Source organism: Caretta caretta, chromosome 10 (assembly GCF_965140235.1).
Source record: "Caretta caretta isolate rCarCar2 chromosome 10, rCarCar1.hap1, whole genome shotgun sequence".
Taxonomy (NCBI): Eukaryota; Metazoa; Chordata; order Testudines; family Cheloniidae; genus Caretta; species Caretta caretta.
The window spans coordinates 25,186,304-25,258,392 of NC_134215.1; the positions used below are offsets into that span (position 1 = coordinate 25,186,304).

Consider the following 72,089-nt stretch of genomic DNA (forward strand, 5'->3'; position numbering starts at 1 on the left):
TTTCAGCTGCAAATAGTGGTCCCTACTTGTCTTCAGTTTGGGTGTAGATTTATTTCAGTTGTTTGCTTAGACGATGGGAATGATTAAACATGTTAACTCTGGGGGAATTTTGAACCTGCTCAAACATCATGGATTAGACAGTCTCAGAATAAAAACAAAACAGAATTTTCAAGGGAGAGCTACATGGCACTACGGCCATGCCTAACAACCCATCAAACAAGTAGTACAACGCAGAGGAAGTAAAAGAATAAGTAATAGAGCTGGCATTCGGCTTGTTGTTGTGTTGCAATTAAACTGGGTAATATCCAGAGAAATATGGGTAAGGAAGATAAACTTCAGGCAATAGCAAGATGGAGCAGGGAGGACATGGGGTTACTGTGGCTTTAAGAGAATGAATATAATCTTCAGGACGTGGGAGCTGACAGTAAGAGGATGTAGTGAGGATATCTGGAGGAAGACAAGAGCCTAGAACGTAGCTGAAAGAGTCGCCTTTCCTGCATCCTCCTCAGCTCAGTCATGGATTTGGCCCCATTCTAGGGAGTCTTTCTAACCTTATCTTATTTTTTCTTCTTTAGCCCAGATGACTTCCCCACATGCCCTCCCCCGACTCACACCAGGGGCCTGCTCTATCTTTCTAACTGAGGACTAGATGAAATGTTCTTTGGAAATAGCCAATGCCATTCTATGAACCTAATAGAAAAACTCACTACACAGAAACATAAATTGTTGCCTGCCCTACCTGGCTGCTTCCACAGATCTCCGAGCTCCAGGGCTTGAGAATGGAGCAGGTTGAAAAAGGGAACGCTTTTTTCCACAGTTTTTGGGGGGGAAATCCCTTTTGGAAAGTCAGGTTTTTTTAACCAAGTCTACTTGACAAATGAGCTCAGCACTGAACTCAGGTCCCTCTGCTAGATCGTGAAGCAGGGGCACCAGACAAGCTCATATATGTTGTTCTTAGAGCTAGCACTGATCCGCATCCCGAGGTGAACACCCCAAAAGTTTGGAGTTGTTTGTATTTGGGACCTTATCTGACCTTGATAGCGCTCTAAAATTGCATTCACATCCAATCCGACTAACAGTTTGGGCCTTCTATCTAGTAAGCTGAACATGATGTGATGATATACATTCATACATTCACTTTTTCAAGAGATTTTGGAATTACTTTTTCAAGTTCCATATAATGCAGAGCTGAGTAGAGGAAGGATAATATTTATACTCTGCAATTTTTACACCCTTAGAGTCTCTTCAAATTTCAGTGCCAAGAATCTTTTTTAGATGAATTAATTTCTGCAACATTTATTATCTAGCCTGTTCCTGGCTGCAGCTTTGACCTTAACTGAACAGATCCATAAAAATAATAGAAATCAATTTTTATAAATAAAGTATCTTGTAAGGGAGGTACATTTGCTATAATGCTTTAAACTCAATGGATTATTGCAGATCATTACCACAATGCTTTCTACCCCTGATAGCATCTCTGCCTTGTTGACATTCTCTTGTTGACTTAAATCTATAAAAATCTAGTCGCTTCTCTTGCTATTAAATGTTGATGTGGTAGCTGCAAGCTGTAAAATCATGAAGTCTATGGATGGACTCAGTTCTTTCTGGCCTATGGAAAGAAACTCTTCTTCATGGTTATTTATGACATTTCATGTTCTGCAGTATGTATAATGAATGTGTTTTAAGACCAGTCCCAGTTCACAGGCACTAATAGTGTATGGTCGGGGAGGGACAGTGGAGGGCAGAAGCCAGAGAAGGGCAAGTATAAAATCTAGCCTTTTATTTTTTTGATGATCACCCTCATCCCAAGAAGTCCCTTCTGCCATGGAGTCTTGTGTCATGGAGGAATGACTTGGGGACTGGAAAACTGGTCATTTTGTAGGAAAGGGGGAACCACTATTAAATGCTGCCAAAGCACTCTTGAGACTTCCCAGGGGCTGCTGTCTATGTGCCTGAAGAGGAATTAGGCTAGCAAATCAATGGTCTTGTGCTACATCACTATTCAAGGGCTAGTGACACGGTGCTGTAAATTATTCAAAATATCACTGGAAAGACTCAAATGGGTTATTACTGCTACTCCTTCACTCTCATCTAGCACCTTTCAACTGATTGTCTCAAAGTGCTGTTTCAAATAGTCATTGCACAAATTTCATGCCACCCCCTGTGAGGTTGGTAGGTATTATATGCATTTTATAGATGGTGAAACTGAGGCATATAGAGTTACTGGCTTGATCCTGTGAAGCCCTGAGAGTACTTAGTCTCCACTGAAGTCGCCTGTGTTAAATCCAGAAGGAATCACAACCTGAAGGGAAACCGAAAGACCTGGAGAGAGCAGAACCCATTACACTACCACTGTTAATACATATCACTGACATTTGCATCTGATCCATAACCTGGAGGTGAGGTTCCCCTTCAAAGATGTCTTCCTATTAGTCCTTTCAGCTTTCTCACTAACAGATAAGGGTCAGATGGTGATGCTCTTATGCTCACTGAGTAGTACCTCACTCTGCAGATAGTCCCGTTGACGTCAACAGGATTACTCATGGCATAAAATACAATTCAATTTGAGTAAAAGTATCATAATCTGGCTCTCAGGGTTTGATCACAATTACCCATACCTGAGCATGCTCACTGCATTGCTGTGGTGGTCTGTCTTCCTGTAATTAACAGTGCTCCCTCTTTGCGACTCAGCCCTCCAGCTAGGCCACTATATAATCGCCCCTTCTAGGTTATCAGAGTCTCACTGGACCAGGTGTCCGGATTACATCTCCAACTGTCCTGCGCCATGTCCCAGTGGCTGGTAGGGGAACCCAGCCCCTCCTGCTACACTGGATTCCAGCCCAGGGACCCTGTAACCAGCCACCAAGGTCTACATGGTCTCCCTCCTTGCTGCTGTTTCCTTGGGATTCTTCCTACCCTGCCTTCTCAGGTTTTTTTTCTTCACAGCTCTTCTGGCATTGACCTTTCCTCTAAGGCTAGAAACCCATCATGGTTTGTTGTTGTTGTTGTCACCTGACCTCTCCCAGCAAGTGACTGCAGACTCTTCCCATGCAGCTCCCTGATACTACACATTTCTTTTCTTTATATTCCTTGCCTAGCTTTTCCCATAGCTGGGCTTCATTAGCAATTAGTCATTTATAAATCACTGGGCCTCCTTCCCGGTGCAACCATGAAGGTTAATTGGTCTCTTCTGGGCTATCTTAACCCCTTCAGGTCTGGGGTGGGGTGAATACCCCATCAAAGGCCATTCCTAGCTCTGCAGCTATATCTGTAAGTTGGTGTCTTTTAATCAACTTTTTTGCAGGGAAGGAAAGAAGTGTTCTATTGTCTAAGCAGTTCTCTGATGGGGCATCTGTACAACTGGGTTGGGCTGTGCTTGGCCAAGTTTCCTGCTGAACAGAGCAATTATATTAAAAAGGAAGCTGCAGTCCTATGTGAGCTCTTCATGCAAATTGCAAACTCTAACTATACTAAATCAGGATTATTTGTATGTGAGCTATTCCCCCTGCATCTGAAATCATAGACGAGAAGGGCCATAAAGCCCTGAAGGCAGCTAAAATTAATGCACAGTACTAATAGGGTGCTTTGCCAAACTGAGTGTATCTCAATGGGAATGCTTGTGTGACAAAGGACTGTGTGAACTAGCCCTTAAGTAAGCTAAGCAACAGAATGCACAAAAACATTTTCTTAGTATATTTATATTAGATGAATGATATGTCCATGTTAAACAAGCAGGAGATGTTGAGGCTGGAATCTCTGAGAGACATGAATAGATTTAGGTATTTATACATGAAATGTATCACCTGTCCTTGTTTCCACCCCCACCCCACCCCCCTGCCCCTGCAGATTGACATCAATGGATGGATGTAACTGAGGGCCAAATTTGACCCACTATGTTTAAGTAACTTTAGAGTTACCTAGGATTCCAGCTTGCATTACCCTTAAGAACTGACCAAATGCTCTACTAAGGTTATTTAGAAATCAAGCCATTACACAGCCAATATTCATAACTTCGAACATAAAAATGATACATGCATTCAAATAGGATTAATAGATTCAGTAGATCGTAACCTTTACATAGATATGTTACATGGCATCTGTAGCATAGAACATATTCCAGTTATGTCATATATATATTCATAAGCCTATTTTCATAAAGCCTTATGGGGGGCACGGTCACAGACCCATCATGCCTGTGTCAAACACTGATGGCAAGTGATTTTGCAGCTGTTGCCAGAAGTGCCTCTGCTACTAATTGCTTTTGCCATTTCAAAAGCATTTGTGGTGCTGGTAAAATGACTAATCATCCCGGCAAATAAAGGGGTATTTTTTGGCCTTTATTCAGGCATCCTACTTTGGAGTTGATAACGTATTTATATTATAACAATATCAAATGACTCTTTTTGTCCTCCTTCAATTGCACTGTGGATTTAACATGAGTTGGAAATGGGGAGGGAGGAGTTTTCAAAAAAGGAATTCACAAAGAGCCCTGATCATCAAAAACATAAGGAACACCATGGGTCTGATTGTGATCCTCTTACTGTCAAACGACTTACAGGATGTGGGCGCACTGTGTTTTAAAACCTGCAGCAGTGAATCTCAGAGCCCACTTCTACAGATTCAGGCTTGCACAACAGCACTAAAAACAGCTGTGTACATGTTCAGGTTTGGCTGGAATTCAGGCTCTGAAGCCCACTCCGCATCCCCAGGCTTCAGAGTCTGAACCTGAATGTCTACACAGCTATTTTTAGCAGTATATATGATGTAATCAATGATGTTACTCCAAATCCAGTGAACGTGACAGCAGAATTTGGCCCACTGTTTTTCATAAATTGATGCTATAATAGTTATGGGCTGCTCTTGATACTAATGCTAACTAGTAGCATTACAGGAGTGTACTGAATATTTGTGTTGTGAATCCTTGCCTTCCATGATACTAGACACAACCAGATTGCACAGAAATCAATGCCAGAATTGGAAATTACTAATAGTTTCCTTTTGTTGTCTATTGGACGCTTTGCACTATTCCACAATAGTGTTTCACTTTCTAATACAACACCCTAGTAAGGCATTTAGCAGCCTACAAACTTTCATTTTTCCCCAGAAAAAAATATTCAAAGCTATTTGGTGGAAAAAATGTAAGAATTTCACATATAACCAAACTTAAGTTGAAATTTTTTGAAATAGGTTTACCGGTCAGAGCCAGGTGAATCTATTAAAGGCATAGGCTTTGGTGTCATACATAGATCTCTCTTTTTCTTCTTTCCAAAACTCAGACTGTGGTATTATTGAACTGATCCATTTCTTCACTAATCCTAATTCTGCTGAAGTTAACAATGATGCCTCTTCACCTGTCAAGGCCCAAGAATGGGACACACTGCATGACAAACTCCCAAAATGATGTACAAATCAATCACACACCAAACTTCCTTTAGATACAGTTCTCTTTAGAACCTCAGTTTCAGTACTCTATTTCTGTTGTAAGTAATTTGAAGCAATAAAAATGAGTGATTTCCAAAACTGAGTGGAAACCCTGGGACCAAAGTGAGCGAAATTGGAGAGTTATGTCAGTGAGTTATGTCAATACTAAATATTAATTTATCAGACATTTCCACTGCTGTGATGACCAATACACTCTACAACACACCTTTCAAGGTCCATGAGTGAACACTTTGTCCTACAGAGGTGTTAATGGGCCACTTCACCTTGAATTGTCACTTGCAACATGGGTTAGCCCCTTATGCTTAACAATCTGTTCCACCTTGTATTTAGTTGTGACACTCTGAGTACCTTTCCAAGACCTGAAGAAGAGTTCTTTTCTCTTTCACCAGCAGAAGTTGGTCCAATAAAAGATATTACCTCACCCACCTTGTCTCCCAAATATTACTAGAAACAGTTAACACATGTGGTTATCTAAACTTCCATCCATTCAGATACTTATATCACCGTCACCCTAGCATTACAGTACCTAATCTACACTTCTATTCCTTACAGAAATGTGACATTAACAAAATATCTATATTCTACTCATATACTGCCATAAAATACATATAGACAAGAAGAAGTTTTAGATGATTCAAATTAATGAAATATCTTTTACTAGAATCATAATGAAAAAGAACCTTACTGAATTTCCAAGGATTGAACCACATATGATGAAGCTGAGTGAACACAGGAAAACATTCTTGTAAATAAGCTCACTGATTTGCTTTGCTGGTATTCATGAGCCCTTTCCTCACTCATTTGCAAACATTACAGTGATGAACCTATTGTGTGGCTAAAAAAGAGAGAGAGAAAAGCTTTTCAAATGGCTACAGGAGCATTTCTTTTGAGAATACTAATATTTATAAAATGAAATTAATAAATAAAAATATCCATGAAAATGCTGTGGGAGCCAATTTCTTGGTTTTATTTGTACAAATGTTCACAAACTTTTGATTTATTTTGCAATATCCTTCCAGCTCTGCCATACAGCACAAAGCACTGTCTACATTCTCTGTGAACCGGGGCATGGAGTTTTCCTTCCATATTATTTAGTTATATGTTTGCTCATGAATTCATTTCAAATGACATACATCTACCAAGAGAGTTTAGAGAAAAATCAAGGTGAAAGCAAACAGGAAATGGAACCACACAATCTCTTTAAGTTAAGAGCTTGGTCAAACAACCGCATTATGACTGTTACAACTGCAATATGACCATTACTAAGGGGAGAAGAAGAACTCAAAAGACATCTTCCAGAGCTGCTAGATAACTGGGGAAGAATTGATGCTCACAAAATAAATATTAAAAATTAATTTAATTTTAAAAAGAAAGAAAACATGAAATCACAGCATTTTATACAGTGTAGGACTCAGAACAATACGATAACTAAACAAAAGCAATGGGTAAAATATAACCTCAGACAAAAGGCTTATTGACAAGAGGTTCTCTGCTGTCAGCTGTGAGGTGTGGAGGAGAGCAGATACAGGCATATACCAGTCCACTGTGGCCAAGCGTCATGGGGGAATAGAGCCATTATTCAATAAACTCCACCTCTTCCAGAGCCAGCAAATGACCCTCCCTCCATTCAGTCATTATCTTCCTTCAAAACCCTCCTTTTCTGGGAAACCTACAAAAAATTGACAAGGGTTAGGCCTCTGGTGTGTTTAGACCACTGCCTATCATGCTGGCCAATATTGCCTCATTGTTTCTTTCCCTGTGTCCATCTGTTGTCTCTTTTTTTATACTTAGATTATAAACTTGCTGGGACAGGGATCATCTTTTTGTTTTGTGTTTGTACAGTGCCTAGCACCATGGGGAGCTAGTCTACGTCTGGAGCCTCTGAGCACTATGGAAATACAAATACATTGTAATAATAATAGCAGGGTTACAGACCCAATGTGAAAATGGAAGCACAGACAGGGGGTATGCTTGAGGGGATTCCCTAGGCATCAGTGGTTCAGGCCAGCATGATTCCCAGGACAACTCATGTAGTCTCCACTGCAACATCCCTCAGTTTACAGCATAAACAGCTAATGTGTGGCTTCTGCCCACTGGGAGACAGCTGGGGAGAGTACGGAGCTGAGGGCCAAAGGCATCCAAGTGGTTGCCATGAAGCTAGTATTGTGCTACCTTTGGGAGAGGGAAGGGGACATCCCACGGAAGGACTCGCTGTCTGTATGGATGCCTCAAGGTTGGTGGCTAATTCTATATGTTGGTAAAATACTGTAGAGATACAATGAGAGTTGATGGACACAAAAGAATGTGCCAACTCCTTTTGTCCCCGGATTAAAAACAGCACATAGACATAATCCAAAACCCTCTAAGGTCATTCACTGATTTCAGTGGTCTTTGGATCATGCACTGAAAGAGGAAGGCAGCCTGTATATGCATGCATACACAGCATGGGGACAGCAGCTGCAGGGGAAAAGTTGGACAGACCTCCTGGCATTGTCATCACCGCCGGAGTTCCTTCCCACTGCTTTTAATGTGTAGCAAGACATTACTGAATGTGACCCATGCAGGCTGCTACCTGCACACAGTCTGTGCAAGCACTGAAAAGCAGCAGTGGAAGTTTAATCATACAGTATCACACAGAACAGCTTCAGCAGATGAGCTGGCAATACCCACAATGGGGCATCACGGACGTTTTGGAGAATAAAACAAGTTTCAGCAAAGTATTCCTCTTTAATATATATAGAAATAAAGAAATGGGAGCCCAAAGGCCCACTCTCCATCCCTGAAAAGACATGTAGCTGAATACAATAGCTGCTCAGCTAGGTAGAAACCGAGGATGGAACTAGACAAGGTGATTTTGGTAAGACTCAAGTCACCTTGTTTTAGTCTTACAAGCAAAAGCAAAAATCTTTCCCTGTTTTGGGGTTTGCTTCTGAACTCATAGCCTATAGGAATACAGAGTATTTTGCAGATTCCAAGTTTCACTTGCATAATTATGATTCACTCCTTTCTGCCTTAAAATAATTATTTCCCTTCTTCTGGGACTAAAAGGGTCATAAAACAAAAAACATGCAAACCCCATTGTTAATACTATAAAGCCTGCAGCCAGCCACCCTGGAGAAAGATGCATGAAGGCATGCCCTAACCAAGCATCACTACTGCAAAATTAATTGTAAAAGTATACACTAAATCAGCCTTAACACTAGAAAAATATAACTAGGACCAATTAGTTATGGGGCAACCTCAAATGACATGAATTTGGTTCAGATAATCATCCAAAGATGTGGATGCTTATCCAAACCTTTGGAACCTAAGGAGAACCTTACAGGGTCCTGTAGCTCTTCATCTCCCAACTTCACAGAAGTGAGTGTGAAAATTCATATCCTTTTTACAGTGTTATCTTCTTGAGAATGTGAGAGAGATGACCACTCATACTGACCACATTTTTCTTGAGGATACTTCCTTCTCTTCCTGCCTCAGGCTTTGCTTTCCCACTCCGCTCTTCCTGGCCCCATTCTGTGGAAACACATCTATACACAATGAGAATAATCACTTCATTAAATTCAAACGGGAATTAATTCAGGGAAGTCCTATGGCCTGTGTCATGCAGGAGGACAGACCAAATTATCTTAGTGGTTCCTTCCAGCCTTATAATCTATGAAGAGCAGAAAGGGAACCACCCCTGGAGTGGACTTCAGCAGCTGTTTAACCATTCACAACAATACTACACAACAGTTAAGGACATGAAATAAAGCTGAATGCTCCATGCAGTTGGAAACACAGGGCAATTTAAAGAGACAGTAAGTGATTATCCAAAGTTACGTGGACGCTGTGCCATGGTTTCATGACTGGCCACAAATACCTCTCAAGCCCTGGCCCATTAGCACTGGGGACTGTATGTGCACAGTTTGGGTTTTTTGCTTTTTCATTCATATTAAATGAGCTAAAAGTAATACATGGGGCCAGACATCAGACAAGGCCATTGAAGAGTTGAAATTGTGCCCTCTACAGATGGAGATAGGACATTTCCATAAATGGCTATTCTTTTGAAAAGGCAGTGAATTAACAGTTCCAAAGGGATCTACAGACTGAAGTCTCAAATTAATACTGTAGGCTTTTGACACATTCAGTTACAATGTAACTTCTCAAAACCATCTCATAATGAAGGGGGAAAAGCACAAGACAGGTGGTAGTTAAGCAGGCAATGATTCACACCTCTGGAAAAAGAAAACTATTAGTACTCTATCCAAGCCTCCTGAGGGGGAAGATGGTCTTGTGGTGAAAGCACTAGGGTTAGGACTCAGGAGAGCCTGGCATTGCTATGGACTCCCAGCATGACCATGGGAAATTCACTTAATCCATCTGTGCAATGGTGATAAACTTACTTTGTCTGTCATGTCTATTTATATTGTTTGCTGTTTGCGACGGTGTCACAAATCTGTCCATGGCATAGCACCCCCTTTAGGAACTACATGGGAAGCCCACACATGCAAGTCCAATTACCTCCACTCCCAGTGCTGCAGGGTCTCTTTCGACCGGGCCCACTCTTGGCAGCTTTTTTCCCACACAAGGCTTCAGCTGAAACAACAAAACAGCCCACCACCAGCAAACGAGGTTAAACAGAAAGGCAAAGAAAAAACCTGTAGGCAGCTCTCTCCAGACTATGGGTCTCTCTTACTGCAGAGGGACCTGGGGGTATCACTGTCCACTTCAGAGTTCACTGAGGCTCCAGTGCAAGTCTCAGTCTCTTCCCCTGTCTAGCTCAGGGGATCTGCACCCTCCTTCTGCCAGGGCAGGGGCTCTGCAGAAGGCCAGCCCTCTCTTCAGGACTGGAGGCACTCAAAAGTCTGTTCCCATCTCAGGGCTGCCCCCAACTGAGCAGAGTTCTCTCCTTTTAACTCCTCCTCCGGTCCTGCCATGATCTGCAGATGTGGAGGGGCAGGGCCACTCCAATCCAAAGCAGCTCCATGTCCCTTTCCGTACCAGTGGGGGGTTTATATACTCCAGCACAGGCAGGAACCATCTTTCAGTATGTATATTGCTTAGCACAACAGGATGCTAGGTGCCACCATAAGTCAAATGAGAGATAATAAATAGTAAGTTACTAGTCAGTAATGAGCATCATACAATGTACTTTGATTAAACAGTATTTATCTTAACTATGGGTTTGTTTAGATTTCATTCAACGGCAATAAGGCCCTCATCCTGTGAGGACTTAAGCACACACTTAACTTCAAGCATATTACTAGTCCCATTGAAGTCAAATGGGCTCACATGCTTAAAATTAAATATATGCATCAGTCTCTTGGTGATCAGGGTCTAGAAAAGCACATCTTTGGGGGGACATTTTCAGCTCATCTTGCCTTGAGTTATGCTTTAACATTTATCATCTGCATTTTGTCCTGACATGTGAGAAGTATATTCTTGTTTCTGTGCTCTGGAATGTCTGCCTATAACTCCTGTTAGTTTCAATAAGGAAATAAAGACCATTGTGTTTTATAAGTAGAAAGGAGCTCAACCTTTACATCCAATGTCTTTGGTTTTGCAGCAAAAGAAAAAGGAATTTAACTTGGTGCTATTATGAAACTGCAAAAATAATTAGGAGTACTGGTCTCAGACAAAACAGCACACAATTCATAGACTAGTCAGTGTCAAGATATTTCTTGTTTTATTAGTATTTCATCTTTTAATATTTGGCAGTGTTTAGAGAAAAACTGGAAATAATCCAGAAGTGAGATGTACTTTATTGTGTCTGCAGGAAAATGATGAATTAGTAGACCAAATACAACGTTTTGTGAAATGAGCAAATTTCCATTCATCTTTGACACTCATTAACTTGGATGATCATTCTGATTTACACTGATAAGTTACTGTAGGGATGGATCCTAACAGGAAGTGCTACATTTTCCCCAGTAAAAATCAATTTGGAACCTTTGAACTCTTGTACACCAAACTGAATATTTGTCTGTGTGTTTTTAAAAGGAAAACTTAAGTCAAACTTTTAGACATTTGTGTTTAAAATCTTGATGTACTTAAATTTCTATTAATAATAATAGGAGTTATATACATATACATTCCCAAAGAAACTACATTTACTGTATTTATACAACTATGATATCTCAACACTGGTTAAGAAATTTATTTGCAAGCATGTATTTAAAATTATCCAACTTCTCTTGTCTGTTTTACTTGGAACTCTATGTATGAGACCTTGATTTTCCTGTGTTTGTTTGTGACCCCGATAAAAATATTTTGAGAGGGAAAAAAAAAGGTCTCCTTGTTCTGCTACTGGGACATAAGTGCTCTGAATACACATCTGCTTTTCATACTCTATTGTTTGAAGGAGATATGGGCCTTATCTAAAACTGCACATCCAAACAATGGGATCCACACAAATGTTCCCTCTGTTATGTGCTGCAGAGGAGAAAAGACACATTAGGCCCTATTTCAGCAGAGTACTTAAGCATGCTCTTAAATCCCATTGAAATCAATTTCCCATTGTGCTTCACAATTTCCACATTGTTCAACGCACTGTGCACACACATAGCAAATGATATTTACTGCTCAAAAGAGCTGACAATCTAAATACTGTAGATGAAACAGAGAGAGGGTGGGAGACAGGGGGTATTACTTTTACAGACAGGGATTACAGATTAAGGGCCAGATTCTCCAAGTAGTTTACAAATACCCAGCAGAGAGTTCCCATGCTAGAGAAGAACTTCCTGCTGATATGTCTTGGCTCTGCTCCTCCACCCCATGTCCCTCCTAGTGTAGTGGTCAAGTGGGGCAGGGCGAATGCAATCCTCCCCTAATGTAGTATCTATTAAAGATGCTATAGCAGTGGCCCAACTTAATGCTGCCTAGGAGCAGCTCCAATCATCACTGGGCCCAACTCCAGCCCCAGAATCAGGGATCCAGAACCAGCTCCTTGAAGAACCTCCCCATCCCTCTCTCATATCAGAGCTTTGCTCAGCACAGGTCAGAATCAGCCCCTAAGTGATATAACCCAGGTCACACAGTGAGTCTATGGCAAAGCTGGCAAACTCACCCCAGATTTCCAGATGTGTAGTCCCAGTCCAATGCCCTGACCACAAGAACACCCTTCTTCTAAATAACCAGTGGTAGCAATGGTAGGAAATTCTTGGTAAAAAAGGCCTAAAGCCCAATTTTCAGAGGTGCTGAGTACCAGCAGCTCCCACTGAATTTAATTAACAACAGGAGTCATGAGGACTTGGATCTCTGAAATCAGGCACCTAACATACCAACGGCTAAAGAAAAGACAAGATCAGAGCTGGGACTTAGAACTAGTAGAGGAAGACATGAGATCCTAGACATGGACTAGCTCAGTACATTACACACTCTCCCCTGCAATACAACCTTGTCTCAAGCATCTAGAACCCCACAAGAGTTCAAGTCCTAATTTGTGGTGCCACTTTATAATGATCCCACCCTGGTTCTTCAGCAGAGCTTGAACCCAGGGACTACTTCACCAGAAACACAGGCCTCTACTTTTGGAGCTCAAGGAAAGCATCCTAAATTGAAGGCAGCAGGGCAATTTAGTTGCAGAGGCAAGCCTATAAGGGGAGACAAAAATCACACATTAAATCAGTGTATGATACACACATATGCTTCATAATCCCCATTGTGCTAGTGATGGCTGTTGAAAAGAGAACATGTTTTGCTTATCTTGTATGCTTTTAGCCCAACATGCTCATTTTCTTTCAGGTTTGTGTCATGTACATGGTGGGACTAAGCAGTCTTTGGAAAGATGAAATTTATAAAATAAAAAGAACTAGTTTATGGAACTGGCATGGACAGGTAACATGACAGGGCTTCATTTTTCTGTCACTTTCTTGCTTGGCGTGGATACCTCACACCAGCGGAGTAGCTCTCACACCAGACAAGGTGGTGCAGTGGGTTAAAGAAACCTTTCATCTCTTCAGACTTAACTTGAAGTATTGCAAGTGGAAATACTGGTAGCATCCCTAATAGATGGTTACACCCATCAGGAAAAGCACCGCAAGGTTTGGCATCATTTATGAGCGGAGCTTGCCAGAGACCCGAGTCAGAAGAATAGGGGTGTTGTGGGTCAAACTTGAGTTGCCCCAGCAGAGCTGCAAAGGGAATTTTGTCAAACTCCTGCCTGTATTGTACCAGGATCTAATCAGTGCCATTCGTTTTTCGACTTTAATGAGGGCCAAATTCACCTCAGACTTACCCAAACTAATAGAAAGGAAGAAAAAGTACAATTTGTCAAGGAGAAAAATGAAATACAATAGCACTAGTCTTCCTGGAAACAAAAAAGTCTGATTACAGCTTTTTGAAGCACTTGGAATCTTAGGAAAGGATGTTTTCAGTCTCCATGGGATAGCTTTGGGGAGAAAGACCTAGGAGTGTTTGTGTATTGTACTAAACTTTTAATCTCTCCATTCATTACAGATGGAAATATTTTGTGATGTATTTTATTTGCTAATCTCCAAAGTTTCATTTGATAGAAGAAACACTGCAAATGAAGTAAAGCAAACAGATAACAAAAATTGTTCTTTCATCTATGTTATTTTTATATTTTAAAAAAGGAAGGGAAGAGCTAGAACACCAGTGAATTAATTGTTTTAATGAAATTCAAAAGATTATGCAGGAGAAATGGGAAAATTCCATTTTCTTTGGGTTATTTTGAGAATAATAGTTATTCTGCTGCATATCTGCCAGTTCTTCTGCGGCATTGATTTTATGTTGGATAAGACAAAGAGCTTGTACTGCAGGAACATAGGAGCTACCAAACCAAAACAAGAACAGTGGTCCATCTAATTCAGCTTCTTTTCCCAATTCCCTATGTTTCAGAAAGTAAAATAACCCCATAATAAATATAACTATGGAGCTGTTTGAAAAAATTGTGTTACAATGAAATTTCAACCACACAATCGAGGGATGTCGGAGGAGAAGCAAAACTGTTCATGGACATCGTGCTCAGCCCAAGTAGTACCTACATGTTCAATTCTATGGCAAACTTGGCACTGGAGAACATTTCTTCCTAAGCCAAGCTGGTGATTTGAGACCAGAGTCAGATAGGAATTGTAATGAATTCTAGCAAGTGTAAACACAGACTCTGTTCTTAATTATACGAGATCAGATTTTACAGCTCTACACATTAGGGTGAAATTCATCCCTGTGCAAAAGATCAGTGCAAGGCATGTGAATCACTCCAATCTTATTTTGAGGATGTGAGTTAGATTTCAGGTGGTCCTCATGCTGGTTTTCTAACTGGGGTGAATTTCACTCATTTAGTCTTACTTTATTGCAACTTTCTGACAGCCTGCATAGTCATTAAAGAATCTGTAGCACATTTCACAAGAGTCAGATGTATTAGCCCCAGTATCGTGGCTAATTTCCAAGTGGATCAGAATAGCCATCAGAAGATGGTAGAGGAAAATCATGGAAAATCTTCAAGACAGGAAGCCAGATCCTCAGGTGAGGTAAACCACCATCGCTCCATCAAATCAATGGAGCAATATCGATTTACACACGGTGAGGATATGATCCAGTGTTTCTCACTTTTCTATCAAAATTTCATTCTGATCAAAGTTTTCTGACCAGTTCTAGTAACTATCTCCTGCTTACTTAAAATTGCTCCTGTCATTCTGAATGGCTAAGATATTCTTTGCATCAAGTGAAATTCACCCCAATGAAAAGAGCTAGGCCAAGATCTAGGTACTGCATAAGTGTCACTTAAGATCTGAAAATGGAACCTGAGTGGCACAGAGGCTATATCCTGGTTCTCTGTACAGAAGTGAATTTCATCCTTCCTCTGCTGAAGTGTTTGCAATATTATAGTGCACTGTGAAAACAGCCACTGCACTTCATTGATAGCGGAAATTAGCTAGCTAGATGCACACACTGTATGAGAGAGAGAGAGAGACTGCTAGTTCAATATCTTATAAAGTGCTTTGGGAACCTACTGTATAAATGGTGCTACTTAAATATGGGTCAGACTCTTTAGTATTTATTGTTCATTCCAATGTGCATTACACCGCACTTATCTGTGTTGAATTTGATCTGCTATGGTGCTCCTCACTTATCAAATTTCATCAGAGCCATATGAATTCCCAATAATCTCCCATGGCCTCGACTAATTTTACGTCTTCAGCAAAATATGTCACTTTACTTCCTTTCCTCTAGAGGTCAAAGCTGGTTCCAGAGGTAAACTCATAAACTCATTTCCTGCTCTCAGACCTGGCCATTCATTCTTAATCTTGCTGCCTATTAACCATCTTTTAATCCATGACAAGCCTACAGATGTCAGCTCGTGGTTATCATGTTTCCTTACTAGCCTTGTGAGAGACTTTATCCAAAGCCTTTTGAGAGTTAAAATAAAATATTTTCACAAGTTCTTAATTAGCCACTATTTGTTAAGTCTTTAAATTAATTTTACAAGTTGTAGAAGTTCAATTTACCCTTACAAAAGACTTGCTGCTTGGTTCATGTCATATTACTCTCATCTCCTGTATGAGCATTATAATTCTGTATTTCATTGCTTTCCAACAGCAGTTATACCCAGGGCTAGGCAAGCCTTACACACCCAAGAACAGGGGAATAACAAAGGTGATATAAAATATACCTTTACCCTTCACCCCCCATTTCCTGACCCAAGTGTAGCGATGGAGTAAGTGAGAATCAAGCGCAGGAGCTCAGTATACTGAGACTTTTTCTACGTTAATATAAGCGAGGGGGAGAAGACCCTGCTGCTAATGGTACCCTTATGATTCTTTCCAGCTTTCTATCCATGAATTCTTACATTCAGTTCTAATCTGACAAAGTTAAACAATTCAGAAAATATAAACTGAAGTTCAGAGGCCTCTGGCTTAATGTAAAACTGTCAGTTATAGATCATGACCTTAGCTTCACACGACTGCAAACAAAAAGGGGAGTGAGGGGAAATGGTGCTTTGACTGGCAAGTATAGCACATTATACTCTGCTGTAGTAATGCCAGGTCTTTTCCAGTTCAATGCTAGATGCGCTGAGAGTTATTGTCAGATTTAATGTAATGATTCAAAAGGGCTGAATTCATACTTGGTGTAAACCCATTGAATTTGTCTCTTGGGACGTATTTATTATTATTATTATTACTATTAATTATTATTATTGTACAGTGCCCAACACATGTTAAGTGCCTCACAATAAAAGTCAGACACTATACTTGCAGCCTAATCTCAGGTATGATGCAACGATGTTTGCACAGTGTCTAGCATCATGGGGCTCTGGCATGGTAGGAGGTATGGAGGAGCTACTACAATATAAATATTAAATCACAATAGGGTTGAAGAACATGAATACAGGAATAAGATGACTCATTAATTCAAAGACTAGTGTACATGATGGTGAAGTAAATGTGCAAAATTATAAAGGAAAATCTAAAATCCTAATTCTCCTTCTCAACTGATTTCTGCAGGAGAAGTCGACTTGGCCAACATTTTTCAATTAAAAAGGGCCTTTTTGAAAACCAAAAACTTTTGGGGGGAATGGTTTTTGGGTTGTTTTTTTTCAAAACTTTCCAGTTTTTCACTGAAACTAAACATTTTAAAATTTTGAATGGTCTCCCCCTTCCTCCTCCAACTCCCATTTTTCCTTTCTTCCTTTTTGAGACTGAAGACAATAGAATGATGGAGGTTTAGGAATCTCTTCATTTTTCCCATTTTTCCTTTTGCCCCTCTGTAAATAATGACACTAACTGGGCCTCTGGACCTTCCCCAAAGTTCGAGAATTCTTGAAATGTTACACAGTAGCAAGAGGAAAGGCGCAGGGGGGAAACCTACACCTTATTCGTTTTATTGCACGCAGTTACCCAAAATAATGGGGAGAATAAGAGAATTAAAAAAACTGGAAAAAAAAGTCATAAAGAATTTCTAAAACAACAAAATGTTGTTTTTTTCTGAACCCTAGGAAATGGAAATAACTTCAAAATATTCTGTGAAATTGGTTTTCCATTATTTGGTTATCTCCAGGTAGAACTGGTATGAGTCATCTCCTGGGACTAAATAGGTTGATTCCTAGGCCCAAGCCTGCAGAATATATGCTTTATTATTGTTGTTATTAATTTGTATTGTGTTAATTCCTAGGACCCCATTGTGCAGGTGCCATAGAAACACAGAATGAAAAAGGTGGTCCCTGCTGCAAAGAGCTTATGATCTAAATAAACATACATGAATAAATAAAATAATAATACATGTCCATTAACACCTACTGGAGTGCGAGTTCTTTGCATCCAAGAATGAGAGGAGATTGGGGCCAAATTCACCCTGGCGTAACTTCATTGGTACAAATCCACTGAGCTTAATAGAGTTATGCCAGGTATGACTTTGGTGCTTTTTGATTAACTTATTTTTAATCTATACTTTTAGTTATCACATAAAGTGTGGGTGTGTCTTACAGTACATCTAGCAGTGACCTGGAAAGAACTGGCATCGCTCTAATAGAGTCAAATTTGCCCATTTGCTAGTTGAAGCACCATTTTTCCTTCCCCTCCCCCAGTAGTTTGAAACTAAGGTCATGATATCATAACTGACACTTTAGATAAAAATTCTAACTTACTTTTTTAAATAGGAAGTTTCAAAGCGAGTAAGAAAAAAAATCTGCAAAGAGATTAAAAACCTCCTAACCTGATAGTGGTTAATTGGCCCATATTTATTGGATCAATAAACCTGTGGTTTGTGTCAAGCAAAGAAATATCATGCATGAAATTCATGGCTGTGCAAAGATATATGTGCCACTTATGTCATCTAAACAGTGGTAGTTAAGTGGTGCGTAGGCCAAGAATTGGTCCTTGGCATATGGGCAAATTTCACCCATAAAGAATAGACAGTTCCCATTTCCTTGTGGACATTTTTCCAGAACCTGGTGGTGGGGATAAAGGGATTCTAATGTTTTTCCCATAATGATAAAAAATTACGTTAAAAACACACCATATGTATGTCATTTTGGGGAGGACTAAGTCAATATAAGTTTGCCTTTATACAGGCAGTACATTAGCCATCATTACATCAATTTTATTAAGCCTTACCAATTTTCTGTCTGTTCTGGGGGACCGATTTTTCCTGTGTAGATATGCAATCTCCAAATAAGCTCATTTGAAATTAAAATCAGAAAAGCATTCCATGCCTTCAGTAAGCAATGAATATATGATTCAGAATGTCAGACTTTATATGTGGTAAGGAAAAGTCTAGCTCCCAATCTGATGCAGGGAGCCTGTATTTAGAGAGCGACAAAGACATGCAAACTGAAGAGCAACTAGTGCCATCGATCTACATGTACAATTCCCCTGGGTGTCATCTGGCGTTGTGGGGGTGGATTCAGGGCAGTGTATGGCTTTAACACAGGGCATAGGAAAACATAAAAAGAAAAGGAGTACTTGTGGCACCTTAGAGACTAACCAATTTATTTGAGCATAAGCTTTCGTGAGCTACAGCTCACTTCATCGGATGCATACTGTGGAAAATGCTTGGAAAATGAAAAAATGGGTGTTTACCACTACAAAAGGTTTTCTCTCCCCCCACCCCACTCTCCTGTTGGTAATAGCTTATCTGAAGCGATCACTCTCCTTACAATGTGTATGATAATCAAGGTGGGCCATTAACCTGGAAATCCTGGGCCATTTTTCATGGTTTGTATGTATAAAAGCATCTTCTGTATTTTCCACAGTATGCATCCGATGAAGTGAGCTGTAGCTCACGAAAGCTTATGCTCAGATAAATTGGTTAGTCTCTAAGGCGCCAGAAGTACACCTTTTCTTTTTGCGAATACAGACTAACACGGCTGTTACTCTGAAACCTGTCATTAGGAAAACATAGTGTCCCAGAAATACAAAACACATCTTCAGGGCCTGTAGACACAATAGTCAAACACATCTTAGGTCTAATTCCTCTGACTTCAGTGCGGTTACACCAGAGATGAATTTGATCCAATGTAATCCAAAATAATCGTCATAAACCTTAAAGGTAAAGTCAGAGCTTTATTCACTTTAAGACTGAAAGCCAATGGTTTCCAAACACCCCAACAGAATTGATCTTTGCTGATTTGCAAGCCAGAGGAATCATTTTAATTGGACTTAGTCAATTTTCTGAAATGACAACTGGTCCTTTCTCAACTGCTCATTTCTTCTAAATGGTAGAACATTTGGAAAAATTACTTTAACTGATGATGCAAAGAGAGGCCTAAATGGAATAAGAATATCATTAATTACAACCCCTTCAGAAAACACTGTTTGCCAGCTGCTTAGCACTTAGAAAAAACACACTTGTCTTCACTCTGGATTAACATTTAAGGTTCTTATACACACTAATCTTAACTGTGGACAAGAAAATGCTCTTACGCTGCTAACATTTTTGTCAGATAATTTCCTATCTCCAACCCTGTGGATTAAATCTTCTGCGTTTGCGATTACAGAGCTGTGTACAGCTCTACACAGCTAGGCTCATGCATGTTTGCCTTTGCCATCTCTCTCTGTCAGGACAGACATCTGGATTGATCATTTATGTTAGCTCACTATCTCATACCCTTCTGTGAGGTCCAAAATGTAATCCCTTTTTCTAAATAAGGGCCATAGCCCAATGGGCTTTGGATCAGGCCCTAAATTTTCTGCCAACACCATCAATGCTCTCCATGGAATGTTGTCTTCTGATCTTTATGAGAATCCTCCAAGTTCTAACTTTAACCCTTTGCAGCTTTGAAATGAGTGACTAGAAGCTTCTTAGGCTTTCATCATTGATAGACTTATGGCTACCTTTGTTTCTCTTATCTTGGTTCCTGCCCGATGTGAAGCTATAGTTTTGTAAAGAAGGAAAAGCTTCCAAGCAACACATAACAATTTGCAGGAATACAAGACATACTTATAGTAGAAAATATTATTTACCCCAATAGTCAAAGAGCAGGCCTGCATTCTTCAACTGGATAAGTCAGTTAGCCACATTCTCTTGCTTCTCAGCCAAGCTGTGAAAGACAGATAGACAGAGGGAGAGAGGGAGGGAGAAAGCACGCACAAGTGTACATTAAGTATGAAGTGTAACTTCAGCTTGATGATGTGCTTCTGGCTCTGGGTATCAAGATTTGTCCCTTGTCATCATGTCTGAATACAAGAGTTTTTAGTTTATAGGTAAAATTTTCAGAAGCACCTAAGCATTTAGGTGCTTAAGTCTCATTTTCAAAATAGCAGGCATTTAAGACCTTAAGTCTCAGTGAAACTCAATGAAACTTAAGCTCTAAGGGCCTGCTACTTTTGAAAATGGAGCTTCAGCACTTTCCCCTCTCTGTATTTGATCATTTACTCTATTCCTCTTTGCTAGTTTTATGCATGTCTACATATGTTTTGTAAAAAATGCAAAGATAAAGTTTCCTTTGCAATTACAAATTAAAAAGAAAAAATTGTTTAGAAGTTGTTGCCCAATTTGAGACCTTTGCTCCCATAAATTCCAAAAGGAGCAAGTTCAGCTTGAAAGTCCCATAAGCGCTCTTATGAACTGACACTTTAACAGGTCTTTGAATGGAATCTTCAAAAAACTAAAGGGAGACTAAATAATTGGAAGAGACTTTTTACACAATTAGCTCTTTCAAAAGGGCATGGTAATAATAACTTAATTCTATCAATGATTTTAGCACAGACATTCTGTTTTTAATTAGGAGAGGGGGAATCCTCTGGTATTCCCAAACCCATGTTCCTCTTACATCACAGTGACTGTTCCATACAAACTTGATTATACTATAAAAGGTTTCAATAAGTCCATAGCTCCTCTGGAGAAAGTAATTACTAGTTCCACTAACATTACAACCCATACTGGAGCCCAGTTCTGTCCTTGAGTGACTTCCTGCAGCTCCCATTAACGTCTTTGGGAGAAATACGCCTGAATTCAAGGTAATAATCTAACTCTATGCTATAGGAAAAGGAGTAGAAAGACTAAGACCCAGAGATCGAGATTCTCCCCTATATGGGAAAAAATCTGCAAAGGCGGCAGGAGAATCCATGGGCCAAATTGTGCTCTCAGCTATGCAGATACAAATCTACAGTCACTTCACTGGAGTTCTTCCAGATTTATACCAAGGCCAGTGACAACAGAAACTGGCCTCCTTGATTGAAAATTGTGCAGTTTCTTTTGCAGAAAGGAGGCAGGGTTTGCCTCTGCACAGTGAATGGGGAAGAAGTTTGGCCCCATTAAACAGTTGATGCACACAGACCTTGGAACACCAGTGGAGGCCCAGTGTCTCTGCAAAGCTGTTCAGGGGCAACTTGATGCCCCTGAACAGCAAAGTGGAGGGAATCAGTTTGCTTAAAAAACAAAACAAAACAAAACCCTCCCAGGAATCCCTGTAGCACTGAGAGGTAATGGTGCTGCATGGAGCAGGTCCGACCCCAGTCTGCAGAGCCCTGACTCCACAATGTACAGTACCAGTCGAGGGGCTACAGCCCTTACCACAGAGGCAGTATTCTCTTTACTTGTCTTCCATGCCTAGTAGTTTCCACAGCACTAGATTACCTCTGCTTATGTCCTAGCAGTAGGGGAGAACGTGACCAAGAATGGCCAGGGCATCTGCTGCTCCAGTGGAATAGCCTCGGAGATTGCTTTTTTCTGAGGAGTCTTTGTGCCATTTTGCAAAGAATGGAGGATTTATGATCTGGGAACCAGCTGATATTCTCCAGAATACGTAGTACTGATGTGATCTCTCTTTATCACCTTTCTTAACATCCGGGGGGATTATAAGAGATTTAGCAGGAAGGAGGAAGCTTTTAGTTTTGACTTTCTCATTCTTTTAGGAACTCACTTGTTTTGTTTTTTTTAACCCAACCTGATCAATCAAATGATTTAACTTCCAATCTTATTTCTTTTTCTCTTTATTGTGAGGAAGGAGTAACAAAAGTTCAACATTTAATAGGATTTAGTGCCAGCAAGTGTTGCAGCCCTTAAACTTCAGACAAAAATCAGTGTGGCTGTCAGCAAAGGAGTTGGCAAATAATCAGTCTTTTCTGCCCAGGGCAAGGATAGGGAAACTGGAGAATATTCTGCCACCAGCAGTGTCATCCTAGTCCAGATGCTGCTTTACCTGCTCGGAAAGCATCTGTTGCTGTGAATCACACTGCCTGTCAACAGACACAGCAATCACATCATTTAGAACTATGTCACTGTAAAACATTCACACAGTAGGACCAAATGGATCGCAATTTGTTGCTCAAGAAAATGAACAGCTGAGGAAACAACCAAACCAGGAGAGTGACTGCTAGCGGAGGGTTTACAAAGACATGCCAAGGCCATTCCAGTGAGGGGTTCCAACTGTTGGGTGAAATCATGCCACTGTCTCATTTTTGTTGAACATGAATCCCAGGAGCTGTGGAATCTAAAAGGTCACCTTCTGCAGGAAGAACAACAGTTTGCCACATGCCCAGATTTTCTTAGTGTTAAGATGAATTGCTCCCCCTGGTGGTAAATCATTATGACATAACTATCAGAATAAAACCTTTGACATAGCTGCATTAGCTATCGCAGGGGTGGGCAAACTATGGCCCGGGGACCACATTCAGCCCTTCAGACATTCTAATCCATCCCTCGAGCTCCAGCCAGGGAGCAGGGTCTGGGGCTTGCCCCGCTCCGTGCGTACCATGGCTGGGAACCAGCCAATGGGAGCTGCAGACCCATCTGGCTGCGCCTCCACGTAGGAGCCAGAGGGGGGTCATACCACCGCTTCCGTGAGCTGCTGGAGATAAGCGCTGCTGGGAGGCTGCACCCCTGCCCACCTCCTGTGCCCCGACCCCCATCCCACCCTCTGAACCCCTCGGTCCCAGCCTAGCGCACCCTCCCCATCCTACACCCCCAGCTTGAGCCCTCACCCCCCCACACACACTCCAACCCCCTATCCCAGCCCGGAGCTCCCGCCTGCACTCTGAACTCCTCATTTCTGGCCCCACCCCAGAGCCTGCACTCCCAGCCAGAGCCCTCACCCCCTCCCACATCCCAACCCCCAATTTCCTGAGCATTCATGGCCCGCCATACAATTTCCATCCCCAGATGTGGCCCTTGGGCCAAAAAGTTTGCCCATCCCTGAGCTATCTGCTTAACAGAAAATTACTCCAGTCAAGAACCAAACTACTCCCTTCCTCTAGCTGTTACACACACAAGTGGATAAGTATTCCTAGCTGATATGAAGAAGATATGACATCAAGAAGACAGGACTAAGTAATACGATTGTGTCTTGGCTATCTACACTTAACCCTTTTTCTTTGACTGATATCAGGCCCTGTTCATAAGCTGCTTGACCATCATAGATACCAAGAGATAATTGATCCAATTCAGAGGTAATGAAAATGCTGCCGTAAATTGACTGGCTCCATACCACCAGGGAAAAATGGCTAGCCTGAAATAGGAAAGGTACTGAACAGGAGGCTGTATGAAGGTATAAGAAAAAAAAAATAGGGGGGACCTACTTTTTTAAAAAACAAAAAAATGTTCTGCTTTCCCTGGTGCCCCTTTGGTATATCAGTTACACCAATTTACCCATGTGTGACATATGCCACTGTTCAGGTCAGGTCTGAATTTGGTCCAATTTGTTTAGGTGCCATTACTTCAGAAAATGCCCCAATCTTGGTCCCCTAATGCCAATATTCTTGGAAGAGAAACAGCACAAAAGGAACATTTGAACACAAACAAGCTGAGGGAAGCAACCTAGAAAGACAAGAATCCCTTTAGTATGGTTGCTGAATTACAGTAACAAACCCAAAGGACATTGTTATTTATGAGGCATAGTCTCATTTCACTGGAATGATGGACTGCACTAAAACTGTCTAATGACTGGAAAGTCCTTTGGGTGGTGAAAGTCAAGTCAACTAGTGGAGAATGCTAGCATGGTCATCAAAGACGACAATCTGTACAAAGACTAAACCTGCAGAAAAGGAAACTTCCCCAAGCAATTTAATCTTGATGGACACAGAATGGCTAAAGACGAACAAAACAGGAATACAAAACAATTTTAGGAGGGCAAATCCTTTAAAACAGCTCTAGCATTCCATGGCAGTAAAGAACTTTAGTAGGGAATTACCTAAAGGTGACCAAGAATCTGTTGAAACCAGAGCTGACTGGGGGATGGCAATTCCATTTTGAGGTTTCAACATTTATTTTTATTTGCATTGAAATGAAAACAAAACCTTTCAAATACTTGCCCCAAAACAGAATAGTGTATGTGCCACACGCTATCGCATGGGATGTGGGAGACCCAAGTTCAAGTCCCTGATCTGCCTGATTCAGAGCATAGTTTTTCCTTCCAGATCACTCTGAGGGCTTGTCTACGTAAAGTCTACCTGCACTTTTTGGGGGTGTGATTTCTAAAGCATACTAATGTGATGCGTATGAGTTGGTTCACGTAGACCCTGCTGGTGCGCTTTAATGTACTGCTGTTTTAGAGCACTATGTTAAAGTACCCTTGGGAACCTTTAATGTACACCAGCAATGAAGGCGCCACAAGTTAGCGTGCTTTAGAAATCACACCTCCATAGTGCGCATTACCCCACTGCATAGAAAAGTCCTGAATCAGGCAGAGAAGGAACATGTATCTCAGTCTCCCACCTTTCAGGCCAGTATCCATACCACCTAATCTCTCCCTCTGTCTCTCAAAACATCTCCATCGAAAGGTTCTGACAAGCTCTAGTGGAAACTACTAAGTGTCATATGGAAAAGACAAACCTGATCAGCATCACTGCAGTCTCTTGTATATCCTTCCCTATGCTGTGCTATTTCTTTCACTCCTTTGGATTTTCAAATGTTAAGTCCTTTAGTAACAATTTCCTGTTTTCATTTTTTTCCTCAAACAACATGAAGGGTTAGATGGCAATAAAAGCACATAGGGATTTAGCTGCATAATCCCAGAACATATGATTTACAAAGCAAAATCCCTAGGACTTTGCTAAAATATACCTTTTAAGAGTCTGACTTTCCCCACAAAAAGCAAGGAAATTCAAAGTTACAGCTGGAAATCCAACTCCCTGTTACATCTAGATTTCACCATATACATGTCAATATAGTGTTTGAAGGGCCCCTTATCCTTGAACATCCCTTAGCTACAATAAAAGGGAAGGAATATCAGTGGATGATCAGCACTCATTTTGCATTTAAAAAGAGAATTTTCTTAGAAAGTTTAAGTCAAATCCCAGTGTGACTTGAAACTTACCAGTAAATGTATGAAAGCTTGTCCCAGGAAAATTTGTTCTCATACATTAAGGAGCAAACTACCAATCTCACTGTTTTGTATCTTTTTTTTTTTTTTTTAAGAAAAGTTATTTGATAAATTCAAAGTAACTCACAGAGTGTCTTTTTAAAGAGAATCAGCTGGAACATTTCTGGGGCTATACCAGGGGAGATAAATTAGAAAATTAATATTGTGGGGACTGCCCTTGTGCTCCTAGGGTGAAACTCACAGCTGTGCAGAGGACCCACACAAAACTTAAGTGCCATTTAAGTTCTATGTAAGCACTCAGAGGCTGCAAAATACAGAGTAACTTTACTGGTGCATTGGTCTGGTATAAGCCCACTGCATGAGGATGAGTTTTACCCTGGCTGTATAAGGGTTTGGATGTATGAATGCAAATTTCCAGGAACTTAAGATAACTTCTTTGTTTAGTTTAGATGGGTGAAACTCCATTGAGTGAACAAGACTATGCCTATTTACAACCAAAGAAAATTGGGACTTTAGCATATAAACACAAACTAATACCTTTTGGGTATTTAAAAAAATATAGTAGACAAGATAGTAACCTTTAAAATTGTCTCCTTCATAGGCACATTACATTTCTTCACAATATTCAGTAAAGATTTTTACGATATCATTACTCATCATAATTATACTATTAAATATATTCACACTCATTATGGTAATAGGTGCTGATTAGGGAAACATGACTGTAAGAATAAAGCAAGGGGCGTTCACATACACACACCAAAACACTGCATTACCGATTATTATGGCCCAAACATTGCTGCCCTTGCTCATTCAACAAGTCCCCAACATTGTGGGACACACACAAGAGCAAAAGACAATCTTCAGTTGAGATTACATCTTCAGCGCTTAGACTTCAACAAAACACCACTTCACTATTACCTTAATGCGCCCCCTGTGGTTTCAGCGGTAATTGGAAATATTTTCTTCTAGTGCATTTTTCTAATACTCTTGATGCTTTCCAGTGTAGATTTGGTGATGTAGATTGCAATAAAACGTTCTCACCAGCAGCAACCATATTCTGTACAGCCACAGAAACAGACCCTAATTTGCTCAATTACTATTTTAGGGCTGGAAGGAGTTTTTATTCCATTTTTGGACAAGCCTTCATCTCTGGACACCAAGCTTTCAGGTTTGGCAGCAGCCAAGCTGACTTTTGTTATAATGCCACTACTCTGTTATCTAATGGATTATTGATTTTTTTTAAGCAAGTGTTGTAGTAATCAAAGGGGAGGCGTGGGGGCAAAAGCTGAAAAAGAGTGCAATGACAGAAACCCATCCTTCAGTCTTTTCATGCACAGCTGGATCCATGAGATTTGGACTGAGGGCATAGGACCCAAGTCTGTCAGGCGCTGAACATCTCATGTGAAGTGCTTAACTCTCACTGACTGCATCTTTCAGAGGCAATTGTAAACCAGAACCCTTTCTACCTGTCTCTAACACCTGTCCAGATGAAAATTAGATGTTTCAAGGCACTTTTCAAGCAGAATAGTGATTAACCCTTGTGTGGTGTTTAGATGCTGCTTGTAATTATTAAAACTTGGAGCACTGGCTGTTGGGAGTCTGAAAGGACAGGAAACAGGAAGGGGGGGTGGAAGTTGAGGAGGCTGAGTGAGAGCTACCGAGGGTGCAGCAGCAGCTTGGTAAAGAAGTTTCCACTTTAAAAATAAAGTCCTGTTGAAGCTTGTTAGTACCTTGCCTGGTTGCTACAACATTCTGCCTCTGAACCCACCTGCCCCCTTTCTGCAAAGCCCAGGTGAGCCTCCAATAACTTTTACTGCCTGGATCCATATGTTTGAGACTTATCTGCTTGCAATCAGCGCTACAGAGATTTCTGAAGTAAGAAAGCATGCTCTCCTAATCCACTGCCTTGGAGCAAAAGGGCAGCGTATATTTTACACTTTTCCCCTTGCAAATGATAAATATGAGACTGCACTCACTGCATGAAAGAACTTTTTTGTGCCAAAAGTGAATGTAGTAGCTAATCGCTACAGATTTCACCAGCATGAGCAGAAAACAGGGGAGACTATAATGCAGTATATTGCTTCCCTGAGGAGTCTGATTGAAACTTGTGACTTTGGGAATATGGCAGATGAGATGATTAGAGACCAGCTCATTGAGAAAAAACAGTTGAACAGAACCAATCAAAGTCTAAGGCTTTCACAGAGAAGCGGCGGGGTGCTAAGGAACCAGAGTTTGAGTGTGGTTCCTTCGTTAGGATATGAAAACCTGGAATTTTACGCAAAGGGGACCATAAATTCACAGCTTCTCTTAAAATCATAGAGAAGAAGGGACCTTACACCTATCGACTTTCTGATGGGTGGGTATGGAATGCTTCTTATCTTGCACCTGCCTATGCACCAAGAGGAGATTATGCCAAAACCCAGTCTCCATGGGATGACTTCACCGTACTGTCAACACAACAAGACATTGCACTGGAGCCGGGGCTTGAGAGACGGCCTGTCAGACCCAGACGACCACCTGTCTGGACTAGAGACTATGTTATATAGTATCTGCAGTGTTTTCAGTGTAATATCTCTGCCAACAGTATAGTGTCATTTCATATTTGTTCCTGTGGTTAGAACAACAATGTTTATTTTAATTGGGAGAGTTTCTTAAGAGAGGAGGGAATGTGTTGTTTAGATGCTGCTTGTAATTATTAGAACTGGGAGCACTGGCTGTTGGGAGTCTGAAAGGACAGAAAACAGGAAGGAGGGGTGGAAGTTGAGGAGGCTGAGTGAGAGCTACCGAGGGTGCAGCAGCAGCTTGGTAAAGAGGTTTCCACTTTAAAAATAAAGTCCTGTTGAAGTTTGTTAGTGCCTTGCCTGGTTGCTACAATACCCAGATGCTGTTTAAGAGCTATTGCTGAATGCACAAGGGCTGTCCCCTTTGCTTACAGTGATACTGTACCGACTCATGGCTTTATAGAGCCGTTTGGGATACCCTGAGTACAAATGGTGCAGTATATTTCTGACCACATTGACTTTTACTGTGTTCTTTACAACTTCTATTGTGTTTCTCCAGCTCTCATTCCCAGTCTGTGGGCTGAAAACCACATGATGTCGAGCACTTTCAATTTTTATTGAAATCCCATGTGCTGTGTTTGTGGGTGCTCCACACCTCACAGGACTGGGCTTATATAATGCAACCAAACCAAGACAAGGCCCTGAGAAATATGCAAAGAGCACAGCATGAACAACACAGTTAAGTAACCGCAGTTTCCACGGTATACATCTGATGAAGTGAGCTGTAGCTCACGAAAGCTCATGCTCAAATAAATTGGTTAGTCTCTAAGGTGCCACAAGTACTCCTTTTCTTTTTGTAAATAAAGAGAATATGCTTTTATATCATTTTTCATATGCCAGGTATCCCAGAATCCTTTGTAAAATAATGAGGTGTCAATGGTGCAATAGCCTCCATAGGAAAAGGTGGAAGCTCTAAGCACTCTGTAATAGCTCGTGCATAGTTCATGCACCGTGAACCAGTACTCTATTTGAAAAGTGCCATGGGAGCTTTACATTTCAGCTTGGCATCTACTTGAGATCTTGGTTTAAAAATCTCATCTGAAGGATGTAAAGACAAAACCAGGAAGGACAAGGAAACAAAAGAAGGAGGTGTGTGTGTCAGAAGCAATGGAACATGCTTATGCCAGAGCAAAGAGAGCACTGGAAAGATTAATACAAATGAAAAGGAGAAAATTTTCACCTGCAAAAAGAGGAGACAGAAAGGGGTGCAAATTGATCTCTAATACTTTACAAAAAAAAAGTCTACCCTATCAATCAAATTAAAGACTGATGGGGGCAGCAGCAAGCTTCTTGTCCAATGCTGATCCACACATTGAGGGCTAGACTGTGCAAGCCTTACTCATGTGGGAAGTCCTTACTCACACCAGTGATTCCACTGACTACTCCTGTAAGTGCCAGCAAGTAAATGTTACACAATTTAGCCTTGCATGTGGGAGAATATAGGCTTTGGATCAGACTCTGTTTTATAAGAACATCGAAAAATAATGTAAACCGGAAGTCAATAAACACAAGTCTCTTCCAAAACTACTTTCAGTACAGAAATTCCAATTCCTTATTGACCCTTATATTTTTGTCCCACCAGCCTTCCACGCTTTCATTCCTCAGATACTTCATATTCCCTAAATAAAATATTTATTGTGTTTTTATTTAGATTTTAAGAAGACTGTCCCATGACATGGCTTTACAAAGCAAAGCGGACTCCCTAATACCTCTGCTTAATGCTTTTAGGCCCTGTTTATACAGTAATTACCCAGAGACTACAATCATGATTGATCTCTTCTTGAGTGGCCTTTGTAATTCTGCCTGGTTACACTTGTAGTGCCTGACCTATTTTTGGCACCTTCCCTTGGGCACAGCCAACCACATCAAAGTCTTGGCAAAATATTCTCTTTCCACTCTTTATAAAGTGCTAGAAACAAAAAAGAGATGCACAAACTTTCACAAACTGTTGACAAAGGTATCCCACAAGCCATTGCCTAGTGTTACATTCAAACATCAGAATGAAGAATAGCTGACATTTCAACAGCCCTGCTGGGGTTTAATAGACTTAGTTTTGCTCTAACTTTATGTCACATGTTGGTGTCATTTCTCCTTACTTCAGAATTTGTACCTCTTATTCAGCCTTCGTAGCTGCTCTTTCATGGGCTTGGATGTATGCTGCTGAGCAGTGAAAATAATTGAGCTTAATTTGATATAGTTTCTTTTTTTATAGTGTTGCACTGATTTACAAGAGAATAACTACAAGGAGGGGCCATTGCTGCATGGGGGCAATCTATGTAGAAATGGCAAACAGTTCTCTTTGAAGATGTAAAGGTCAAATGGGAAGGGAAGAGAAATTTTGTGCATAGAAACATAGTTGCTCAGGACTCTTGCAGCAACAATAGACTTTAAGTGTTACCATGACCCATTTTCTGGGTTAACTCTCGGATGTTTCTGAAAGTGCTGAAAATGGAAAGTTGGGGTTTTTGGTTTTTTTGGCATTTCTAATTCCAGCACAGTTCCTGAGTTTCAATGAAGATAATACTCTCCCTGACATAAGGTCCAGATCCTGTGAGCTGCGATGTGCTCTCAGAAGAGACTTCAATGTGAGCCAAGGGCACTCAACAAGACTGGGCCCTCAGACATTCTGTTTAAAAGCAGCAGCATCTCTTTATATTCCAGTCACTCTCACATCTGCTCTAGCCTGGAAGCATTCACCCTGCAGTATCAGTTAATGGCAGTTCTTCAATGCAAAGTACCCCACTTAGGAAGGAACAATTGCATACAATACGCCTAGGAAGCAGTACTGTGGAAAGGGTTCTGGGGCTTACAGTGGATCACAAGCAAAATATGAGACAACAGTGGAACACGGTTGCAAAAAAAGCAAACTTCATTCTGGGATGTACTAGCAGGAGTGTTGTAAGCAAGACAAGAAAAGAAATTCTTCCGCTCTACTCCATGCTGGTAAGACATCAGCTGGAGTATTGTGTCCAGTTCTGGGTGCCACATTTCAGGAAAGATGTGGACGAACTGGAGAAAGTCCAGAGGACAGCAACAAAAATGATTCAAGGTCTAGAAAACATGACCTATGAGGGTTTGAAAAAATTGGGTGTGTTTAGTCTGGAGAAGAGAAGACTGGGAGGGGGGACATGACAACAGTATTGAAGTACATAAAAAGTTGTTACAAGAAGGACGGTGAAAAATTGTTCTCATTAACCTCCGAAGATAGGACAAGAAGCAATGGGCTTAAATTGCATCCAGGGTGGTTTCATCTGGACATTAGGAAAAACTTCCTAACTGTCAGGGGAGGTTGTAGAATCTCTGTCATTGGAGGTTTTTACAAACACGTTAGAAAAACACCGGTCAGGAATGGTCTAATTATTACTTAGTCCTGGCTTGAGTGCAGGGGGCTGGACTAGATGACCTACTGAGATCCTTTCCAGTCCTACACTTCTATGATTCATTAACAAAAGTGCCAATTACTATATGAGTGTCAGTTACTACACAATATTAATAATTTGTATTACCGTAATTGTGATGGGTTCCCCTCCGGGGTGCCACCTGCAACTGTGGTACCACTGAGCCCCCCTGACCCACCAGCCTGGGCTCCCTTTACACTGTACTGCTGGGACCAGCCTGCCAAGCCCTCTCCCAGGCTCCAGCACACATACAGGTAGGACACACCCAGCTGCAGTACATACAGACTGTGTGTTCAGCTCTGCATGGGGAGGCTTCAGTTACGGAACTGCTGAGCTGCTGAAGTGCACACCTCCCTCTGGAGTGTAAACCCAAAATTATACTGTCTTGCGCTGCATGGAGATCTGTACAGCATAAGCTCAGGAAATTTGCCCCCTCTCTCAATGTGGAGAAGGATATGCAACATCTTTCCGCCGCAAGTTATGAATTCCACATACACTGGTTTTAGACAAAGCAAATACAAGTTTATTAACTACAAAAGATAGATTTTAAGTGATTATAAGGTATAGCAAGCAGATTACCTAGCAAATAAACAAAACATGTAAACAAAGATCAATATATAAAGAGACTGGATATGAGTAGCAAATTATCACCCTAAATGATCGTTCAAGCAGGCTGCAGAGATTCTTAAGCTTCACTTGCTTACAGCTTAAAAACCCCAAGTGTTCCTTTCACTGGCTAAAAATCCCTTCAGCCTGGATCCAGCACTTCCCCCCAGTTCAGTCCTTGTTCCTCAGGTGTAAACACATTTGTAATACAGCTATACAGTCAGTATTCCTAATTTCATATACAAAAGTGATACATGCATACAAATAGGATAATCATATTAAATAAATCATAACCTTTCCAGTGATATCTCACATGTCCTATCTTGCATAAAATACATCAGAACTATGCCATAATCGTATCATAATATCTCTATGAAGAATATGGAGTGCAGTGTCACAGTGTCTAGAGACCTAAGACAAGGACCACAGGACCCCATTGTTCTAGGCTCTGTACAAACATGAAGAAAAAGATGGTCCCTACCCTAAAGAGCTTTCAATTTATGAACAATAAGCTGTGAGAGCATATAACATGTCAATCTTCTATTCTTGCAAAAAAGCTGGGACCTTTTTTTCATAAAAGGGGTTAAACATTAGTGCTCCTAAAAGATACTAAACACGTAGCTGTGTAGAAAGACAATGGCTAAAAGTTTCAAATGATTCTGGGTCTCAATTTTAGGCCTCCCAACTTGAGACACCTCAAGTGGGTGTGGTTTTCAGAGGTGGATGCTCAACACTCTGACAACTAGATCCCATTACGGTGTCTAAAGTTGAGCATCCAAAATTCATGAGTCACTTAAAAAAATATCTTGGCCTGAAGTCTTTACTTAGTAAATATGAAAACTGAAACAAAAACACCACCACAAGACTAATGTAGTTAAGCCCTGACCTAGAAGGACCTCTTCTAATGGGACAGGAAAGTTCCGTTTCCTTGGCCTATCTGCTAACATAGGCTGAATTTACTCCTTTCTGGTGACCTAGTGGTGAAAGCCTTCATATTCCACTCCTGGGAAGTCCAGCACTGCCATGAGCAGAAACGCTAAGGTCACATTGCTTTAGCTTAGGACAGCTGCTATAAAATCTGTGTGCTCTATAGGATTAAAACAAACATTTCCGTACTGAAAAATTGAACATTCATTTTCTTACTAAACTGCTTGCACATCCCTGTCACAGTTGCATAGTAAGTCCATCCATCACTAGTACAGATAATAAGGGCAAGAAGGATTAAAATCCACTGTATCCTCACCCACTATCTCATCCCCTCTCCAAACACCCACAGTAGCAAAGAGCAACGCTAGTTCTAAACAGGAGGATACGTTTTCTCCAAGGTGTATGGCAATGTATCAACAGGACTCCCTTTCATATGACTAAATACCATGTGAAAAAGCTGTACAGGATGCTCAGCATTAAGACAACTATTCCCCCTCTGCTTTGATCATCTGATTCCCTTGGACTTCTAAATGAACATCTCTGCTAAGCAATTTAGAGTCTTTACAAGCCAAATTTAAGAATTAAGTTTTCCCCTGCCTTTGCATGTTTATAAAACATAATCAGTGTAATGATGACTATTTCCCCAACTTTGTGTGCATATGAGGGGAACCCAAAAAACAACTGGTTACACTGAGTAATGTAAATGAATTGGATTCCCCCAATATGGATAGTACAGATGGTTCTTCAGAAGTGTACATAAATTATACGTTCTTTCAAGTGTCCCTTACCTAATGCTTAAGTAATGCCAATTTAGCTGAAGTGGAACATTTAAACACCAAGGGAAATACATAGGAAATGAATGAATGAATGAATACCAAATGAATTCATTACGATTAGCACTATTAGAATGAATTCATAATGATGGAACTTTAAAAGTTTGGCCATCAAATGAACTCAGGTAATGGCTCAAGCTGAGGAATATGGGAATTAACCATTTCTGACACTTTACCTCAGAAACTAGGGTACATTGTAGAACTTATCCTGATAACAGAGACAACCTGAAAGGCTCCATAGGGCTACAAGTAGCAATCCCCCCCATGTGGGCTGATAGCAGGTTTTGAACCCAGACCTCTACCAGCTGAGCTAAAGGACTACCCCATTAGCCGTAGCAGGTGACTATCCATCGTGGATCAGGCACAGAGGAGAGAAATGAAATATACATTGAACAATGGGTTACCTAAGGATACAATAGCAAAATGTGGATCTGCTCCTACCACACTGAAGTCAATAGGAGCAGGATCACGCATTACAGTCCCTGCTCCAGTTACTGGATTCAGCCAGTGACCTTCAGGCACCTCATATCTCTTCATGAGCCAAGTGCATCCATTAAGATTGGGACAAAGATATGTGCCAACGGAAGCAGCCAGGAATGTAATGGTTATGGTTGGTTGGCTGTTGGGAATGGGGGGAGAAAGAGAGGTCCACCCCAATGAATAAGGAGCCTACAGAGCTCCTGATATGAAAGGACATAGTCAGAATGTGGCCTTCTCTGTAACATACCCTCATTCTGAATGGGATCATTTCAGGAGTGGGAGTAGAAATGGGCAGATTAGGAGAAAGGAAGAAATCATCACTGAGATAATCCAGACAAAAGGGGAGGAAGGGATGCAAGCCAACCACCAAACAAGGCCAACCCTAGCTACACTGGTATTCAAGATGAAGGACTTAGTACCCCTCAATACCCCATCTCTTTGCCATTCCATAACTCAACTTTTCCTTGCTCCTCAGTCAGTCGAGCAGCCTACCTGATTGATCCCTGATACGTCCTATTCCCTTCTCTGAAAGACTACGAGTCTCCAGCTGCACTAAGTCTCTTACGTATTTAGAGGGTACCAATCCCAAAAGTATCTTAAATAAAGCTATATCAAATTAAGAACATCTGAGGACCTGACCCTTTGTGTGCACAATAGAATTTCAAGATAAGCATACAAATAATGAAACTAGACTCTGTTCTTGCCATCCTTGGGCTCAGCCACTTAAATTTATCCCCACACACCTTCCTTCTGTTCTTCATCCTTTTATTCTGGCAAGCTTCCATGGGAAAGGGGGCAGATGGAAACAATTCAGAGAACAGTCCAATCTCTTTCAGCAGTGTGATTCATAGTGTAGGACCTAACAATGAGAATGCCCTGCCTCCAGCTTCCCAAAATTGTTTTTCCCCAAGCACTTCTAATTTCTCTATACATAGTCAGCACAATCATATGGATAGGATGCACATCAGTGAGGTAATCTCTGAAGTAAGCAGGTTCCAGACATAAGAATATGAGAACAGCCATACTGGGTCAGACCACTGGTCTATCTAGCCCAGTATCATGTCTTCTGATAGTGGCCAATGCCAGGTGCTTAGAGGGAATGAATAGAACAGGCAATCATCGAGTGATTCATTCGCTGTCATCCAATCCCCGCTTCTGCCAATCAGAGGAAAGGGACACCTAGAGCATGGAGTTGTACCCCTAACCATTTTGGGAAATAGTTATTGATGGACCTATCCTCCATGAACTTATCTAGTTCTTTTTTGAACCCCGTTATAGTTTTGGCCTCCACAACATCCCCTGGCTATGAGTTCCACAGGTTGACTATGAGTTATGTGTTTTGTTGGTGACCATGGTTCTGGTGTTTTGTGAAGAAATTAATAACACTTCCTTACTCACTTTCTCCATGCTAGTCACGATTTTATAGACCTCTATCATCTCTCTTCTTAGTCATCTCATTTCAAAGCTGAAAAGTCCCAGTCTTTTTAATCTCTCTTCAGACAGAAACTGTTCCATACACTTAATCATTTTTGTTGCCTTGCTCTGTACCTTTTCCAATTCTAATGTATCATTTTAGAGACGTGGTAACCAGAACTACATGAAGTATTCAAGGTGTGGGCGTACCGTGGATTTTTATAGTGGCATTATGATATTTTCTGTCTTATTAGCTGTCCCTTTCCTAATAGTTCCTAACATTGTTAGTTTTTTTTGACTGCCGCTGCACATAGAATGGATGTTTGCAGAGAACTATTCACAACAGCTCCAAGATCTCTTTCTAAGGGGTAACAGCTAATTTACACCCCATCATTTTGTATGTATAGTCAGGCTTATGTTTTCCACTGTGCATTACTTTGCATTTATCAACACTGAATTTCATCTGCCATTTTGTTGCCAAGTCACCCAGTTTTGTAAAATCCCTTTGTAACTCTTTGCAATTTGCTTTGGACTTAACTATCTTGAGTAATTTTGTATTGTCTGAAAATTTTGCCACCGCACTGTTTACCCCTTTTTCCAAACCACTGATGAATATGTTGAAAAGCACTGGTCACAGTATAGATCCCTGAGGGACCCCACTATTTACCTCTCTCCATTGTGAAAACTGACCATTTGTTCCTACCCTTTGTTTTCCGTCTTTTAACTAGATACTGATCTATGAGAGGACCCTACCTTTTATTCCATGACTGCTTACTTTGCTTATGAGCCTTCAGTGGGGGATCTTGTTAAAGGCTTTCTGAAAGTACACTGGATCACCCTAGTCCATGTTTGTTGACCCCCCTTGGAGAAATCAGATAGATTGGAGAGGCATGATTTCCCTTTACAAGAACCATGTTGACTCTTCCCCAACAAATCATGTTTATCTACGTGTCTGAAACTATAGTAAAGAACAGAATTATCAACCAATTTGTCTGGTACTGGAGTTAAGCTTACTGGTCTGTAATTGCTAGGATAGCCTCTGGAGCCTTTTTAAAAAATTGGCGTCACATTAGCTACCATCCAGTCATCTGGTGCAGAAGCTGATTTAAATGATGCATTATATACAACAGTTAGTAGTTCTGCAATTTCATATTTGCATTCCTTCAGAATTCTTGAGTGAATACCATCTGGTCCTGGTGACTTATTACCATTTAATTTATGAATTTGTTCCAAAATCTCCTCTGTTGCCACCTCAATCTGGGATTTGTACCTAAAAAGTACATCCCAGGTGTGGGAATCTCCATCACAGCCTCCACAGTGAAGACTGATGCAAATAATTTATTTAGCTTCTCCACAATGGCCTTATCTTCCTTGAGTGCTCCTTTAGCATCTTGATCATCCAGTGGCCCCACCGATTATTTGGCAGGCTTCCTGCTTCTGATATACTTATAAATATTTCTCCTAGTTTTGAGTCTTTGGCCAGTTGCTCTTCAAGTTCTTTTTGGTCTGCCTGATTATACTGTTACGCTTGAATTACCAGAGTTTATGCTCCTTTCTATTTTCCTCATCGGATTTAACTTCCAATTTTTAAAGGTCAACTTTTTGCCTCTAACCACTTCTTGTACTTGTTGTTTAACCATGGTGGCACTTTTTTGGTTCCCTTACTGTGTTCATTTAATTTGGGGTATACCTTTAATTTGAGTCTCTATCATGGTGTTTTTAAAAAGTTTCTATGCCCTTTGTAGACATTTCACTTTGTGACTGTACCTTTTAATTTCTGGTTTCAGAGTAACAGCCGTGTTAGTCTGTATTCGCAAAAAGAAAAGGAGTACTTGTGGCACCTTAGAGACTAACCAATTTATTTGAGCATTAAGCTTTCGTGAGCTACAGCTCACTTCATCGGATGCATACTGTGGAAAGTATAGAAGATCTTTTTATACACACAAAGCATGAAAAAATGGGTGTTTACCACTACAAAAGGTTCTCTTCCTCCCCCCCCCACCCCACTCTCCTGCTGGTAATAGCTTATCTAAAGTGATCACTCTACTTACAATGTGTATGATAATCAAGGTGGGCCATTTCCAGCACAAATCCACGGTTTAACAAGAACGTCTAAGGAGGGGTGGAGGGGGTAGGAAAAAACAGGGGAAATAAGTTACGTTGCATAATGACTTAGCCACTCCCAGTCTCTATTCAAGCCTAAGTTAATTGTATCCAATTTGTAAATGAATTCCAGTTCAACAGTTTCTCGCTGGAGTCTGGTTTTGAAGTTTTTTTGTTGTAATATTGCAACTTTCATGTCTGTAATCGCGTGACCAGAGAGATTGAAGTGTTGTCCGACTGGTTTATGAATGTTATAATTCTTGACGTCTGATTTGTGTCCATTTATTCTTTTACGTAGAGACTGTCCAGTTTGACCAATGTACATGGCAGAGGGGCATTGCTGGCACATGATGGCATATATCACATTGGTGGATGTGCAGCTGAACAAGCCTCTGATGGTGTGGCTGATGTTATTAGCCCCTGTGATGGTGTCCCCTGAATAGATATGTGGGCACAGTTGGCAGCTGGCTTTGTTGCAAGGATAGTTTCCTGGGTTAGTGGTTCTGTTGTGTGGTATGTGGTTGTTGGTGAGTATTTGCTTCAGGTTGGGGGGCTGTCTGTAGGCAAGGACTGGCCTGTCTCCCAAGATTTGTGAGAGTGTTGGGTCATCCTTCAGGATAGGTTGTAAATCCTTGATGATGCGTTGGGGAGGTTTTAGTTGGGGGTTGAAGGTGACGGCTAGTGGCGTTCTGTTATTTTCTTTGTTAGGCCTGTCCTGTAGTAGGTGACTTCTGGGAACTCTTCTGGCTCTATCAATCTGTTTCTTCACTTCCGCAGGTGGGTACTGTAGTTGTAAGAATGCTTGATAGAGATCTTGTAGGTGTTTGTCTCTGTCTGAGGGGTTGGAGCAAATGTGGTTGTATCACAGAGCTTGGCTGTAGACAATGGATCGTGTGGTGTGGTCAGGGTGAAAGCTGGAGGCATGTAGGTAGGAATAGCGGTCAGTAGATTTCCGGTATAGGGTGGTGTTTATGTGACCATCGTTTATTACCACTGTAGTGTCCAGGAAGTGGATCTCTTGTGTGGACTGGACCAGGCTGAGGTTGATGGTGGGATGGAAATTGTTGAAATCATGGTGGAATTCCTCAAGGGCTTCTTTTCCATGGGTCCAGATGATGAAGATGTCATCAATATAGCACAACTAGAATAGGGGCGTTAGGGGACGAGAGCTGAGGAAGCGTGGTTCTAAGTTAGCCATAAAAATGTTGGCATACTGTGGGGTCATGTGGGTACCCATAGCAGTGCCGCTGATTTGAAGGTATACATTGTCCCCAAATGTAAAATAGTTACGGGTAAAGAAAAAGTCACAAAATTCAGCCACCAGGTTAGCCGTGACATTATCGGGGATAGTATTCTTGATGGCTTATAGTCCATCTTTGTGTGGAATGTTTGTGTAGAGGGCTTCTACATCCATAGTGGCCAGGATGGTGTTATCAGGAAGATCACCGATGGATTGTAGTTTCCTCAGGAAGTCAGTGGTGTCTCGAAGGTAGCTGGGAGTGCTGGTAGCGTAGGGCCTGAGCAGGGAGTCTACATAGCCAGACAATCCTGCTGTCAGGGTGCCAATGCCTGAGATGATGGGGCGCCCACGATTTCCAGGTTTATGGATCTTGGGTAGTAGATAGAATATCCCAGGTCGGGATTCATTTGCAAATTGGATACAATTAACTTAGGCTTTAATAGAGACTGGGAGTGGCTAAGTCATTATGCAAGATAACCTATTTCCCCTTGTTTTTTCCTACCCCCTCCACCCCTCCTCAGACGTTTTTGTTAAACCCTGGATTTGTGCTGGAAATGGCCCACCTTGATTATCATACACATTGTAAGGAGAGTGATCGCTTTAGATAAGCTATTACCAACAGGAGAGTGGGTTTGGGGGGGGGGGAGGAGAGAACACCGGGATTTGTGCTGGAAATGGCCCAACTTGATTATCATACACATTGTAAGGAGAGTGATCACTTTAGATAAGCTATCACCAACAGGAGAGTGGGGTGGGGGGAGAGAAAACCTTTTGTAGTGGTAAACACCCATTTTTTCATGCTTTGTGTGTATAAAAAGATATTCTATACTTTCCACAGTATGCATCCGATGAAGTGAGCTGTAGCTCACGAAAGCTTATGCTCAAATAAATTGGTTAGTCTCTAAGGTGCCACAAGTACTCCTTTTCTTTTAATTTCTTTTTATCTAGCTTCCTCATTTTTATGTAGTTCCCCTTTCTGAAGTTAAATGCTACTATGGTAGGCTACTCTGGTGTTTCTCCTCCCCCAAGGATGTTTAAATTTAATTATATTATGGTCGCTATTACCAAGTGGTTCAGCTATATTCACCTCTTGGACCAGATCCTGTGATACACTTAGGACTAAATCAAGAACTGCATCTTTTCTTGTGGGTTCCAGGACTAGCTGCAAAAAGAAGCAATTGTTTATGGTGTCAAGAAACTTTATCTCTGCATTCTGTCCTGAAGTGACATATACCCAGTCAATGTGGGGATAGTTATAGCCTCTCTAAACTCAAGGAGCATTTTACAATCACCATCCTGGTCACTAGTATATCCCTACTACTTTATTCTTATTATTAGAGCATGGATTTTCTATCATTAGAGATTCTATCATACAGTTTGACTCATTTAAGATTTTTATTCTATTTGACTGTGTATGCTTTCTTTCACATATAATGCCACTCCCGCACCAGCATGACCTACTCTGTCATTCCAGATCACAGAGTACACTGAAGATTAGGACCTAGGCTTGGGCTAGCTAGTGGTGGTCAAACTGAACTGGTGTGAGGTGCTTCCAAAAAGTACTCCCATTCAAGAATAAGCTGCCATGAGTTGTACAAGCTGGCGATTTTGATTGACCATAACTGATAGCCCAGGAATTGAAGAAGCCCAGTCCTGAGATGATGAATTTACGAAGAAAAGTTATGAAAGTTATGATGGACCTATCCTCCATGAACTTATCTAGTTCTTTTTTGAACCGCGTTATAGTTTTGGCCTTCATCCATTACAGTATCCTTACAGTTGGGGTTGGCAGGATGCAATTTTTGCTTTTGCTGTTATTAGTTGTTATTATTGAGGAAAATAAACTAGACTAACTCTATTAAAGCCTTAATGCTACTCTGACAATTGGAAGACAGATGCTCTGATAAAGAGCAGTCAGGGTCTTCATAAGTCCTTCAAAATCAGAACTGGTCAATGTTTCAAATTTAGATTTTAATTCTTCAAATTATGATGAAATTCACAGTTCAGTTTTGGAATACATTCAACTGTGAAATATTTTCAAAAATGTTCAGTTTGGGTTTTAAACTGTTTTTTTTTTTTATCAGCTCCATTCAAAATGCTTTCTTCTCTCTAGCAGTGTCACTTCTGTCTTCACTGGATTGAATTTGAGCCACCTGTATTAAAGGTAGGACCTTATCATTAGCACGTGCTCTGACACGTGCCACAACTCAGAACCTCAGCAGGTTTGAGTGGTTCCTGACAGGTCAGATGCTGTCTACAAATCTCACTGATCCTGAAGGTTCCGGGGGTTAGAGGTTAGCAATGCATTCCGACGGACCTGTGGCTCAAGAAATCCCTGGATCAGATGCCATATGAATAAACCAGAGTCAGAACTAAACAGTGGAATATACTTAGGGCAAAATGACTTGAGGTGATGGGAAAGAATGGGGGGTTAGAGAAGAGAGTGGTTGGGACTAGAGGCAAGAGAGAGAAGAGGGAGATCTCAAAAAGGATTAGATGGTCTCAATTAATATCCCATACTCTTCTCTGTTTATGTACAGCTGCTTTTTGAGGTGTGCCCATCACTACTATGAAGCCTAAAGTCCACTGTCATAGAAAATATGGAAGCAGCAGAAAAGAGACTTTAAAGGTTTAGCATACAGAAATTTGAAATTAAGTCGCATTAGCTTTTTGTTTCCATCAGAGTGCTATAGAAATTTCCACAGATGATCTGTTCACTCTGTTCCCTAGGGCATTTTTAACATGGCAAAGTATGATTTTTAACTTGTTTGATCAGAATTGGCAGCATTAGTCATTGTAAATTGCCTTTTAATTTCTATATATCTGCAAAGGGGAATAAACCTAATGAGTCAAAAATAAGACAAAGCAGCAGGAATTCTACCAGGCAAATGCATTGGGCTTAAACAGTTTTATATCACAGCCTGTCAACAGAATAGGCCCCTATCTAATGATGAAGCAACTATATAGAAGGCAATTGTAGTGACTTTGGTGATTGTCTCGATCATGGAAACACTGGCAAGCTACTTGGATTGAGCACTGTATTATGGCCCTCATCCAGCACATGCTTAATTTGTATTTTAACCTGAATGTGGTCTGACGTTCAGCATGTACCTTAGTACTTTGGTGGATTGAGGCCTAATATGAGATGTTGGAAATAAGAGGGACATACCAGTCACTGAAAGATGGATCCAGTTGTCCTATATTCAATACTGATTGAAAAGCCAAAGCTCTGAGCTAATAGCAGTTAGCATATGCATTTATTTATGCCGCCAGGCCCCAAATGATAGTAAGAGAAGTTATAACAGTTGTGTGGTTTCTTCTGAATATAGAATGCAGAGGCAGCAAACAGTGCTCCAGGAAAACTTGTCACAAGAGACTATGCTGGTAAACTCAGAGTGTGAACCTGAGAAAATAAAAATTGCCTTATTTTTACTCAGCTATAGCGCTGTGTATGTATTATGGCTCCCTTTGTTATGTAAACATTTTGTTGGTTTTGCTCTCCTACAATAAACGATGCATGGACTAAGCTTAAGTGAAGACATGGCTAGAATAGAAGTAGACACAAATACCCTGATATAGCACTATGGACTTCTCTTACACAGACCTGCAAGCTGACAGGGTGGTATTTAGCTATAATCGTAACAAGGAGAGGTGAAGCTCTGCACTGCTCCTAGGGGAAGCTCTGACAAGGAGGCATAATCTCTCCCAGAGCTCCAGGAAGTACAAGAGAAGTTCAGAGGCTGCACCACCCCTTAAGATGGTGCAGCCTGTCCCCCCAACCAGCTCTGCAGGGCAATGCAAAGATAGCGGCATCCATGTCTTTTTTCTACTCCATTTGGGGTCATTTGTGACCTGAAAGTGCATGAAGAGAGCAGCCTTTACAGTCTCCCGAAGATAGCCTTTCAGCAGAATGTGTCAGGCATGGGGAAAGCTCCTTGTGCTTCTCCCACTCACCTTCATACTGCCCCACATCCACCAAACAGCCAAGGACAAGCTGGGCCACTGAATGTTCTGATTAACGTTGCAATATACGGTCACTGCTGCACCAGTCTATTTGACTTTTGCAATACTTCTGGTATTATGAAACTTTAAAAGATTCAGCCTCAATTTTGAGCTGGGATAATGTATGGGAGGGGAGTATAGTGCATGCCTCGACAGCCCATCCTTAACGAGGAAGAGTCATTATCTGTTTCGGAGAGGATTTGGAAAAAGTATAATACAGGAGAGGAAGACTACCTCTGACTTTAACACTGAAGAAGTGGAACTGTTGGAGAAAATGCCTTGAAGAGGTCAAATGGATTCTCCCCATTTAAGCATTCATTTCACCTCTTCATTTCTATAGTTCACACTGTAATTGAGGCTGAACGATTCTGACCTGCCAGTGATTTCTTAGGCTGAAAGTATGGAACTGCAAAAAATTGATGCACAGATGAAGTTAAGGGTCTGCCTATAACCCCAAAGAGCAAGGAATCTAGACATTAGAATGAAAACAATTAAGGAAAAGAAATTAAACAAGAACTAGCTCAAACAGCAGCCTACCTGAAGGAGAAATCAAACTTCTGTTCCCTCAGTGACCCATTATTTTATCCTAGCAACCCTGTCAAATAAACAGTGTCAGCAACAACTATATATAATATAGAAAAATGTCAGCTGGGGTTAGGAATGAAGTCACTAAGGACTTGTTTGTGGATTCAGGTTCTGCTACGACTTCTCAGCTATTACTATGATTGTTTTTGTCTCTCTTCATTTAGGCCCCAGTTCAGCAATCCATCACTATTCAGCAAAGCATATAAGGACTAGTTTATGTTACACTGACTTCAGCATCGTTGGCACGTGTTTAAATGTTTTACTTAATTGGGACTTTAATCACAGAATCATAGAATATCAGGGTTGGAAGGGACCTCAGGAGGTCATCTAGTCCAACCCTCTGCTCAAAGAAGGACCAATCCCTAATTTTTGCCCCAGATCCCAAATGGACCCCTCAAGGATTGAAATTACAACCCTGGGTTTAGCAGGCCAATGCTCAAACCACTGAGCTATCCCTCCTCCCAGTGGGAGGCTGCTGCAACCCAGTTACTCCTGACTCCCAGGGGTCGGGGGGGAGAGAGAGGAGGATCGGGCCCTTTCGGTAGAAGCAGCCCAGAGCCGGGAAAGGTGCCTGCGGGGGAAGGGGCCGGGTTGCAATGTGTGGCTCCAAAGGCTGAGTTTGCAACAGCTCTTTGCTGGGACATTCTGCATCTCAGCCACTTTCCGCGAAGTCGCCTCCAGCAAGTGCCGATGGATGCCCTGTGCTGTGGGAGCGTTTGACCCCCGCAGTCATAGAGAAGGGCTGTACCTACCTTTTATATAGTGCTATTCATGAGTAGATCCCAACGTGCCTTGACAAAAGAAGCCAGTAGCCTGATCTTCAGTTACCCCCAACATTAGAATTCCTGTTTATCTTGGTCATATCCTTTCTCACTGACAATCTTTTCTGTACTCCTTCTAGTTTTATCTAGTGAATGGCTTTTCCTGGAAATATTCTCTCTTATTATAGGATATATCTTATTACTGAGTCATGTGAAGGCTACTATAACATCAATTCCCTTCATGTGTTTCAAACACTGTCTATATGATGACCAAAATAGGGCATAACATTTTCGGTGTGGGATGACTTGGAATTTTACAGTTGCTTATCTCTGCAGGCTCAGACATGACCTAGCCTAAATGAGACACAAGGTAAATGAGGCAATATCTTTTATTGGACCTCATATTTCAGCTAACCTCCTTTCAAGAACCCCCTTACTCCTCTGCATGGGCTACTCACATTGCAAGGCACAACATGGGCATAGATCCTATTGGACTACTGCCAGGAAAAGGGCTGGCAAATCTTACTTCTCCTCTGGAGAAAAGTAGAACTAGGACCAACCTATGTGTCAGAGATGACTTGGTCTGCCTGCCTGAGGGTAGATTGCAAGGTGTCCCCTATCAATCCCTTCCAAACTCTAGAGGATAAAGGGCTGTTGTCAGCATGATGATTTCTACCTGATTTCCTCAACAAGATGGAGGGTTATCAGGCCGTTCTTCATTAGCATTTAGTTTCTTGTGCAGCTTCCTTCAACAGTTCGATACTATACACAGCAAGGATAATCAGATACTGGGTATGAATGGAATAACATGTGCATGTTTTTAAAATACAATTTTCTTCCTAAGCTTCTTCCCTGTGGGTAATGGCACGTATGTTGCTTGTCAGCATGAAGCAGCATTGGTGCTAGCAGTGCTTACAAATGTACACAGAGAAAAAGGCGGCAGCCCAATTGTAAAGAAGATAAAGGGGAAGATTTAATTCTGATGAGAGAATAATGGTGACTATAATTTTTTCTTAGGGAATGGCATCAGGGGATCTCCTCAGCTCTTCTCGTAAAGATCACCCTCCCAGAAAACAGCCTGGATGGAGTCTTTCTCCTGGGAGCTCTTACAAGATATTGTTTCCTAGCTCATCAATCTCACTTGGTGTAGTTAGGCTTAGCTATGTTGCCACTGTCCCCAGACAGCCATACTTCTGCTCATCTATTTCCCTCTTTTCTACCCCAGTTCTTTCTCTCTCTTTTTCTCTGGCTCCTTTCTGGCCCTATTTCAGCAAAACACTTAAGCACATTGGGAGGGGGTGCGCTCACCTCTCGTGAACACCTCCTGTGAGCTGGGTGCAAACCTGCACTCTGTCTCTGCTTGCGGTGCCTCCTATTGGTTGTTGCCCTCATGGAGCGGGTCTTCAGTGGCTCAGCCATCCAGCTAAGTCACATACAGTTTAAAACGGATGAACCCCTTCTGCGGTAACAAAGGTCCAACAAAGACTATAACTGTGCTATCTGCAGCCCGGCCTCTGGGCTTAGTTCTCAGCTCTGTGCCTGCCCTATTATACAGCAGCCACCTCAGGGCTTTCTCCCTAGAGACTCTGCCTTTTGCAGCTCTCCAGACAGGTCACTTCTTAACTTCAGTCCTCTTCCAGGGTAACACAGTCCAACTAATGGTTGGCCCTCTCCAGCCCGATCTCCAGGTCTGTGCAAATTCCAGCCCTTTGCTTGGGCTCCAAAGCAAAACTTGTCCCTTTCTTGGGGCCTTGGCCACTTTGCCAGTGGGGGGACCTCGGCTTGCTCACTACTCCAGATCCCAAACCAGGGACCCTACAAATAGAAGCCACATGAGTTTTTTTTTTAATAGCTGCTGCTGCCGCCAGTCCCTGAGCTGATTCCCACTCTGTCCCATCATCTTCACCCATTCCCTTCGGGTTATGGTCCTTGGGTTCTCTGTCTGTTCCCTTTGTGCACAGGGTCTTTCCCAGGCCTCCTTACCGGGACAGTTCCTCTGTCTTATCCCTTCTAGTCTCAGCCAGAAACTGACCTGCTCATGCCCAGCAGTTCCTTTTAACTGAGCCTGCTGTACTCTGATTGGCTGCTTCTGTGCAGCCTCTCTAGGAAGGCCTGCTCCTTTCCTGGGGCAGGATGTGGTAGGACGACGAGTCCTCCAGGAGGGGGCCTGGTACACCCCATCACACAGATGCTTAACTGTAAATTCCATTAAAGTTAACCATATGTTTAAGTGCCTTGCTGCATAGGGACTGGCTGCTGAAGTGGGGCCTCTAATTTCTCAGGAGCTGACTTTGCAGTCAGATCTGCATTGGCAAACCCTTGAACCTACATGAAGTCTCACTGAAACTAATCAAGCTCCTCATTAAAAAAAATCTGTAAAACTAATGTATTATTCTTCAGCTCCCTCATTAAAACTCTCTTTTGACATAATGCCTACAAAAAAAACCTTAACGCTGATTAGGCTTTTGATGTGCTGAGATCACTGCCCATCATGGTGACCAATATTATCTCTGTTTCATTGTGCTTCCCAGTTGGTCTGTCTGCATCCATCTGTCATCTCGTGTCTAATATTTACAATGTAAGCTTTTGGGGGCAGGGCTGTCTTTGTTCTGTGTTTCTAGAGCACCTAGCACAATGGGGTCCTGGCCCAGGACTGGGGCTTCTAAGTACTATGAGGATACATATAAAGGTAATATTGGAGCTCTGCATGAATTTAGGTCTCCACCCACATGCATCCAATTAAAGGACTGGGGCTTTGCAAACCTTCTGGCACCCACCCTCTCAAGTAACCCACTGAAATGCAAGCAGTTTGGGCTGGAGACAGCAAGCCTTTAAACTTTTGAATTCTCCCAAAATACATTTCTACTTGGAGAAAGGACAGTCTGGGAAAACTGCATCTGGGGTTTTGTATTTGTGAGCGTCTCTCTTTATAAGGCCATTACAGTACCTCACAAACAGAAACTGAGCTGCGTGTATTCCAGGTGTTCTAGTATGCATTCATCTTTTATTGAACAGACACTGCAGAGTCATGCAGCAAGGAAAAGGAAGAAGGGACGTCTCTGGGCAACCTCATCCCACACAGCTCTTTTTACACTATTCTTTTCAATCGGAGGACGACTTACACACCAACTGCGGATCCAACCCTTTAAGTCAAAGTAACTCCACTAAAGTTAATGGAACCATGCTGATTTACACCTGTTGAGGATTTAGCTCTTAGTTCGTTTCCTCTCTGCCTAATACAGTCTAACTCCGTTAGTGTTATTCTGTTTCTTTTTCCCCATTGTACATCCTGAAAATATATAATGGACCAGTTAACATTTCCAAAGTATGGAGAAGGGATCAAACTCACTGCAAAGGGAGATGCTGAACATAGGGGCTCAGTTCATTAAAAGAAAAGTTACAGGTCGTAACTCTAGGCAGCTTTCTGCACTTTTATGCTATGTTCTGTGGCATTACATAACCATTTCACATGAACAGGCAATGTGATTTGTTAATGTGAATTAATGTTATATAAAGATAGTCTCTGACCTTATGCATAGCAAATCTTGGTCACATTTAGTGTTAGGCCACTGGCATAGAAACTGCAGCGGTAATGCAAATGTCAAACAAAATAATACTGTGTGCAAGGAGAACTTGAACCATGTCAAAGGGAAAAGAGGGAGATAATTATCTAAACGAAATATACAGATCATTTGTTAAGCACATCTACATGCATTCTGGGCCTGATCCAAAACCCACTGAAGACCATGAAAACAGGTGGCTGAAAGATAAGGGGAAAAGTCAGACACTAGAAGCACAGAGATACTGTACTTTCTACATTGATATTTGCATTAAGCATCAACTCCTACAGGCTGAAGTGTCCACCTTAAAGTTGCCCAGTGCTGTTTCCAGTAGAATTTTGTTCATCCTTTAGTTAGAGACCTCTTCAAAAAGGCAACTGACTTTACTGGACCACTAGGTTAAGACAAATTTAGGGGCTTAAGACAAGTTTCACTGGGCTTGATTGTCCTCTCACTTGCACTGGTTTGGTTTATATCAGGACTAGAGCTGGTCTGAAAAACTCAAAACATTTGTCAGAACTTGCTGATTCATCAAAATAAACATGTTTTGCCTAATCGGTTCTATTTTTTTACCCTCTTCCCTTCCCCGCCACCCCCAGAACGTCCAATCGACACCAGCTTTCATGCCATCTAAATCTGCCCAGCTCCTCAGCAGCCCACTGAACCAGGAGCTGGCATACCAGGGCTTCCCAGCTCCTCTCCAACCCACACCCACCAGGCAGGATCTGGATGACCCACGGCTTCCACCAAGGAGGGTACGCTAGAAGCCCTGGAAGCTGCTCACTGAAATTTATAAAAAGAAAAGGAGTACTTGTGGCACCTTAGAGATTAACCAATTTATTTGAGCATAAGCTTTCGTGAGCTACAGCTCACTTCATCGGATGCATGCTGTGGAAAGTGTAGAAGATCTTATTATATACACACAAAAAGCATGAAAAAATACCTCCTCCCACCCCACTCTCCTGCTGGTAATAGCTTATCTAAAGTGATCACTCTCCTTACAATGTGTATGATAATCAAGTTGGGCCATTTCCAGCACAAATCTAGGTTCTCTCACCCCTCCTCCCCCCCCACACACACACACAAACTCACTCTCCTGCTGGTAATAGCTTATCCAAAGTGACCACTCTCCTTACATTGTGTTTGATAATCAAGGTGGGCCATTTCCAGGACAAATCCAGGGTTTAACAAGAATGTCTGAGGGGTGGGGGTAGGAAAAAACAAGGGGAAATAGGCTACCTTGCACAATGACTAAGCCACTCCCAGTCTCTATTCAAGCCTAAGTTAATTGTATCCAACTTGCAAATGAATTCCAATTCAGCAGTTTCTCGCTGGAGTCTGGATTTGAAGTTTTTTTGTTGTAAAATAGCGACTTTCATGTCTGTAATCGCGTGACCAGAGAGACTGAAGTGTTCTCCGACTGGTTTATGAATGTTATAATTCTTGACATCTGATTTGTGTCCATTTACTCTTTTACGTAGAGACTGTCCAGTTTGACCAATGTACATGGCAGAGGGGCATTGCTGGCACATGATGACATATATCACATGAGTGGATGTGCCTCTGACAGTGTGGCTGATGTTATTAGGCCCTGTGATGGTGTCCCCTGAATAGATATGTGGGTACAGTTGGCAACGGGCTTTGTTGCAAGGATAGGTTCCTGGGTTAGTGGTTCTGTTGTGTGGTTGTTGGTGAGTATTTGCTTCAGGTTGGGGGGCTGCCTGTAGGCAAGGACTGGCCTGTCTCCCAAGATTTGTGAGTGTTGGGTCATCCTTCAGGATAGGTTGTAGATCCTATAATAAGATCTTCTACGCTTTCCACAGCATGCATCCGATGAAGTAAGCTTTCGTGAGCTACAGCTCATGCTCAAATAAATTGGTTAGTCTCTAAGGTGCCAGAAGTACTCCTTTTCTTTTCATGAATACAGACTAACACGGCTGTTACTCTGAAACTGAAATTTATATGAGTCTTGTCAGTTTCATGGCTGTCCACCACTGAATAGCTGAAGTGAAACCAACCAGACTCTTAACTTGCCAGCAGCCGAGAGGCCTGATAAATCTATTTTGGCTTAGAAACTCCATATTTCAGTGTTTCCATAGTATATTGTGGGATTTTTGATAATTTTCATGTTTTTTCCTGAACTCATGACAAAAATGTTTCCAAAAACTCAAATTGTGGAACCAAAGTTTGGTTTCCCAGGAAACTCTAATCAGGCGTAACCCCAATGTAGTCAATTTTGTTAGTCCAGGGTAAAACTGGTGTAACTGAGATGAGAATGAGGCCGACTGGAAACAAAGATGCCTACATAAGGAGATATGGGGAATCTGATCCTCTGATGCGGTACATCTGCAAAGGTTAATTGACTTTAAAGCAGCTACACATTTACACCAGCTAAAGTATGGCCCACGGTGGTTTTGGTTGGGATATTTACAGAGCCCAAATAAAATAGCCAATCGCATTTGAGAAAACCAAACAAGCCAGTAATAGGACTATGTCACTGGACGTCTCCCAGCTACTGCCGCTGTGTCTCTTTTCAGACTAGGAGTCAGATATCTCCTTCAAACTGTTACTTCAGAAGGAAAAACAGAATTTGTTGTTTTAGCAGCACTTATAGTAGGAACAATTGATCTATGGGGAAAAATATCCATTTTGAAATAGTTCTAATTACATGCAGCCCTATTGTGTTGGTAAATGAGGCTCACTGCTGTCTTATGAATAATTTGAAGAACTCATTGTAAGTAAATTATATCTGGAATTGGGAGTAGGCTCTGGACTGCAATGCAGCAGGTTTTTCCTTGCCGCCTGCTTCCTCATAATACATTCAGATTATTTCTTACCACCACAACTTATAATTGCAATTATACTCAAAGACAAGGAACTATAATGTGAAAAACAGGGTTTGATTTCCCACCAGATTTGTGATTTATGCTGCAAACAATATAGGTTGCTGAGGTAGCAAAAATGAAGACCCTTTCCAATTAATAAAACTTCAGAACCTACAAATCCACTCAATCCTATGTCTTGTTCAGCCAATCGCTAAGACAAACAAGTTTGTTTACATTTACAGGAGATAATGCTGCCCTCTTCTTATTTACAATGTCAGCAGAAAGTGAGAACAGGCATTTGCATGTCACTTTTGTACCCAGCATTGCAAGGTATTTACATTCCAGACATGCTAAACATTTGCATGCCACTTCATACTTTGGCCACCATTCCAGAGGACATGCTTCCATACTGATGATGCTCCTTAAAAAAATAATGCATTAATCAGATTTGTGATTGAACTCCTCGGGGGAGACTTGTATGTCCTCTGCTCTGTTTTACCCACATTCTGCCATATATTTCATGTTATAGCAGTCTCGGGTGGTGACCCAGCACATGTTGTTCATTTTAAGAACACTTTCACTGCAGATCTGACAAAACGCAAAGGAGATACCAATGTGAGATTTCTAAAGATAGCTACAGCACTAAACCCAAGGTTTAAGAATCTGAAGTGCCTTCCAAAATCTGAGAGGGACAGGTATGGAGCATGCTTTCAGAAGTATTAAAATAGCAACTCTCCGATGCGGAAACTACAGAACCGAACCACCGAAAAAGAAAAATCAACCTTCTGCTGGTAGCATCTGACTAAGATAATGAAAATGATCACGGGTCAGTCTGCACTGCTTTGGATCATTATCGAGCCGAACGCATCCATCAGCATGGAAGCATGTCACCTGGAATGGCGGTTGAAGTATGAAGGGATGTACTTTATACTTCAACCACCATTCTAGAAACTTTAGCGAATCTAGAATGTAAATATCTTGCGACGCTGGCTACAATAGTGCCTTGAGAACACCTGTTCTCAATATCAGGTGACATTGTAAACAAGAAGTGGGCAGCATTATCTCCTGCAAATGTAAATAAACTTGTTTATCTGAGTGATTGGCTGAACAAGAAATAGGACTGATTGGATGTGTAGGCTCTAGAAAAGAGGTGGGCAAACTTTTTGGCCCGAGGGCCACATCTGGGAATAGAAATTGTATGGCGGGCCAGGAATGCTCACAAAATTGGGGTTGGGGTGAGGGAAGGGGTGAGGGCTCTGGCTGGGGGTATGGGCTATGGGGTGGGGCTGGGGATGAGGAGTTTGGGGTGTACAAGGGTGCTCTGGGCTGGGATCGAGGGGTTCAGAGGGCGGAAGGGTGGATCAGGGCTGGGGCAAGGGGTTGGGGTGCAGGCTCCAGCTAGGGGTGTGTCTGGGGATGGAGGGATTTGGGGTGTACGAGGGTGCTCTGGGCTGGGATCGAGGGGTTCAGAGGGGAGGAGGGGGATCAGGGCGCAGGATGGTGTTCTGGGCTGGGATTGAGGGGTTTGGAGTATGGGAGGGGGAACAGGGCTGGGGAAGGGACATGGGGGGAGGCTGAGGGGTGCAGGCTCTGTGTGGAGCTTACCTCAAGCAGCTCCTAGAAGCAGCAGCATGCAGCTTCTCTGGCTCCTATGTCCGCGGTGCCCAGCCAATGGGAGCTGCGGGGGTGACGCTTTGGACGAGGACAGTGTGCAGAGCAGAGCCCCGCCCCATGGCTGCTCCTACATGTAGGAGTCGGAGGGGGGCCATGCTACTGCTTCCAGGAGCTGCGTGGAGCGGCCCCTGACCTTGCTCTCCGGTTAGAGCACTTGTATTGTGTGAACTGAAAAATACTATTTCTTTTGGATTTTTTACAGTGCAAATACCGGTAATAAAAAAAAAAAATCACGATACACTTTGTATTCTGTGTTGTAATTGAAATAAATATATTTGAAAATGTAGAAAACATCCAAAATATTTAAATAAATAGTATTCTATTTTTGTTTAACACTGCAATTTATCGCGCGATTAATCGTGATTAAAAAAATTAAATCACTTGAGAGCCCTATTTCTAATTATTCTTTTTAATATTTCCCTTCCACAGAAGGTTTTGATGTTCCTAGTTCCCCACCCCCAGAGTTTTCTGTGGAACAGAAATTCTGACTTTCCACCAGCTCTACTAATGACCCTCAATTCCCATTGATGTTGATGGGATTTACTTTGAGTTTTTGGACTGAGATGCGGGGGAAAAGCAGACAACAAATATATACCAAAATAGACAGTGGCAGGTCTTCAGTGCTTCACAAAACTGGGCCCTTGACCTACAGCTGTACGTAGAGGTGCTAAGGCAATAAAATGAAATCTTATCTTGCTAGACAGTGATTAGTGACTATGGAAATTAGTGTGTTAATTGGCAAATGCCTCTCTTTCGCATGCTGCAGCTCTCTTATGTGCAGGGATTCCCCATTGACATGTTTTTGCCTCCTAAGGAAATCCCTTCCCCACCACTTCAGACTTCAGCTTCTCCTCCTTGCCTTTGAAGACCTACATAGCTCTGCCCAGCCCTACATCTCAGACCTGACTTATCATCAAGTCTGCTTCATTCCAACCTCATGCCAGCCTTGCCACTTTATCTGCGTCCTTTGCCCATTCATCTCTGTACTTTTTTCCATGCTGCCTCCTATGCAGAGGACAGCATCGCTGTCCAAATGTATGATGCCCTCATCTCATCCAAAGCTCTCCCAATGACCCACCACTTCTGTAACACTGAAACACAAACTCAAGTCTGACAAATGTCTTCTTCATGCCAACATTTTAAAGAGAGATATTAAAAAAAGTAGGAAGAAGGGTGGAGTCATGGTAGGGGGGTGGGAGAAGAATTCCAGTAGGTTTCTTAGTATCTGTGTGTTGGATTGGGAACTGCATAGAGCAGGGAGTGGTCTTTGTGTGTCCTGAACAGCACTGAGTACACTGATGATTAACAAATAAAACACCGACTCCAAACCATATTTCATAGATTTTAAGACTAGAAGGACCCTTATAGTCATCTAGTCTGACCATCTGCATAACACAGGCCACATAAAACCTCATCCAGTAAACTCTGCACCAAGCTCATAACTTCTGTTTGAGCTATAGGATAACATTGGATATATAGCCTGATTTAAAGACAAAGTGACTGAGAATCCACTGCATCCCTTGGTAAATTATTCTAATGGTTAATTACCTTCACTGTTATATTTAGCCTTATTTCTAGTCCAAAAATGTCTAGCTTCAGCTTCCAACCACTGGTGCTCATTATGCCTTTTTCTGCTAGATTACAGAGGCATCTACTATCACAATATTTCTTCCCTTTGGTTACTTTCTACAAGAATCTACAAGTAATCCCCTAACCTTCTCTGGCATAAACTAAACAGATTGAGCTTCTTAAGTATCTCACTTTAATACGTTTATAAGGACAAGGCAGGAGAGCTAATATATTTTATCGGACCAACTTCTGTTGGTGAGAAAGACAAGTTTCCAGGCTTCAGTTCATTTTTGTAGCTCTTGTATTAGTACTTTCAACTGTTTAACATCCTTTCTGAAGATCTGATTCACCCTCTTAGCTACAGCACCACACTAGGAGTTCATGTTCATTTGGTTCCCTATCATGATCCCTAAGTCCTTCTCAATGTTTCTGAGTTCCTGGATACAGTCCCCCATCTTGTAAGTGTGACTTCCATTTTTGGGGACAGTTTTATGACATTACACTTGGCTGTATTAAAACATTTGTTCAAAAGAGCCTACTTTAGCAAGCATTCCACATCAGTCTGTATAATGGGCTTGTCTTCATCATTAACTAATTCACCAATTTTTTGTCATTTGCAAATTTCATCAGTAATAATTTTATATTTTCTTCCAGTTCATTGATAACGAGATGTAATAGCTTTGGGCCAAGAACAGATCCCAGCAGGAATTTACCAGATATTTCTCTATTTGATGACAATTCCCACTTGCTTTTTGTCACTAAACCAGTTTCTAATCTATTTAACGTGTGATACGTTGACTTTGTACAATGCTATTTTTATATCAGAATGTCATGTGAGATGAAGTCAAAGTGGGTTTTAGACCACGAAAGCTTATGCCCAAATAAATTTGTTAGTCTCTAAGGTGCCGCAAGGACTCCTCATTGTTTTTGCTTATACAGACTAACACGGCTACCACTCTGAAACCTAAGTACAAGTAGTTATGTTAAGTTACCTTTCTCAACAAAACTTGTGATCTCATCAAAAAACCACAAATTTCCTTGATAAGACCTGTTTTCCATAAAACTGTGTTGATTGGCATTAGTTATGCTACCGTCCTTTAATACTTTACTGCTGTGTCCCAGATCAGCCTTTCCATGATTTTGCTCAGGATCAATGTCAGGTTAACCACACTACAGTTACATGGGTCAGCCTATTTACCCCTTTAAAATATAGGCACAGCATTAGATTTTCTCCAGTCCTATGGCACTTCCCCAGTGTTCCAAGATTTGTTTACAAAAACATAAGTGATTGAGAGAGCTCTCAGCTACTTCTTGTAATACTTTTGGGTGCAAGTTATTGGATCTTGAATATTTAAAAATATTTAACTCTCTCATTTAACATCCTTCCTAGTTATTGATGGAATGGGAAATATTTCATGACAACTGTAACATATGAATGCATCACTCTGCTTCTTTTCAAATACAAAACAAATATGTAATTACTACTTCTGCTTTTTCTATGTCATGATGGACAATTTTACCATCAAGAAAAGGAGTACTTGTGGCACCTTAGAGACTAACCAATTTATTTGAGCATGAGCTTTCGTGAGCTACAGCTCACTTCATTGGATGCATACCGTGGAAACTGCAGAAGGCATTATATACACAGAGACCATGAAACAATACCTCCTCCCACCCCACTCTCCTGCTGGTAATAGCTTATCTAAAGTGATCATCAAGTTGGGCCATTTCCAGCACAAATCCAGGTTTTCTCACCCTTCGCCCCCACACACACACAAACTCACTCTCCTTTTGGTGAGTGAGTTTGTGGGGGGGGGGGCGCAGAGGGTGAGAAAACCTGGATTTGTGCTGGAAATGGCCCAACTTGATGATCACTTTAGATAAGCTATTACCAGCAGGAGAGTGGGGTGGGAGGAGGTATTGTTTCATATTCTCTGTGTATATATAAAGTCTGCTGCAGTTTCCACGGTATGCATCTGATGAAGTGAGCTGTAGCTCATGAAAGCTCATGCTCAAATAAATTGGTTAGTCTCTAAGGTGCCACAAGTCCTCCTTTTCTTTTTGTGAATACAGACTAACATGGCTGCTACTCTGAAACCTGTAATAAAAGCAGTAGCTGTGAGCAGGGTACGTGCAGGGCAGGAGCTATAGGTTTTGTTTAGAGAGGCATGCTGTCTAGCAGCTAGAGCCATGGAAGGAAGAGTTGTATTGCTGGCTCGGACACTGACCTGCTGTATGATCTTGGCCAAGTCATTTAATCTCTTTCTTCTCCCATCCTTTGTCTGCACTCTCTCTTTAGATTGTAAGCAGTTCGGGGCAGAGATTGTCTCTCACTATGTGTTTGTACAGTGCCTAGCACAAGGAGGTTTCCATCTCTGTTGGGATCTCTAGGTGCTACTGTAATACAAATAATAGGAAGTTTCTAAATGGAGTTATAGATGGACTCTCTTGATAGGGCTTTCTAAAAAGGTGAATCACAATGGTGCAAATACAGCTGTACACATCTAGCACAGAAGTATTGTTCTATGTATGCCAGCAAATCCTGGAGGGGTTTTATTTTAGAGTGTGGCTATTATTTCATTTCTAAATGGGGGAAAAAGAACCCAGCTATTAATCTCCATCAAATCCCTGTTCAGCCTTGTCCTCTGAACTGTAAACTAAGGAGGTACATGTACAAATCTGGGATGTTTTCCAGAATCTCTTTTTAAAGAGCACGATGTAGTCTTACTTTATACTGATTGCACCAAGAAGAGCTCTCTGGTTGGTCAAAATGCCATCAACAGACCTGATGATGCTCCCGGAATGCATGAGCTTCATAGTGGATAAAAACTGGGGATGGGAAAGCAGGTTTTGCCAGAGTTGGCTACAACTCACTTCACAGTCCCCACTGCTCTACCAAGATCTTCACTCAAATCTCCCGTGTTTCCTCATGGGCATATTTTCCCAAAGATAGCAACACAGATGGGCATTGTTGTCTGTAAAGTGAGCTCACGATGGCTTGATCAAAACCTGCCCTCCATTCCAGAGAGCTAAATACTATGGGTACTGTGTGTGTTTACACTAGTACTAGCTTCATTTTCACTTTCACAGATGCCTCTTTTGTACTGAGGGCTATTTCAGCAACTTGTATATGTTCTGTTCCATACCATATACCTGCCTGCCTGGGAGCTGGAAAGAAGGAGCATCATGAGGTCACAACTGATGCTGTGACAGCTGCACATCATTTATGAAAACACCCTTGCAAAAATCGAGACAGAGTGTGGAGACATAGTGCCAATCAATTCTACCCCTAAGAAATGGACCAGAGAAATGTTGCCATCACATTCTTCCCTGTCCTTTATTTTTTACTCATTCTGGAACCTGTAGAGAGATGAGAAGTAGATTTCTAATAACGTGACATCTGCTTTTCTTCAAAGTCAGTTTGAATTTTCAGTGGTGTGTGCGCTTGACAGGTGACTACATTTCTGCTGAACAACATACTAAAATGCCTGCAGCACAGTAAATTACCTGGGAATATGCTCATCACAATCCATTATTCCTCCCGATTCCCAGTCGATTGGGTATGGCGTAGCACTGCTGTTCTCACTTGGGCAAACACATAGGAAGAGTGAGTAAAAAGTAGCCGAAGTTACAGCAATCATGTTGATTCAGATACCAAAGCAGCTAAACTTATCATTCTTGGTGTCTTACAGACCTGTTGTGCTTTGTCCTGTCTTCCTCGGCTGTAAGGTCCATCTGTAATACCATTTCCACTGTTCATAATGGCAAACAGTATCTTGCCAGTGTCTGAATCAGTGTAGCTACAACCTCTACTTCTTTCTACCTGTCACTCCCTAGAACTGTAAAATATTCAAATCTCATTTTTGCTACAATAGCATATTTCTATTGAAAACAATGATTTTTGCCACTTTCTAGCCAGCTCTAATAACAAGCACCATTCTAATTAGCTGATATAAGGACAACAGCTACATTTTTGAGGTGTTTCTTAGCATAGTTATGTGCAGCCCTTTTTTTTTTTTTTTTGGACAAGAGGCCGAGTCTGAAACTATTAATAAGTGAGAATATATTGTTTAACTGACATTTCAGAAAGTTGTTTCCTCTTTGCAGCTGGCTCAGGGATTTTTATTTTTCTGCCTTTGAGTGAAGTGTCCAGGATTATTCAGGTACCCATTCCCTATGTTGCTATGGGAAGTTTTATGCACTAGGTACCAAAAATCTGCTCCCAGATGTTTTTGATTAATAAAGCAAGCAAGTGCACACACATGGATCTCTTTGGGGGTCTGCTACCCTACTGGTAGAGTTTAACCATAATGCAGCCATAACCCTAACGGTAAAGAACCTTCTTAGACGAGAGAAGAATTTTACAGCTGTTGACAGTATCATTTGAGTTGCACGGATGAATGGGAGTTGAAGACAGAATATGGCCCCAAAGAGCCTTTGATTATCAAACGGAAGGAGTCTGAAAATCATGGTACTTAATACTTTGTGGATATAACCTGGGGCTGAGATATTCAAAGTGATGCAAGCAATTTGGATGGCCAGTTCCCATTAAAATTAATAGAAATTGGGTACTCAAAACCCCCTGGCATCTTTAAAAATCTCACCCGTCATGTACATTGTGCTGCAGAAAGATTAATTAAATAATCTAAAACTTTACTGCAATCTTCAGTAGTATATTTAAGCCTAAAGTTATTTTCACTGTTAAAGCACTATAAATTGGCATGATACAATCTAAGTAACATGTTCTGCAATGTAAGTGCCCGAATTTTAAAGCTGGTTAGGCACTTAACCGCCATTGAAGTCAATGGGAATTGTGGCACCTAAATACCTTTTGAAGATCTGCCCCTGAGCTCTCTGGGTTCTTTGTTATGCATTTATACACTGTGTAGCACATGGGGCCCTGATCTAGGGCTGGAGCCCCTAGGCACTACCAAAATGCAAATAAAAAAGTCTCTTCCCATTAACACAGGGATGAGCAAACTTTTTGGCCAAAGGGCCACATCGGGGTGTGAAACTGTATGGAGGGCCAGGTAGGGAAGGCTGTGCCCCCCCAAACAGCCTGCCCCCCCCATCTGCCCCTTCCCGCCTCCTGACTGCCCCCCTCAGAACACCCGACCCATTCAACCCCCCCTGCTCCTTGTCCCCTGACCGCCCCCTCCCAGGACCCCCTGCCCCAAACCGCCCCCTCCCAGGACCCCACCCCCTATCCAACTTCCCCTGCTCCCTGACTGCCCCCCAGCTCCTATCCACTCCCCCTCCCCCTGACAGCCCCCCCGGGACTCCCATCCAACCCCCCGTTCCCCATCCCCATCTGTCACAGAACCTCCGCCCCATCCAACCACTCCCTGTCCCCTGACTGACCCCCCAAGACCCCCTACCCCCCCCCACCTCCCCATGCACCACTGCCGCCCCCTTACCATGCCGCTCAGAGTGGCAGGAGCTCGCAGCCCCTCTGCCCGCACTGTGGCATAGCTGCAGGGAAGGGGAGACAGCAGGGGAGGGACTGGGGACTAGCCTCCCTGGCCAGGAGCTCAAGGGCCAGATGTGGCCCGCAGGCCGTAGTTTGCCCACCTCTGCATTAACACGTACCCAATGGACAGATATGATGAATGAGTCATTGGTTCAGACAAGAGATCTGTGGACATACCACTGGTGAGGAGGCAAAGCCTTTGCAAAAGTGGGTCTGGAAGAGATCTGTCAGAGAGGAGAGGGAATGGGCTTGGCAGCACAGGACGTAGGGTGCTATCCAGAGCACAGAATGAGAAGTTCAGTAACTGGTGAGGACTGAACAGTGAGATGCTCAACTACTTTCTGTGCTCACTATTTGGGTCTAAGTACAGAATGAGTTTTGGTTTAGGAGTACAGCAGGAATGCATTTCTGGGAACAAGATACAGAGGTCATACACTCTTGGGGTGGTAGCAGCAGGACAGGAACAGAGCTATACCTCCAACTGACGCTGCATATTTCAATAGGGTTCCCCACCTCACCAAAAAAAAAAAAAAACCCACCACCAAAAATCTGTTGCCCTGTTGTTACCTCTCGTGTTGCTGAGCAGGACAAAGCTGCCACACTGGAAGATTGTGAATGACAGATAATCAACTGCCTGATGACGTCCACATGGCAATTGGAGAGGAATACCCTTCAGATAGTTTTCTTGAGGTGGAAATGTATATTATTTTGTCTTCTGAGCATCATTTCAGCAGGAGCTCCTTGCCAGTAGCCAGCTCTTCCTTTGTTATTACTTTAAGTGGCCACTCTGCTCGCTCCGTGCAGGTGGCTTCTCCCTAGCAAGCAAATACAAGATAAGGTATCAGCCCAAAATATGTCATCATGCATTCTTCTGCCAATCCCTCCATACATTGACCCTCAGTTTTTGTTTGGATTTATTTTGATGACTCCCATACTGGGCTGATTACCAGACACAAAACAGATCTAGCCATCTGTAAGAAAGTCCACACTAAAGTGAATGCTCTTCTTGTTACCTGCTTCCATTATCTAATTACTGAAGTGCTTTCCTACATGCTGTGCTAGTGATGCTGAACAATAAGGATTCAATTGGTCTAATCTCAGCCAGCAATTTTAAAGTTTCAAAGTAATTGAAAAGCCCATCCCACCCTTTTTTCACACATCACACATATCACAGGTTGGTTTGCCCAGAGGTATTTAGGGAGCCATCTGGCCAATCAATAGGTTAGCTGTGTTTGCCATTAATTTCAACTCTATTTCAAGTCTCACCAACAAATACCAGGGTGTTATCACCCAGTGCTACTAATTGTGTGCGTTCCCATGTCTTGTTTCTGGAAGACTTTCCAGCACATTTCTTGTAGCAGTTCTCCTGTTTCCTTTCCTGAAGAGTAATGAGATTTCTTCTCTTTCAAGAAAAATTGCTAGATGTATAAATTTAGCTCTTAGCTTCAGCAGAGAGGTGCTGGAGAATCCACAGGGGCATAGCTCAGATAACTGAAATTGCATAACAAACATCCAGCTTAATGAAATGGTGATGTTGTAACAATAGGAAAACATCACAGAATACCCATATGACAATATTAAATAAACTGACATTATAGCTCTAAGTGCCAGCCGTTTGATTAGAGGCCACGCAACAATTCCTTTGGAAGAGAAATTCTGTGCTCAATGGGCTGTTCACTCTGTTAGCGAATGAAACTATCACAATGGCAACTTCCCACATAATAATATCTGAGCGGCAGACACTTTTGCCTGGCACAAGAAAACAAAACCATATCCAAGGATAATCCACCATCAAAGACAGCACCCTCTTTATGTGATCTACTTGACAGCTACAAGAGTAGAAAGAGAGTAGTTCGACATGAAAAATCCCAAGGCATAGAATAGACACTAGTTTTATCATACAGTAGGCTTTATATTACAGGAGTGCCTAGACATCCCAGCCAAGATGGAGCTCCATTGTGCTAGACACTATACGTACAGGCACCTGAAGGCAGTTCTGTCCTGAAGAGTTTATAATCTAAGGAGGAAAAGGGTAGGGAGGGAAACAGAAGCACAGAGAGATGAAGTAGCTTGCCCAAGGTCAATAGTAGAGCCAAAGAATAGAATCCACATCTTCTGGGGCAATGCTCAGTCCACTAGGTCATACGGCCTCTATCAATACTGAGCAGGGCTAGTCAAAGAAAGCACTCTGCGTGCATTTGTGGGGAAGTGGAGATACCAAGCATGTCCTGGCCTTTAAGGATCAAAGCAAATACAAATGTATGGATTCTCCTTTTACTTACAATGGGGTAAAACAAGAGCAACTTCCCTGAAGTCAGTGGAGTTACACCAGTTTTACAGGTTTCAGAGTAACAGCCGTGTTAGTCTGTATTCGCAAAAAGAAAAGGAGTACTTGTAGCACCTTAGAGACTAACCAATTTATTTGAGCACTGGTACGAAAGGAATATGAAGCCCCTTAGATCCTTCCTTTGCCGTAATCCAAAGAAAGGATTACATAGATCAGAGAAATCCAATTATATACCCATCTTTGGAGGAATCAGATGCCTGCTCACCCGCATTTCTTTTAGGAAAGACCTGCAAAGCCACCCACTCCCATTAGCCTGCTTGAAAAAGTCTTGTGTTAGGACACTGACAGTTTGGAAGAAGGAGTAATCCCCTCATGGCAGGATCTAAGCAGACTTCCATCAGCCCATCATAATGCCCACTGAGTGGGTCCACAGTGAGATGCAGAAGATAATAGAACAGAAATGTCAGAAATAATTGAGTGAAGAGGCTGCTCTTATTTTGCATTAATGCTCACATACGCATGCACACACCTTGTTAGCAGGCAGTTTCGAAAGAAAGTTCATTTTATCTCATCCTCCTTACTTTGTCCCTAAAGCAACCCCTTAATACCAACTTTCTGTTCTCTCCCATCTATTTAGTGGGTGGGCAGGCGGACACCTACCTTAGCTAACAGTCAGTTGGCTTTTAGCTCATGCGGTAGAGGCTCATGCACTAAGCTCCAGAGGTCCCTGGTTCGATCCCGCCCGCTAACGACCGGGGTCTGTCGGCAGTACACTACTACGAGCAAATAGAACTCCCCTGGAATCAACGGAGGTGCAGCCACTTACAACAAGGCTGTATTTGTCCCACTGGGTGCAATTCTGCATCCCAGCTGATACACACACAGCTCTGGAACAGAGTAAGGAGAGAAAGGTGTCTCCATGCCACCACCGCAGCTCCGAGTATTTTGGGAGTAGGGCTACTCTAAACTGTGTTACCCATGGCCGCCTAAGGAAATGGGGGCCAAGTGGCAGACCAACCTTGCAAAATCTGCTGGGTTGAAATTGCATAGAGAAAGACTATATTGGGCTTCTCTTCATCTTGAGATTTAAGGTGACTTTTTAGATCACAGAAATTAGACAGAGCAAACAACATGCATGAACTTCCAGCCTTGCAGTTTGGCCTGGAGAGCAGGACTGACCCAAGGAGATAATTACCTATTGCCCCTGACAGTGTAGTGATAATATGGGACACTTTTTATAGTAGTTCCCATCTCTATTTGCCACCATCAGTTGTTAAATTGAATGGATACGAGCTGGGGTGGGCGGGGGGGTTAGAATCTGGACACACTTAATCAGAGTAATTTTGATAATCTTCTAAATTCACTTGAAAACCATAGAAGGGAAGGTTACACAGGAAAAATGTATCTATTCCAGAACTCAAATCAGCTTTTTGGGAGGTGGAGGGATAGTTGATGAATAAATGCGATGCTGATTCGTGACACGGAAGGACATTCTCTTTTACAAAAATCACGTTGAACTACTTTGTGGGGAAATATGGGTCTGAGTGAGGGAGAGAGATAAATGTATAAATAGCTAGAACAGATTTTTGGAGAATGAGGCAATAAATCAAATCCCCATAAATAGCAGTCAGAGTCATGTACCATAAAAGTGACCTAAAGCAGAGCAGAAAGAAATCACCTTTGGAGATCATAAGACTCTAAAACCGGACAGCTTCAAGAGGGCAACTGGCACATGATTTATAAATGAAAAGGAAAACTGCAGAGGCAGCAGAAAAGTGGGGGAAATGAAAACAAGCCTTTTTCACTTCAAATTTTTCTTGGAAATTTTAGTGACTATGGACCAAATTAAGTCAACAGGGATTCAGAGGACGTGAGAGAGAAAACATAGTCCACTATTTTATTTTTTTAAAGAAATTTTGCTACTGAAACAGTTTCTTATGGGAACTCCTTAATATGGGCCTGATTCTGCAAGAAGCATGGGGCCCAAACCAGCAAGTGGCTCTCTGAAATCAGAGTACAAAGGTCTGTCAGCTATCATCATTATTTATATTAACATGTCATATTATACGACAGTTATATTGGAGGCCTCCACCTAAATCAGGACTACACTGTGCACTGAACACACACATAGTAAGAGACTGTCCAGAAGAGCTTATAACCTAAGTAAGTGTGACAGAAGCACAGAGGTGAAGTGGTTTGCATGAGATCACACAACAAGTTAGTAGTAGAGCAAGGAATAGAATGTAGGTCTCCAGAGATCCAACCCAGTACCCGCAGTGGGGCTGTGTACATAACGGCTTGTCCGAGCAGAATCAAGACCAGGGATGGTTTTCAAGAATTCTGCAGTCTTCTGTACACTGATGTTTTTTTCCCTACATCTTTGAGTCATGGGCGAAGACGGATGTTTTTCTGAAACGCAGCTCATAATTTTTTTTCTACCCTGGTTACTAAGAAATAACATTATGCTCTTCTGTGAAGCTGACCGATATTTGTCAGATCATTTATTCATTCATCTGAAAGGATACAGAGGTTGAAATGGATTTGATGATTAAAAAAAAAAGTCCACATAGACAACTGACTGTACTTCTCTATTGAACACTCTGCCCTACAAACACTCAGCCTCTGAAACACAAGTACAGCCCCATGATTACATGTCATATGTACCCACATTTCACTGAAACCAGTGGAACTGTATGTTCTTTGCATGCACACAGTGGGGCACTGAAGGGTCTAACAACCTGATCTTCCAACATGCTGAGAACGCAGGCCCAGATGCATCACAGCCATTCAGCTTAGGCTTAACTTGAAGCATATGAGGAGTCCCGTGCATAAATAGTCCCATTGACTTTCAGTAGCAGTACTCAGTGCTTTAAGTTAAGCATCTGCTGAAGTGCTTTGCTGGATCTGGGACCAGAGGGCTCAGAACCTGGCAGGACTGAGCCCCACAAAGAGATGAAGTAGAAAAATCTGCCTCTCTCCCACTGGTGTCATTTGCTTTTCACACAGTTCAACATGGACATTCTTTCTTTCTGTTATTTTGTTAGTGGCAGCATAGACCATAATGATATGATTTACTGGTGTGGGGAGGGGGGCAAGTATTTAAAATGCATTGTTCTCGTTGCTCCACTGGCTTTGTTCTTGGTATTTTCAGTTTGCTTTTTATGAAATGTTTGGTATTGATTTGAAGTTGTGGGCAAATGGTGGCATAATACACGTGGACTGAAGCAATCAGCTTGATTTACTTGCCCATATTTTGGCATTTTCTCCTCCAGTTTCCTTGGCTGAGGTTGTTCTGCCATTTTATGGTATAAAATAACTGCCTACTCATTCATCTCCATGTCTCCCTCCCAGCTACCCCAATATAAATCTTCACTTGTTAGAGGAGGTCAAGGAGAGACTGTCTTTTTGGAAGCATATCGGGTTAGTGGTATCAGCAGTGGAAGAAATTATGGTTCCAAAAGAAAAATTTCACCAGTAGCCCAAGGTTCAAATATTGCTTGGGGCAGAGATGGCCCAACTCTTAATGGTCCCCAGCACCCGAGCAGCCAGCTGGTATATCTCATCCAGGTTTCAAGGAAGCAAAATATTTGGAGAGGATATTATGAACATTTCATGGTTCACAGGAGGACAATGCAACAGAGCTAGAGGTAATGCACTCCCAGCATTAATTTAGATAAACAGATGTCTGGTAGATTTGAAATTAAAACTAGATGAACAAATGAAAGTTTGCAATTAACTGAAGAACAAAACTTGGAAACTTAAATCCTTAGAAGCTGTCCCTCCAAAACGGGATTGAGGCCTGTTGATGAGTCAAGGAATTAGAGGACGCTTACACAGTTGCACGTCTTCTATCCTTCTTTTAAAAAATATGCCCCGCTCATGCTATAGTATCTGAGCACCACACAAACATTACGGTACCTATCCTCACAACACCCCAGTAAGGAAGGTTGATACTGTTACACACAGAGAGGGTCACTGTGTAGGAACCAATCTCGGTACAGCATGTTTAATTACTCACGTCAAGGCAGGCCTACAATGGTGAAATTCCATCATTCTCAACTTCTCTTCCACTAATAAAACCATCCAAATGGTATGCAGTTCTGAGCTGAGAAACATGCGTCATGACCGCTGGTTTAGCTCCCTGATATTGGATCTGTTTACTGAATGATGGCATTTACATTATGCAATGCAAAGCATTGCCAGTCATCATTAGATTCTCAAGCGTATATTTTACTGAGTAGCAAAGGTTTTCAGAGATTAATATTGTTATGTGTACTTACACAAGCTGCAGAGTCTGAGGCTTTACATACTCTTGAGAGGGAATGTAATGCTTTGCAAGCTCAGAGGATATGAGCATATGGGCAAGATTCACCAGCCAGATACCCAGGAAAAAAATTTCTGTAGGGATCTGAGTTACTACAGAAAATTCTTTCCTGGGTATCTGGCTGGTGAATCTTGCCCACATGCTCAGGGTTTAGCTGATCACCATATTTGGGGTCGGGAAGGAATTTTCCTCCAGGGCAGATTGGAAGAGGCCCTGGAGGTTTTTCGCCTTCCTCTGTAGCATGGGGCACGGGTTACTTGCTGAAGGATTCTCTGCTCCTTGAAGTCTTTAAACCACGATTTGAGGACTTCAATAGCTCAGACATAGGTGAGAGGTTTTTCGCAGGAGTGGGTGGGTGAAATTCTGTGGCCTGCATTGTGCAGGAGGTCGGACTAGATGATCGTAATGGTCCCTTCTGACCTTGGTATCTATGAATCTAGGTAGGCCAGCTTTTTACAGTGTTGCCAACTCTTGTGATTTTTATCTGGGTGTTCAGAATATTTTGTGTTTTTCTTAAAGCCCAGATCCTGGAGTCTTCATTATGTATGAACCTCAGCTTTCATTTAAAAAAAGTTTCTAGCTCTCATGGTAGCAGAGAAAAGCTTGAAAATGTGGCCTGATTGTAACCCTGAAGACTCAGAAAGCAGAAGACAAAGAAAATGAACTTTTTTTTTAATTATGATTTGCTTTTAAAAAATCTCATTCTTTTGGGGACCAGCCTAGTTGGGGTTGGCTTTTACATTTCAGAGGTTCATTTCAGTTGAGCACCCAAAAGTTTGAACACTATTTTAAATCCCCAAGTCCTGGACTGGAAATACTGTGAGAACAAACTTTCCAGTGGAATGAAAATACCTAGTCCTTGTGTAGCACTTTTCACCAGTAGATCTCAAGGCACTTTACAATGGAAGTCAGTGTCACTATCCCCACTTCACAGATGGGGAAATTAAGGCACAGGGAGGCAAGTGACTTGCCCAAGGTCACCCAGCAGAGCCAGGAATAGAAGCCAGGTCTCCCAAGTCCCACTCTGGGTGATCTAGCCATTAGGATATGTAGAAAACATCTCTGATGACGGCTACATTTTAAGGAGACAACATGGCTGTCATAAACAGACTAGGCAGAGAATGGTAATATTTTGTATGCAAGTAAATTACTTATGAATTGATTTTAATTGAGTTTTGTGCAGAACTCTAGTGTAAGTTATTATTGCAGTTGTCTGATAAACTATTAGAGATATAATGCTCTGGGAATACCAGAAAACTTAAGACCACAAACACTTTTCATTTGCTTGTAAACTGGACTTCAATGATTTATGGGAAATGTACAGTGATTGGATGGTACATGCTGAATGCATTGCTTCACAGTGAATATGCATTCCTTAATCTAAAACCAATTATTCTTTAAGCAATCTTTTAATTTCACTTAAGCTCAGACAAGGCACCCCAGTTCTAAGCAGAAACACTGGCATTTTACTGTGTGCCGTGCAATTTCATGGATTAGAGTGATGATCACACATTTTATTTTAAGTACAAAAAGAGGCAGAGAGCTCATTGTGAGTCAAGAGAAGAGAAAATAATTTGTCACAGTTAACTCCATTTAATCCCACTCAATATTAGCTTGGCAATCAAGATGCCAACCTAGGTGCACACACAGGTTGCATAGTTAGTAAACAGTTACTTTTCTCAGTAGGATACCTCTTGAGCTTATCATCCGAGTTAAGAGGGGCTCTTATGTTTACGGTGGGGCATGGTGCTGTCTGGCCACATAGCAATCACTGGGGCATGTGAAACCCTGGAAAGCAATGGGCTATATTATCAACCATTTACAGAAGGAACAAAAGTCCAGCAGTTATCAGGCTAGAACTGCTATTAGCTCCTACGTCAGGAGAAGATATAGCCCTGCTATGAAGCAATGACTTGCATGATTGCCATCGTTTTTATTTTCTTCAAAACATGCCACTTAATTCAAACAATTTATCCTCCAAAGCCACAAGCTTCGCTCTGCTGCATTTGCAAAGAAGAAAATTAAACCTAAAACCAACAGGTCTGGCCTTTGGCTCACTGTGATTTTCCCTGCAGTAGTCAGAACTTATGAGATGATAGCAACAGGAGCCGTGAGAGAGCTCCTGATGGCATTCAAGTTGCAGCAAAAGATTACAATCTGCAATGATACCCTCATAGGAGAGTTTTAGTTCAGTCACGTATGATTCCCATCACAATCACCGTTAGCACGAGAGTGACCAATACATTATCATGTAGCTTTCAGCCATTGGAATAGATCACACTCACCCACTGTGAGAGAGAGCTATCTGCATCTGAATGTCACACATGCTCTAAATCAATGGTTCTCAACCAGGGGTCCAGAGCCCCCTGGGGGGCTGTGAGCATGTTTCAGAGGGACTGCCAAGCAGGACCAGCATTAGACTTGCTGGGGCCCAGGGCAGAAAGCCGAAGCCCCACCACATGGGGCCCCAAGTCCACATCACCCATGGCTGAAACCAAAGCTTGAGCAACTTAGCTTTGCTGGGCCCTCTGTGGCGTGGGGCACTGAGCAATTGCCCTGCTTGCTACCCCTTAACGCCAGCCCTGGCTTTTATATTAAGAAAAACAGTTGTGGCGGCACAGGTGGGTCGTGGAATTTTTAATAGCATGTTGAGGGGCCTCAGAATGAAAAAGGTTGAGAACCCCTGCTCTAAATGATCAACCTGGTCAGTGATTTCTATTTCTGATGCCTCTTCTTTTTGTCCCCTTCCCTCTAGAACTGCTGTGAAAACACTGTGGGGGGTGGTATGCAAAGGCAAAGGCATGCAAAGACTTGCATTATAAGCCATGTATAAATGGAGTTTGTCTCTGCTCTCCTGTGGAGGCAGGGGCACTGAACCCCTAGCGGGTGATGCAGAGTATTTGCTGAGAAGAGGTAACAGTGTGTTTATGTTGCATGCTTTAACTAATAGATACTGGAGAAAGGCAAACCTAGCATGGAAGCTCTGGTGGTTCAAGTGAACGTACTGTACTGTGGAACTAGATACTGTAGCGTTTGTTTCATTTATTACTGGCCCGATACACATTCGGCCTGTCTATGTTTGTGCACTGTGCCAGCCTCTCATGCAGGGATTACTGCCACCGGGGATGGGAGAGGGCCATGGCCAGTTCTGCCAGCATGCAGATGCTGCCAGGGCAAGAGGGCCTGAGTTTGGAAAGGGCACCACACAATGAGAAGAAAGGGAGAGATTGTTCTGCGCACAATTGGTGCAGCTCCTCCCCTCCACATGCTTTGTGGAAAGCATCTGCTGAGCCTCGAGCAGCCAAAGTCCACCAGCTCTGATTAAGTGTGTACTGGTCCACAGCACTGGGAAAGCCCCCCCCCCCCCGAGGCAGATATGAAGGAAAGGGGAGATTAGGAGGGGGCAGCAGTGTCCTCCATTGATCCACAGGTCCCAGCTTCTATCCCATCTTCCTATCTGCCTCCCACTGCTATCAAGGTCTTCTCTGATTGGGGTTTTCCTTCAACCTTTACCAATCACTGATTGTACCTCCAGAGTAGGGCTTCTGTTGGGCCCTTTCCCAAAGCTGCCCTTAATGGAGACTTCCTCCCAGCAGCCACTACTGCCCCAGCCTGCCTGTCCCTAGAGCTTTAATAATTATTTGTCCAACCTTGTGACTCACTTAATTATGTAATAATCATTAATAGGGAGCCTTCTTCAAGAGGGTGATGTACTTGAAAGAGCCCTGGAGACACAGGTGCCATTGCAGTTTATTGTCATAGAAAGGATAGGCAAAGTGAGGTATTGCAAAGATTCACCCTATACGTAACCCTGTGTCCCCACAAGGAGGCAGTTAAGATGCTCAGCTACCATGGTGATGAGAATGGACTCTAAGCACCCATGTTTGAAAATTTCAGCCTAAATGACTTGCCCAAAGTCAGAGAGGGAATCAGCAGGGTCTGGTTTAGAATTCAGAAGCAGCATCTGGGTCCTAGACCTGTGATCTGACCACCAGAATACTTCCCCTTCCAGACAACAGCACTGCCACGTCCACTTACAGCGAAGGAGCTGCGACAAAGTTGGTCGCAGTCAAGGGAAACGAGGTGGGCAAAAATCTCAGTACGGGCCTCTCATCAGGATGAGGCCTCCTCATACAGCAGATGCGATGGTTTGTTTTCAACTGGCCTATACAGGTACCTATTGTCGTTTGCTTTTGTATTTCAATTTAACAGTGCATTACGAATCCAGGAAACAGGACTGGAATACTCAACATACAAGAGCTACCAAATGAGACACCTGTCAAAACTAAGTTAATTTTATGGCCTACCACCTTGACAGCATCCCTTTAATTATATACATGGCCTGGAGATGATCAGTGGTAATAAGTTAAATATTTCAGAATAAATTAAACATTAATTCAACATCAGATACCTCTGGGTGATCATGTCACTACCACCAAACCTCTTGGAACAATATGTTGCCACATACAGCTGTCTGCCTGAAACCAGAAGCGTGAGAAGGGAGACCTTTATTCAAACACTTCTCAACTTCAGAAACCTTCCACTCTGTTTTTAGATCACACAGTATGAGAAAATGTACTGGGGAAGAGGAGAGGTTTGAGTTGATCGGAACTGTTTTGCTGATCCCTAATTATTTGTGGTCCAATTTTCAGAAAAGTGTTTAATTTTCAGTGCATCACTTCAAGTGCCTAATCCATGGGCCAAATGTTTCAAACCTAGGTAACTAATGGCCTAAGTGTTATAGGTGCTTAGCAAAGCCACCCCTCATTGGCTTTCACTGGAGTGGTGGGCACTCCACACCTTTGAAAATCTAATCTCTAAAGTTGAGCTCCTAAAATTAGAGGCTATGTTTGAAAAATCTGTGCTTCGGTATGATAGTAACTCATTGATTTTCACTTCTTGTGACACTTCAGTGTTAATTAGCAAGTTTTATTAAGTTGATGGAACTAATTTACACCAGCAGAGAAGTTGGCCCAATCAGTTCAGAATTGCACCCATTGACTGCAGTGCGCAGATCACGGTTCTAACTAAAGTTGTTCCGTGGAAAGAAAAACGGGTTCCATGGTAGCTGGCTTTGCTGATTTTCTTGTGAGCTAATGTCTTTGTGCTAGGCAACCCAAAAAAGGGCATCTCAAGAGAAACTGCCTGCCTATGAATGCACTCAGCAGAGTACCCTATTGCACCTGGAGTGATGATCGTACAGGAGACTGAGAAGAGAAGCATAAGAAGGGTTTTGTGCTATTTTTATACTGTATATTTTTATTCTCTATTATTTCAGATATGAATGGAAAAGGTCAGAATCTTAATGTGTTCTCTTTTTATATCTTAATTGTATCCTAACTGTGGAAACACACTAAGAGAAGATTAAAGTGTTAGAGTTGTTCTGGTTTGTCAGCAGTTGAGGGATTAGTTGGCAGGAGTAGGATAAATTTCTGCCTAGTTTTATTTAATGTAGCTTCGGGTGCTCATGTTGAGAGCTTTGATAACTTTCATACGAGTTTGTTACTGCAGGTGATTTGCTAAGTATTGAGGTACCCAGAGCAATGCAGCCTGTACAATGGGTCTATCTGTGACGGGGATGCCTTTAAAATTAAATGGGGCTCAGAGCCACAAAAATTCCTCATTCATCCCAACCCATCAGCACCTCCCATTCTCTACCCATGCAGTTTCCCTCCTTTACACCACTCCTACTCCAGCTACCTTTGCTGGACTCCTTGGATTTTTCCTGCTCTCCCCAAACAGACTTCCTTCTAATACTAGAAGTCCTCCTCCCCTTAATCTTCCCTTCCCATGCCCCACATCTTGGAAAGACACTTTAGTTGACTAATC

At 42.0% G+C, this 72,089-nt stretch overlaps 1 long non-coding RNA gene across 1 annotated transcript; it reads right to left on the reverse strand.

Annotated features, from left to right (window-relative positions):
- Positions 1–6,472: 6,472 nt before the first annotated feature.
- Positions 6,473–60,458, reverse strand: LOC125643838 (uncharacterized). The gene is made up of 5 exons (XR_007358841.1): positions 60,217–60,458; positions 57,687–57,764; positions 9,943–10,017; positions 8,879–8,969; positions 6,473–7,111 (listed from the first exon to the last, which is right to left on the reverse strand). It is a non-coding gene; the product is annotated as an uncharacterized LOC125643838 (long non-coding RNA).
- Between the last annotated feature and the right edge of the window lie 11,631 nt (positions 60,459–72,089).